General features: G+C 43.6%; 3 protein-coding genes and 1 long non-coding RNA gene across 5 annotated transcripts in view; 2 read left to right on the forward strand and 2 right to left on the reverse strand.

Annotated features, from left to right (window-relative positions):
- Positions 1–4,382: 4,382 nt before the first annotated feature.
- On the reverse strand, positions 4,383–11,253 carry LOC118947095 (uncharacterized). Its single transcript, XR_016495025.1, has 4 exons — positions 11,153–11,253; positions 8,732–9,822; positions 7,300–7,478; positions 4,383–5,048 (listed from the first exon to the last, which is right to left on the reverse strand). It is a non-coding gene; the product is annotated as an uncharacterized LOC118947095 (long non-coding RNA).
- A 10,713-nt stretch (positions 11,254–21,966) lies between these two features.
- LOC118963981 (E3 ubiquitin-protein ligase TRIM16-like) lies at positions 21,967–41,158 on the reverse strand. Its single transcript, XM_090230899.1, has 6 exons — positions 40,486–41,158; positions 39,552–39,647; positions 32,077–32,310; positions 23,571–23,730; positions 23,386–23,445; positions 21,967–23,152 (listed from the first exon to the last, which is right to left on the reverse strand). The coding sequence occupies exons 1-6, from the start codon at positions 41,065–41,067 to the stop codon at positions 22,626–22,628; spliced, it is 1,659 nt and encodes a 552-aa protein (XP_090087025.1). The 5' UTR covers positions 41,068–41,158; the 3' UTR covers positions 21,967–22,625.
- An 8,555-nt stretch (positions 41,159–49,713) lies between these two features.
- On the forward strand, positions 49,714–58,345 carry LOC110521165 (E3 ubiquitin/ISG15 ligase TRIM25). 2 transcript variants are annotated; one of them, XM_090230897.1, is made up of 6 exons: positions 49,716–50,415; positions 50,799–50,927; positions 52,662–52,895; positions 56,046–56,205; positions 56,331–56,390; positions 56,622–58,345. In XM_090230897.1, the coding sequence occupies exons 1-6, from the start codon at positions 49,801–49,803 to the stop codon at positions 57,131–57,133; spliced, it is 1,710 nt and encodes a 569-aa protein (XP_090087023.1). In that variant the 5' UTR covers positions 49,716–49,800; the 3' UTR covers positions 57,134–58,345. The 2 variants fall into 2 exon arrangements, with proteins under 2 accessions (XP_036824625.2, XP_090087023.1); XM_036968730.2 differs by lacking the exons at positions 52,662–52,895; positions 56,046–56,205; positions 56,331–56,390; positions 56,622–58,345 and having other exon boundaries at positions 49,714–50,397; positions 50,832–51,162.
- An 11,076-nt stretch (positions 58,346–69,421) lies between these two features.
- Positions 69,422–72,089, forward strand: part of LOC110513990 (E3 ubiquitin/ISG15 ligase TRIM25) — a 26,374-nt gene continuing 23,706 nt past the window's right edge. The window contains 4 exon segments of the mRNA XM_036972157.2: positions 69,422–70,104; positions 70,539–70,583; positions 70,586–70,634; positions 71,789–72,022. Of these exon segments, the coding sequence (XP_036828052.2) occupies positions 69,508–70,104; positions 70,539–70,583; positions 70,586–70,634; positions 71,789–71,820 (723 nt within the window). The 5' untranslated portion in view covers positions 69,422–69,507 and the 3' untranslated portion in view covers positions 71,821–72,022.

Consider the following 72,089-nt stretch of genomic DNA (forward strand, 5'->3'; position numbering starts at 1 on the left):
GGGAGTCTCCTGAGTGAAAACATCCGATGTTCTTCAAAGGTAAATTATTTAATTTGGTTGCTTTTCTTATTTCCGTGAAAATGTTGCCTGCTGCCAGCAGAGCCTAGCATAGCATTATGCCATGATAAACTTACACAAATGCTTGTCTAGCGTTGGCTGTAACGCATATTTTGAAAATCTGAGATGACAGTGTTGTTAACAGAAGGCTAAGCTTGTGTTTGAATATATTGATTTCATTTCATTTGCGATTTTCATGAACAGGAAAAGTTTCTAGGGGTATTTGTGTCTGCTGCATTATGCTAATTCGTTTGAGGCTATGATTACGCTCCCGGATCCGGGATTGCTAGTCGCAATTAAAAACCTAGATTTTGATTCTGAAAAATATATTTCACAGCAGTTTAGATGATACAATGATGTGAGGCATTGAAACCATCATCAATCAGAGTTATACGTTGAGAAAAGAGAAATGAAATCTCAACTCTGAATCCTGCTCTGGGTCACTCTGGGGACTCTATGGCTTCAGAATCTACTAGATGGTGAGTTATCAGACTATTTTATAGTTAGTGTTATTGTCTTTAGACATTTTAAATATTCTGTGTCTTGAATGTCACGTCTTAATATCCAGATGTACGTAATTAGTATGTGATAGAATGTAGTTGAGGCTCCTCAGAGGATCGGGGAGGACCATCCTACCTGAATTTCATATCATATTTTTGAGTGAAATATTTTTAAATGTTCAACTTTTTAGAAAAAAACTATACAAAAATATTCACTTCACCAAATAACTGATTAAAACACTGTTTTTTAATGGTCTACAGTAGCCTCAACAGCACTCTGTAGGGTAGCCCCATGGTGTAGCCGGAGGACAGCTAGCTTCCGTCCTCCTCTGGGAACATTGACTTCAATACAAAACCTAGGAGGCTCATGGTTCTCACCCCCTTCAATACACTTACACAGTAATTATGACCACTTGGGGCGGCAGGGTAGCCTAGTGGTTAGAGCGTTGGACTAGTAACCGGAAGGTTGCAAGTTCAAATCCCCGAGCTGACAAGGTACAAATCTGTCGTTCTGCCCCTGAACAGGCAGTTAACCCACTGTTCCTAGGCCGTCATTGAAAATAAGAATTTGTTCTTAACTGACTTGCCTAAGCATAAGCTACAGCTAGGACTGCAGTGCATAAAATGTGGTGAGTAGTTTATTCAAAGAGAGAGAAAGACAATCGTTGAACAGATTTTAACAAATTAATTGAAATGAATGTTCATTTACATGCACTGTAATGTAACTGAAGAGGAAACATTTATGTTAATCTGAATTCTAATTGTAATAGTCTGTTGATCAAAACATAATGAACCTCCTCTGTTGTCTGTCTAGAAACGGTGCTGTTAAAGACTCTGCTTGTGTTTTGTCATCAGAGACAAGTCTAAACCAGGTTTATTCAGCCCCCTGGATGCTGCATCTGCATCGCTTGTAAATAACCAAACAATCATTTATGCAGTCAAACGTTTGGACATACTGGTCGAGGAAATTCTAATCAAGTAAGGGAGAAGAGACTTTCAATTTCTTCAAACAATCAACCTTTAATATTGATTAATTATTGCAATAATGGAGCTGGTCAAGGACCTCCCGTAGGTGATCAATAATGGAGCTGGTCAACGACCTCCCGTAGGTGATCAATAACGGAGCTGGTCAACGACCTCCCGTAGGTGATCAATAATGGAGCTGGTCAACGACCTCCCATAGGTGATCAATAATGGAGCTGGTCAACGACCTCCCGTAGGTGATCAATAATGGAGCTGGTCAACGACCTCCCGTAGGTGATCAATAACGGAGCTGGTCAACGACCTCCCGTAGGTGATCAATAATGGACCTTGTTTCCTTCTTGTGCTTATGTGTATCGGGTCTGTGAGGTCATAGCGCACAAACAAGTGATAACGACAGGTCTGTTATTCCTTTCTCTACCAAGCTAGCCTCTGTTCTCTTCATATCTCCACACAGATGTGCACTTGGAAGATACGAAAAGGACAGGATGGTCTGAAGAACTGTGGTCACTCTCAGAGGCTCTATGTCTTATGCCGTGTGACCAAGTTACTCAGAAGCAAAGATGATTGGAAACCACACAGGTCTATTCTGTTCCTCAAGTTTATCTCTATTCGATGTACTTGACCACAGTTTAACCACATACCTAGACCAGCTGCGGGGAGAGAACGCGGAAGGGAGGAACCAACCCTGAGGAGGGGAAGTGGTTAAGCTATAGTTTCACTCCTCCATATGTGCACAGCAATATGCCTTATTTGCTCGTTACCATCTCGAAACTCCTATGCTAAACTCCAATATTAAACTCCAATATTAAACTCCAATACTAAAGTCCTATACTAAAGTCCTATACTAAAGTCCTATACTAAACTCCTATACTAAACTCCTATACTAAACTCCTATACTAAACTCCTATACTAAACTCCTATACTAAACTCCCATACTAAACTCCCATACTAAACTCCCATACTAAACTCCCATACTAAACTCCCATACTAAACTCCTATACTAAACTCCTATACTAAACTCCTATACTAAACTCCTATACTAAACTCCTATACTAAACTCCTATACTAAGCTCCTATACTAAACTCCTATACTAAGCTCCTATATTAAGCTCCTATATTAAGCTCCTATACTAAACTCCTATACTAAACTCCTATACTAAGCTCCTATACTAAACTCCTATACTAAACTCCTATACTAAACTCCTATACTAAACTCCTATACTAAACTCCTGTACTAAACTCCTGTACTAAACTCCTATACTAAGCTCCTATACTAAACTCCTATACTAAACTCCTATACTAAACTCCTATACTAAACTCCTATATTAAGCTCCTATATTAAGCTCCTATACTAAACTCCTATACTAAACTCCTATACTAAGCTCCTATACTAAACTCCTATACTAAACTCCTATACTAAGCTCCTATACTAAACTCCTATACTAAACTCCTATACTAAACTCCTATACTAAGCTCCTATACTAAACTCCTATACTAAACTCCTATACTAAACTCCTATATTAAGCTCCTATACTAAACTCCTATACTAAACTCCTATACTAAACTCCTATACTAAGCTCCTATACTAAACTCCTATACTAAACTCCTATATTAAGCTCCTATACTAAACTCCTATATTAAGCTCCTATACTAAACTCCTATACTAAACTCCTATACTAAGCTCCTATACTAAACTCCTATACTAAACTCCTATACTAAACTCCCATACTAAACTCCCATACTAAACTCCTATACTAAACTCCTATACTAAACTCCTATACTAAACTCCTATACTAAGCTCCTATACTAAACTCCTATACTAAGCTCCTATACTAAACTCCTATACTAAACTCCTATACTAAACTCCTATACTAAACTCCTATATTAAGCTCCTATACTAAACTCCTATACTAAACTCCTATACTAAACTCCTATACTAAACTCCTATACTAAACTCCTATATTAAGCTCCTATACTAAACTCCTATATTAAGCTCCTATACTAAACTCCTATATTAAGCTCCTATACTAAACTCCTATACTAAACTCCTATATTAAACTCCTATACTAAACTCCTATACTAAACTCCTATATTAAACTCCTATACTAAACTCCTATATTAAGCTCCTATATTAAGCTCCTATACTAAACTCCTATACTAAACTCCTATACTAAACTCCTATACTAAACTCCTATACTAAACTCCTATACTAAACTCCTATACTAAACTCCTATATTAAACTCCTATACTAAACTCCTATACTAAACTCCTATACTAAACTCCTATACTAATCTCCTATACTAAACTCCTATACTAAACTCCTATACTAAGCTCCTATACTAAACTCCTATACTAAACTCCTATACTAAACTCCTATATTAAGCTCCTATACTAAACTGAACATAGTCTATAGCATCTAATAGATCAAGGAAAAAGGGTGGCTACCTTGAAGAATCTATAATATAAAACATATTTTGATTTGATTAACACTTGTTTGGTTACGACATGATTCCATATGTGTTATTTCATAGTTTTGATGTCTTCACTATTATTCTACAGTGTAGAAAATAGTTGTTTTTTAAAAAATTGAATGAGTAGGTGTGTCCAAACCTTTTGACTGGTAGTGTACACTACCGTTCAAACGTTTGGGGTCACTTCAAAATGTCAAATTGGCCGTCCAGGCAGAGTTACACCGAAAAAGCCATATCTCAGACTGGCCCATAAAAGATTAAGATGGGCAAAATAACACTGGACAGAGGAACTCTGTACCTTGACTAATCACATTATTCCATGTATTTAAAAAAACTGTTGTGTTATTAATTGATCAATCGAGTCATTCTGTACTTTCCATCTTTTTATAATATTTATTTAAAAAAAACATTCTCTGTCAGATTCATCATCCCTTCTGTGTAGCCAGATGAAACTTCCTGCTGAACAGCCAATCACATCAAAGTGCTCCATGCTGCCTGGTGTGCTCTCTCGGGAGGCTATCCCTACGAGCAAAAGACATTAAAAAACATATCGTTGTTTACTTTGCTCAATGGATCCTTCCAAATGTCCTTTTGTTGATCTTGAGTGAAGCCTGGGTGTCCAAGGCTACCACTGTGGATCCCTGGTTGGTGGTGATCACGGGTCAGTGCTGTTTCACTGGGTGTCCAAGACAACCGCTGTGGATCCCTGGTTGGTGGTGATCACGGGTCAATGCTGTTTCACTGGGTGTCCAAGACAACCGCTGTGGATCCCTGGTTGGTGGTGATCACGGGTCAATGCTGTTTCACTGGGTGTCCAAGGCAACCGCTGTGGATCTCTGGTTGGTGGTGATCACGGGTCAATGCTGTTTCACTGGGTGTCCAAGGCAACCGCTGTGGATCTCTGGTTGGTGGTGATCACGGGTCAATGCTGTTTCACTGGGTGTCCAAGGCAACCGCTGTGGAGCTCTGGTTGGTGGTGATCTTGGGTCAATGCTGTTTCACAATGAGGTTGCAACAGGAGGCTGGATGGTGCTTCCTGAACGAAAGAGCTGCAGTTAGTTTCAGAGTTGGTGGCAAGGAATAAGTTAGTCCTAAATATTTCTAAAACTAACAGCATTGTATTTGGGACAAATCATTCACTAAACCCTAAACCTCAACTACATCTTGTAATGAATAATGTGGAAATTGAGCAAGTTGAGGAGACTAAACTGCTTGAAGTTGATGGATTGTAAACTGTCATGGTCAAAACGTATTGATACAACAGTAGCTAAGATGGGGAGAAGTCTTGTCTATAATAAAGCGCTGCTCTACCTTCTTAACAACACTATCAACAAGACATGTCCTACAGGCCCTAGTTTCTACCTTCTTAACAACACTATCAACAAGGCAGGTCCTACAGGCCCTAGTTTCTACCTTCTTAACAACACTATCAACAAGGCAGGTCCTACAGGCCCTAGTTTCTACCTTCTTAACAACACTATCAACAAGGCAGGTCCTACAGGTCCTAGTTTCTACCTTCTTAACAACACTATCAACAAGGCAGATCCTACAGGCCCTAGTTTCTACCTTCTTAACAACACTATCAACAAGGCAGGTCCTACAGGCCCTAGTTTCTACCTTCTTAACAACACTATCAACAAGGCAGGTCCTACAGGCTCTAGTTTCTACCTTAACAACACTATCAACAAGGCAGGTCCTACAGGCCCTAGTTTCTACCTTCTTAACAACACTATCAACAAGGCAGGTCCTACGGGCCCTAGTTTCTACCTTCTTAACAACACTATCAACAAGGCAGGTCCTACAGGCTCTAGTTTCTACCTTAACAACACTATCAACAAGGCAGGTCCTACAGGCCCTAGTTTCTACCTTCTTAACAACACTATCAAAAAGGCAGGTACTATGGGCCCTAGTTTCTACCTTCTTAACAACACTATCAACAAGGCAGGTCCTACAGGCCCTAGTTTCTACCTTCTTAACAACACTATCAACAAGGCAGGTCCTACAGGCCCTAGTTTCTACCTTATTAACAACACTATCAACAAGGCAGGTCCTACAGGCCCTAGTTTCTACCTTCTTAACAACACTATCAACAAGGCAGGTCCTACGGGCCCTAGTTTCTACCTTCTTAACAACACTATCAACAAGGCAGGTCCTACAGGCCCTAGTTTCTACCTTCTTAACAACACTATCAACAAGGCAGGTCCTACAGGCCCTAGTTTCTACCTTCTTAACAACACTATCAACAAGGCAGGTCCTACAGGCCCTAGTTTCTACCTTCTTAACAGCACTATCAATAAGGCAGGTCCTACAGGCCCTAGTTTTGTCACACCTGGACTACTGTTCAGTAGTGTGTTCAGGTGCCATTAAGAGGGACTTAGGAGAATTACAATTGTCTCAGAACAGGGCAGCATGGCTGGCCCTTGGATGTACACAGAGAGATAACATCAATGATATGTATGTCAATCTCTCCTGGCTCAAAGTGGAAGAGAGATTGAGTTCATCACTACTTGTATCTGTGAGAAGCATTGACATGTTGAAGGTACCAAGCTGTCTGTTTAAACTACTAACACACAGCTCAGACACCCATACATACCCCACAAGACATGCCACCAGAGGTATGTTTAAACTACTAACACACAGCTCAGACACCCATACATACCCCACAAGACATGCCACCAGAGGTCTCTTCACAGTCCCCAAGTCCAGAACAGACTGTGGGAGGTGCACAGTGCTACATAGAGCCATGACTACATGGAACTCTATTCCACAGTACTACATAGAGCCATGACTACATGGAACTCTATTCCACATCAGGTAACTGATGCAGCAGTTAGAATCAGATTTTTAAAAAAAAACATATACAAATTCACCTTATGGAACACTGGGGACTGTGAAGTAACACAAACTTAGGCACAGACACACATACAAACACATGATAACATACACACATAGATATGTGGTAGTAGGGTAGAGGCCTGAGGACACACTTTATATGTTGTGAAATCTGTTGTGAATGTATAGTAATGTTTTAAAATGTATAACTGCCTTAATTTTGCTGGACCCCAGGAAGAGTAGCTGCTGCCTTGGCAGGAACTAATGGGGATCCTTAATAAACCCCAGGAAGAGTAGCTGCTTCTTTGACAGGAACTAATGGGGATCCTTAATAAACCCCAGGATAATCCATAGTAAATACAAATAGAGAAGAATCGGGTTGGTTAGGTTGGAAATGTCATCAGCTGTAACATTGTCTCAACGGTGATGAATACCAAGTGCTGTACAAGACTTACAACACATTCAGATGGTACTGAAGCTTTGTGATGGGAAGATATGGCTGTTACTGCAGTGGCCTGGTGGACTGACAGAGTTGGTGGGATGAGATGGTACTGAAGCTACGCGACGTGAAGATATGGCTGTTACTGCAGTGGCCTGGTGGACTGACAGAGTTGGTGGGATGAGATGGAGGAGTCTGGAGGTCAAAACAGGATGAACAAACAAAACAAGAAAAACATCAGAAATACTGATTTATTACCAACTGTTAATAAACTCTAAAATATATGTCTGGAACCTTCAGGCAGTTTGTTAATAAAAAACATAATTTACAACAGGTATAACTGGGTTCTCTGGATTAGACTGAATAAAAGTATGGTTGACACCAATGTAATGGGTTAAGAAGTTGTGATCCTTGTTGGCAGTGGAAGCTGGAACACACAATCACCCCAATCAGAACACCTACAGAACATTCTGCTGTTTGTAAATCAACTTCCTTTAGATCTGGAAGCTGGAACACACAATCACCCCAATCAGAACACCTAGAGAACATTCTGCTGTTTGTAAATCAACTTCCTCTAGATCTGGAAGCTGGAACACACAATCACCCCAATCAGAACACCTACAGAACATTCTGCTGTTTGTAAATCAACTTCCTCTAGATCTGGAAGCTGGAACACACATCACCCCAATCAGAACACCTACAGAACATTCTGCTGTTTGTAAATCAACTTCCTCTAGATCTGGAAGCTGGAACACACAATCACCCCAATCAGAACACCTACAGAACATTCTGCTGTTTGTAAATCAACTTCCTCTAGATCTGGAAGCTGGAACACACAATCACCCCAATCAGAACACCTACAGAACATTCTGCTGTTTGTAAATCAACTTCCTCTAGATCTGGAAGCTGGAACACACAATCACCCCAATCAGAACACCTACAGAACATTCTGCTGTTTGTAAATCAACTTCCTCTAGATCTGGAAGCTGGAACACACAATCACCCCAATCAGAACACCTACAGAACATTCTGCTGTTTGTAAATCAACTTCCTCTAGATCTGGAAGCTGGAACACACAATCACCCCAATCAGAACACCTAGAGAACATTCTGCTGTTTGTAAATCAACTTCCTCTAGATCTGGAAGCTGGAACACACAATCACCCCAATCAGAACACCTACAGAACATTCTGCTGTTTGTAAATCAACTTCCTCTAGATCTGGAAGCTGGAACACACAATCACCCCAATCAGAACACCTACAGAACATTCTGCTGTTTGTAAATCAACTTCCTCTAGATCTGGAAGCTGGAACACACAATCACCCCAATCAGAACACCTACAGAACATTCTGCTGTTTGTAAATCAACTTCCTCTAGATGTAGGATATGTGTTCAGTGTAACAGAGATAATATCACGTTGACATCACTGGAGAAGAATCTGAACTTACCTGCTCTGTGGCTCCGCCTGGCTCCTCCCACAAGGAGGTGGAGCAACGTGGGGGATAATGAAGATGAATTTGTTGATATTTTATTACATTTTATGTTTTTGTAGGTTTTTATTAGATTTTATATAGATATATGTTTTATTTATTTGGACCCTCCACCACCCGCCCTTTCCATGAAGGACAACTTTTTCAAATGAATTACATTTATCAAAGAAAATCCATGTTCAAATCATTTCAGAAAATGTTTCAGAAACTGTTTTTGAAAAAAAAAGGTTTAGTCGTTTCATAAATTTGGGACAGTACTCCTGTTTATTTCTCCATGTTCCCCCAGCTAGAGGTGGCAGGTGATTACGGAAGTCAGTCCAAACTTGTAAGGAATCCATCGTCAATGCAATTAGGTTAATAAATACCATCACAGGATTTCTGATTACCTCTGACAATGAAACCGCAACTAAAGCAGTGATGTCAAAATGATTAGTTATCCAAATAAGCTTTTCCTGATTTCCAAAGATTATATCAGTGAGAGCAATACCGAAATCTAGGTTCTTCGATACCTTATTATCTAATGTACTATATGGGACATGATTTAAATGTTTTCCTTTAATTACAATATCAGATACGTTAAGTTTGCCTTCCTTAATAGCAGTGTCAATATCTTTATCATTAATTCTGAGCTCAGTATTAATATAGAAGTCCTTCCTATCCATTCTAGAAATATAACACCTTGAAATTATATAAATGGGGTCTGTTACACTTTTTATTTGTTCCTGATTTTCCCAGAAATAGATGATTACGTTTACATAATCATACAAACTATTGATGTAAATCACATAGTTACTTTCTTCAATTTTGTTATCTTGTTGCAGGAGAATAATTTTTTTAAATACAGTATTTTCATTAAAAGCACCAATAAAGTCTAATTTGCGTTTACAATTAACTTTCGAAAAAACCTTGGAAAAATTTATTTTAGCAATATTAATTGTTATTTGTTTATTTTGTAAACCGTACTTCATAATCATATTGATAAATTTTGTATTGCCGTTTTCCTCAACATTTACTTTAAAGCCAAAATGTTCCTTTTCATCTTCATTGTCCTGAAAAAAATGAATAAAAAGACCAGAATTAGTTTAGTTTAGTTCGTTTAGTTTACTAATTTGACCATTTTAAAAAACAAGCACACATAAAACTTGAAAAAGCCATACATGCACATTAATAAAATCATTGAGGGTAACACACAATACAGTCTGGGACTTATTTCCATTATTAGATCATGGAGGATAATACACAAAGTCTGGGACTTAATTCCATTATTAGATCATGGAGGATAACACACAATACAGTCTGGGACTTATTTCCATTATTAGATCATGGAGGATAACACACAAAGTCTGGGACTTATTTCCATTATTAGATCATGGAGGATAACACACAAAGTCTGGGACTTATTTCCATTATTAGATCATGGAGGATAACACACAAAGTCTTGGACTTATTTCCATTATGAGATCATGGAGGATAACACAGAAAGTCTGGGACTTATTTCCATTGTGGACAAGAGAGCTTCCCCTTCATTGTTAGATATAACTGCATGGTCTAGAATCACAAGCATTTTGCTACACTCGCATTAACATCTGCTAACCATGTGTATGTGACAAATAAAATTGGATTTGATTTTAAATTTAGATAAGCCCACAAACCAGGACGTACTAGCATAGTCAAAACGGCATTGAATGAGGGCAGTAGCTTTCATGGAGTCCTTATCAAGTAGCTTGGACTTTCTAGCCAAAAACTTAGTCCTGGCATTAACCTTCTCTCACACCTCACACCTCCCAAGATTCCATCAAGGATACATCCCAAGTAGCTAACAGAGGTTTTAGTAGTCAGCACCTCACCCCCTAACTCCACTCTGATTTCAGACGACCTACACAATTTATGTTTGGGATCCAAAAATAATTGCCTCAGTGCAGAGATAGCTTATTATCTCCAAGCCATTTGCTAATGTTAGTCAGCTCTGTGCTAAGTATTTCTCTCCAACATAGTTTTACTTTTGTGAGACACCAGACGTGTAGAGTCATCTGCATAAAGAATAATACGTCAAGAACAAGCATCTCATATCGTTAATATTCAATAAAAACAAGAGGCCCAATTAATTTACCTGAAATTGATTTAACTTTGTTTCTACATTAAACATGAAGAGGAAGTGAGTGACATGATTTTTCAATCTTCCCATGCAGTCACAAGACGACAAACACAAGCAATATCTTTAACAGCACCATTTCTAGAAAGACTGCAGAAAACAGTGTTTATGATATTTTGATAACCTATATTCTAATTACTACTATAATTAGAATATAAACGTTACCTCCTCAGTTAAATTTTATTTAAAAAATGCTCAAAATTAGTTAATCAATTAGTTAATCTTACCCCCATGTTTTACTCCACCTCCGCAAATGTTACAAATACTCACTCGATGGTTCACTTTGGGTTTTGGGTTTTTATCAGCTTGATCAGGTGATCAAACAGGATGTGGGGGTGGTGTGTGGATGCGTGTTTCTTCCTGCCTGTTCAGTCTCCTGATAGAGCAAACTTTATTTCTAAAATCACAATATACTTCACATAATAGATCAGGCATTAAAATAACACAATTGTAATCTTCAGGATCTTTCCCCGCTCTTCAAAATATGCAACATAGTAGTCAGACAGACAAACCCACCAATTTGAAGGGACTTTGGAAGAAGGTGAGGACCAAAGCGCAGCGTAGTACGTGTTCGTCATGTTTAATCGAAACACTAAAAGGCAAAACAACAAAGAGAAAACAGCTCCGTCAGGTGCAACACACACTGAACAGAAATGAACTACCCACAAAACCCAACGATAGACAGCTGTCCCTGATTGAGAACCAAAAAACGGAGAAATACAAAAACATAGAAAAAGGAACATAAAATGCCCACCCTAGTCACACACTGGCCTAACCAAAATAGAGAATAAAAGTCTCTCTGTGGCCAGGGCGTGACAGGAACAGTGACAGGAAATGAGCATTGCATCTTTATGCTATTTCCGAGGCTACATTTTTGCATAAAGTACCCTTCAGAAACGATGCACACCTCTTGACTTTTTCCACATTTAGTTGTTTTACAGCCTGAATTTTTAATTGATTAAATTGAAATATTTTTTTAGGCCTGGCTTGCAGTCGGCATTCCATAGGTGTTCAATGTGGTTGAGGTCAGGGCTCTGTGTAGGACAGTCAAGTTCTTCCACACCGATCTCAACAAAACATTTCTGAATGGACCTGGCTTTGTGCACGGGGAATTGTCATGCTGAAACAGGAAAAGGGCCTTTCTCAAACTGTTGTCACAAAGTTGGAAGCAATTTAGTTGGAAGAATTATCTAGAATGTCATTGAAATCAAGACAAAGGAGATGATTGTGGACTACAGGAAAAAGAGGCCGAGCACGCCCCTATTCTCATCGATGGGGTTTGCAGTGGAGCAGGTTGCGAGCTTCAAGTTCCTTGGCTTCCACATCACCAACAAACTAACATGGTCCAAGCACACCAAGACAGTCGTGAAGAGGGCACGACAAAACCTATTCCCCCTCAGGACACTGAAAGGATTTGGCATGGGTCATCAGATCCTCAAAAAGTTATACAGCTGCACCATCGAGAGTATGGTTTCATCTCTGCCTGGTACGGCAACTGCTCGGCCTCCGACCGCAAAGGCACTACAGAGGGTAGTGCGAACGCCCCAGTACATAACTGGGGCCAAGCTTCCTGCCATCCAGGACCTCTATACCAGGCGGTGTCAGAGGAAGGCCCTAAAAATGTTCAAAGACTCCAGCCACCCTAGTCATAGACTGTTCTCTCTGCTACCGCACAGAAAGCGGTACCGGAGCGCCAAGTCTAGGTCCAAGAGGCTTCTAAACAGCTTCTACCTCCAAGCCATAAGAATCCTGAACATCAAATGGCTACCCAGAATATTTTCATTGCCCCCCTCTCCCCCTCTTTTACACAGCTGCTACTCTCTGTTGTCTATATTGCATAGTCACATTAATAACTCTACCTACATGTACAGTACATACTAAATCAACTAACCGTGCCCCCGCACATTGACTCTGTACCGGTACCCCCCTGTACCGGTATCCTCTGTATATAGTCTCACATTGACTCTGTACCGGTACCCCCCTGTACCGGTATCCTCTGTATATAGTCTCACATTGACCCTGTACCGGTACCCCCCTGTACCGGTATCCTCTGTATATAGTCTCACATTGACTCTGTACCGGTACCCCCCTGTACCGGTATCCTCTGTATATAGTCTCACATTGACTCTGTACCGGTACCCCCCTGTACCGGTACCCCCCTGTACCGGTATCCTCTGTATATAGTCTCACATTGACTCTGTACCGGTACCCCCCTGTACCGGTATCCTCTGTATATAGTCTCACATTGACTCTGTACCGGTACCCCCCTGTACCGGTATCCTCTGTATATAGTCTCACATTGACCCTGTACCGGTACCCCCCTGTACCGGTATCCTCTGTATATAGTCTCACATTGACTCTGTACCGGTACCCCCCTGTACCGGTATCCTCTGTATATAGTCTCACATTGACTCTGTACCGGTACCCCCCTGTACCGGTATCCTCTGTATATAGTCTCACATTGACTCTGTACCGGTACCCCCCTGTACCGGTACCCCCCTGTACCGGTATCCTCTGTATATAGCCTCACATTGACTCTGTACCGGTACCCCCCTGTACCGGTATCCTCTGTATATAGTCTCACATTGACTCTGTACCGGTACCCCCCTGTACCGGTATCCTCTGTCTATAGTCTCACATTGACTCTGTACCGGTACCCCCCTGTACCGTAATACTCTGTATATAGCCTCCACATTGACTCTGTACCGTAATACCCTGTATATAGTCTCACATTGACTCTGTACCGTAATACCCTGTATATAGCCTCCACATTGACTCTGTACCGTAATACCCTGTATATAGTCTCACTATTGTTATTTTACTGTTGCCCTTTAATTACTTGTTACTTTTATTTCTTATACTTATCCGTATTTTTTTAAATGCATTATTGGTTAGGGGCTAGTAAGTCAGCATTTCACTGTAAGGTATTGTATTCAATGCAAGTGACTAAGAAAATTTGATTTGATTTGATGTGTATACTGTAGCATTAAGATGACCCTTCACTAGAACTAAGGGGCCCGAACCATGAAAAAACAGCCCCAGAACAATATTCCTCCTCCACCAAACTTTACAGTTTGCACTATGTATTGGGGCAGGTAGTGTTCTCCTGGCATCCTCCAAAACCAGATTGTACGTGGTTCATCACTCCAGAGAACCCGTTTCCACTGCTCCAGAGTCCAATGGCGGCGAGCTTTACACCACTCCAGCCGACTCTTGGCATTGCTCATAGCTTGTGTGCGGCTGCTCAGCCATTGAAGCCCATTTCAAGAAGCTCCCGACAAACAGTTCTTGTGCTGACGCTGCTTCCAGAGACAGTTTGGAACTCGGTAGCGAGTGTTGCAAACCGAGGACAGACTCGCTGTGAGTTTATGTGGCATACCACTTAACGGCTGAGCCTTTATTGCTCCTAGACATTTCCTCTTCACAATAACAGCACTTACAGTTGACCGGGGCAGTGCTGTCACGCCCTGACCTTAGAGAGCCTTTTTATGTCTCTATTTGGTTTGATCAGGGTGTGATTTGGGTGGGCATTCTATGTTATTTATTTCCAGGTTTTTTATTTCTTAGTTTCTGGCCGAATGTGGTTCCCAATCAGAGGGAGCTGTCTATCGTTGTCTCTGATTGGGGATCATACTTAGGCAGCCCTTTTCCTTCCTTCTGTGTGGGATCTGGTTCTTTGTTTGTGTGCAGGTAGTTTTCACAACAAAGCTGGTCAGACTTCGTCTTCTTTGTCTTCTTCGTCTTCTTCGTCACAACGAAGCTGTTCGGTCGTTGTTTTCTTTCTTGTTTTTTCTAAAGTTTCACTTCGTTAATAAATGATGTGGAACTCAAAGAACGCTGCGCCTCGGTCTCATCCTTCTGATGACAGCCGTTACAAGTTCTAGCTGGGCAGACATTTTACGAACGAAAGGTGGCATCCTATGACAGCAATACGTTGAAAGTCACTGTGCTCTTCAGTAAGGCCGTTGTACTGCCAGTGTTTGGAGATTGCATGACTAGGTGCTCGGTGTTATACACGTCAGCAACGGGTGTGGCTGAAATAGTCAAATCCACTCAATTGAAGGGGTGTCCACATACTGTTGTATATATAGTGTATCTGCAAGGTCCCTCAGTGGAATTCAAACACAGATTCAACCACAAAGACCAGGGAGGTTTTCCAATGCCTCAACTGCTCAGCCTTAGATCGCTGCTCCCGAGTGGCGCAGGGGTCTAAGGCACTGCATCTCAGTGCAAGAGGTGTCACTACAGTCCCTGGTTTGAATCCAGGCTGTATCACATCTGGCCGTCATCGTAAATAAGAATTTGTTCTTAACTGACCTGCCTGGTTAAATAAAGGTTAAAACACGTAATGGCTGTGAGTTTAATGGCTGTGAGTTTAATGGCTGTGAGTTTAATAGCTGTGAGTTTAATGGCTGTGAGTTTAATGGCTGTGAGTTTAATAGCTGTGAGTTTAATGGCTGTGGGTTTAATGGCTGTGAGTTTAATGGCTGTGAGTTTAATGGCTGTGAGTTTAATGGCTGTGGGTTTAATGGCTGTGGGTTTATGGCTGTGGGTTTAATGGCTGTGGGTTTAATGGCTGTGAGTTTAATGGCTGTGAGTTTAATGGCTGTGAGTTTAATGGCTGTGGGTTTAATGGCTGTGAGTTTAATGGCTGTGAGTTTAATGGCTGTGGGTTTAATGGCTGTGAGTTTAATGGCTGTGAGTTTAATGGCTGTGGGTTTAATGGCTGTGGGTTTAATGGCTGTGAGTTTAATGGCTGTGGGTTTAATGGCTGTGGGTTTAATGGCTGTGAGTTTAATGGCTGTGGAGAAAACGATCAATAACAATGTATTTACTCCACAATCAGGGCTGTTATGGTGACCATATTACCACCACACCATCACGAGTCATGACTGCAGTTAAACTCCACATGTAACTAGGCTTCACCATGGTCTGATGCTGCTGATGGTCATTAGTAGCCTACCAAACTGCCTGGTACTCAGCACTCTATTATCACTGACATCAATGCAAACGGGATAGAAAATCCGAGGAGTATTTCTGTCTGGCTCCCCACTGGGCACCTCTGTTCAGTCAAGTGAAATCTAGAGATTTGGGCCTTAATGAGTTTATTTTCAATTGACTGATTTCCTTATATGAACTGCAACTCAGTAAAACCTTTGAAATTGTTGCCTGTTGCGTTTGTTTTTGTCCAGTACACATTGTAAAGACCCCAGTAAGAGTAGATATCACCATTGGTATCGGATAAAGGATCCTAATCATTCAAATTAAATATGATTGAAAGAACCAGAATTTTCATCAGGATATTTTCTACTGTTTTGTACTACTTAAAGGAATTCTAAATTCCTCGGTATTATTTCCCAATCAGAATTAATTACTCTGTCAATGCATTTGAAGGGCTTGTAAGTCCCTATATTTTATAAGAATAGACAGAGCCCCGGTCTTAAAAGTCAGGCAACAGCGTTTAATTCAAGAGAGTACTGGTACATACACATTTTTCCACAGGTTATAAACTGAAAATGACGTCAGCGTTTTCTAAATGTTCTATCTCTTCATGACACCGGTAGAGAGGCCCTATAGTTCTCGAGCCTTCCCTCCTCGCCTGAAGCCAAGGTCAGTCCTTGTAAATCAGCATTCTAGACAGTCTGGAGATAGTCCATCCCTGCCATCTGGAGATAGTTAATTCATTTGTACAAAGGAACAGACCGTCATTGTTACTAAACTCCTGACTATATTATATACAATTGGGAATGGGAGCAAGAGAGAAAATTCATATATGTACAGTACATAATAGCATTTGGACTAGTCAGTCCTGATTGAAATGTATACATAATTAGTCATCATTGATAAAAAATTCCCTTAACACAGTTGAAGATGGAAGTTATCCTCTACAGGACCGCCCCCCTCCCCATTGGACTATTGAGCTAACGTAGGCTAATGAGATTAGCATGAGGTTGTAAGTAACAAGAACATTTCCCAGGACATAGACATGTCTGATATGGCCTGAAAGCTTAATTTCTTGTTAATATAACTGAACTGCACTGTCCAATTTACAGTAGCTATTACAGTGAAAGAATACCATGCCATTGTTTAAGGAGAGTGCACAGTTATGAACTTGAAAATGTATTATTAAACCAATTTGGCACATTTGTCTTGATACAACATTTTGAACAGAAATGCAATGGTTAATTGGATCAGTGTAAAATGTTGCACATACACTGCTGCCATCAAGTGGCCAACATCTAAATTGCGCCTATACTGGAATAGTACATTATGGCCTTTCTCTTGCATGTCAAATATTTGTTTTCCTTTGTATGATATTTTACCAGATCTAATGTGTTATATTTTCCTACATTAAGTTCCACAAACTTTAAATTGTTTCTTTTCAAATGGTATCAATAATATACATATCCTTGCTTCAGGTCCTGAGCTACAATAAGTTAAATTTGGGTTTGTTATTTTAGGCCGAAAATTGAAAAAAGGGTCTGATCCTTAAGGGCTTACTGCTACATTAGCCAATAGGATATCTCTGAGATCTATGCTCTCACTTCTTTATTCTCCAATGGATTATAAGACATTTGAAATTATTAATATGTTACCAATTACATTTACTTATGATACCTAAGTATATTTAAAAACAAATACTTTTACTTTTAGACTTTTACTCAAATAGTATTTTACTGGGTGACTTTCACTTTTACTTGAGTCATTGTCTTATAAGGTATCTTTACTTTTACATAAGTATGACAATTGGGTACTTTTCCTACCGCTGTCTTTAATTTTTAAAAACATTGTGAACACTCAAAGGACTGCACACATAGGTGTGGTATATAGGTGCCCCTATTGAAATCAAATCAGACATCAACAGCATCATCCTGGAAACCCTAGACCCACTCCAATTCACATACTGCCCCAACAGATCCACAGATGACGCAATCCCAATGGCACTCTACACTGCCCTTTCCCACCTGGACAACAGGATCAGTTACATGAGAATGCTGAATGCTGTTCATTGATTACAGCTCAGCGTTCAACACCATAGTGCTCACAAAGCTCCTCACTAAGCTAAGGAGCCTGGGACTAAACACCTCCCTCTGCAACTGGATCATGGACTTCCTGATGGGCTGCAATGGTGGAAAAAATTATATTTAGATTAGACCTGATATGTTGAATTAACCTTAGAGAATTGTCTTGTTATGTGCTTGTATTTCTTCACTGATTCAGGCGTGTCTTTGTGTGACTTAGTCACAAGGCCGCACAGCTAAGAGCCGTTTGGGTTACGACCGTGTGACACATCCCGTTTTCAGTTCTATCTGAAGGAATTCATCTCTATAGAAACGGGCAGGAATAAACAGAGAAGAGTGTGAGCCTTCGTCAACGTCAGCAATCTGAACAGACAAGCTTTTCTATACTCTGTTTCTACACATCTGCTAACTGTCATATAGAGGAGAGGAAGTAGTTTCTAGAAAAGGATTCGGATCGGTTAACTACTCCATTGTTGTAAATCTTATAATTAATTGTTTGAAAGAATCTGCAGCCTAAGGGGTGCGTGCTCAGTCCCCTCCTGTACTCCCTGTTCACCCACAACTGCGTGGCCAGGCACGACTCCAACACCATCATTAAGTTTGCTGTTTGCAGTGTTTTGTACACTGCTGCTACAAACTGTGTATTACCTATGCAAAGTCACTTCCCCCCCTACCTACATGTGCAAACTAACCTAACGAACCTAAACCCCTGCACATTGACTCCTACCATATTTTATCATGTTAAACTAACCTAACTAACCTAAACCCCTGCACATTGACTCCTACGATATTTTATCATGTTAAACTAACCTAACGAACCTAAACCCCTGCACATTGACTCCTACCATATTTTATCATGTTAAACTAACCTAACTAACCTAAACCCCTGCACATTGACTCCTACGATATTTTATCATGTTAAACTAACCTAACGAACCTAAACCCCTGCACATTGACTCCTACCATATTTTATCATGTTAAACTAACCTAACGAACCTAAACCCCTGCACATTGACTCTTACCATATCTGTTATTTTATCATGTTAATCTAACCTAACTAACCTAAACCCCTGCACATTGACTCCTACCATATTTTATCATGTTAAACTAACCTAAACCCCTGCACATTGACTCTTACCATAATTTATCATGTTAAACTAACCTAACGAACCTAAACCCCTGCACATTGACTCTTACCATATCTGTCACGTTCTGACCTTGATTTTCCGTTGTTTTGTATTTATTTAGTATGGTCAGGGCGTGAGTTGGGTGGGCAGTCTATGTTTGTTTTTCTATGTTTTGGGGCATTTCTATGTTTTCGGCCTAGTATGGTTCTCAATCAGAGGCAGGTGTCATTAGTTGTCTCTGATTGAGAATCATACTTAGGTAGCCTGGGTTTCACTGTGTGTTTGTGGGTGATTGTTCCTGTCTCTGTGTTTGTTGTCACAGGATAGGCTGTATAGGTTTTCACGTTCCGTTTGTTGTTTTGTAGATTTAAGTTATTTCATGTATCGTTCAGTTTTCCACTAATTAAAGAACATGAGTAACCACCACGCTGCTTTTTGGTCCGCTTCTCCTCCTACAGACGAACGTCATTACAGAATCACCCACCACAACAGGACCAAGCGGCGTGGTAATGGGCAACGGAAAAAGCAGCAGCAGGAGCAGCAGCAGCAGCAGTGGGAGAGGCTGCACTATTTGGAGAGATGGACTTGGGAGGAGATTCTAGACGGAAAAGGACCCTGGGCAGAGCCAAGAGAATATTGCCGCCCCAAGGCCGAGCTGGAGGCAGCAAAAGCAGAGAGGCGGCATTATGAGGAACTAGCACGGCAGAGCGGATGGAAGCCCGAGAGTCAGCCCCAAAAATTTATTGGAGGGGGGCTCACAGGGAGTATGGCTACGCCAGGTAGGAGACCTGAGCCAACTTCCTGTGGTTACCGGGGGGCTAGAAAGACCGGGCAGGCACCGTGTTATGCTGTGGAGCGCACGGTGTCCCCAGTGCGGGTGCACAGCCCGGTGCGGTACATTCCAGCTCCGCGTATCGGCCGGGCTAGAGTGGGTATCGAGCCAAGTGCCATGAAGCCGGCTCTACGCATCTGGTCTCCAGTGCGTCTCCTTGGGCCGGCTTACATGGCACCAGCCTTGCGCACGGTGTCCCCGGTTCGCCTGCATAGCCCAGTGCGGGCTATTCCACCTCGCCGCACTGGCAGGGCGACCGGGACCATTCAACCGGGTAAGGTTGGGCAGGCTCGGTGCTCAAGAGCTCCAGTGCGCCTGCACGGCCCGGTCAATCCGTCACCACCTCCACGCACAAGCCCTCCGGTGGCAGCCCCCCGTACCAGGCTGTCTCTCCGGCCCATCCTTACAGGGGCTTCCTCCTCTCCAGCGCTGCCGGAGTCTCCCGCCTGTTCGGCGCTACGAGAGCTACTCAGTCCGGCGCTTCCAGAGCCTTCCTCCTCTCCAGCGCCGCCTGTGCCGCCCGTCTGCCCAGCGCCGCCAGTGCCGCCCGTCTGCCCAGCGCCGCCAGTGCCGCCCGTCTGCCCAGCGCCGCCAGTGCCGCCCGTATGCCCAGCGCTGCCAGTGCCGCCCGTCTGCCCAGTGCCGCCCGTCTGCCAGGAGCCGCCCGTCTGCCCAGCGCCGCCAGTGCCGCCCGTCTGCCCAGTGCCGCCCGTCTGCCCAGCGCCGCCAGTGCCGCCCGTCTGCCCAGCGCCGCCAGTGCCGCCCGTCTGCCCAGCGCCGCCAGTGCCGCCCGTCTGCCCAGCGCCGCCAGTGCCGCCCGTCTGCCCAGCGCCGCCCGTCTGCCCAGCGCCGCCAGTGCCGCCCGTCTGCCCAGCGCCGCCAGTGCCGCCCGTCTGCCAGGAGCCGCCAGTGCCGCCCGTCTGCCAGGAGCCGCCAGTGCCGCCAGTCAGCAAGGGGCCGCCAGTGCCGCCAGTCAGCAAGGGGCCGCCAGTGCCGCCAGTCAGCCAGTGCCGCCAGTCAGCCAGGGGCCGCCAGTGCCGCCAGTCAGCCAGGGGCCGCCAGTGCCGCCAGTCAGCCAGGGGCCGCCAGTGCCGCCAGTCAGCCAGGGGCCGCCCAAGCAGCTGCCCCTCTGTCCCGAGCAGCTGCCCCTCCTCTGTCCCGAGCTGCTGCCGCCCCTCTGTCCCGAGCTGCTGCCGCCCCTCTGTCCCGAGCTGCTGCCGCCCCTCTGTCCATAGGGATTTACTGCCCCCTGTTGGAGACTGGAGCACACTGCAGTCCCGTTCAGGTCCATAGGGTTTTACTGCCCCCTGCTGTAGACTGGAGCACACTGCAGTCCCTTTCAGGTCCATATGGTTTTACTGCCCCCTGCTGGAGACTGGAGTACACTGCAGTCTCTTTCAGGTCCGTAGGACCATAGTAAAGACCAGTATGGACTATCAATACAGGTACTGTATGTAGAACCATAGTAAAGACCAGTATGGAATATCAATACAGGTACTGTATGTAGAACCATAGTAAAGACAAGTATGGACTATCAATACAGGTACTGTATGTAGAACCATAGTAAAGACAAGTATGGACTATCAATACAGGTACTGTATGTAGAACCATAGTAAAGACCAGTATGGACTATCAATACAAAGTGACCATTTAGAATGAGGCCCAATTCAATGAGAGGAAGTCTTAACCGAACCGTGGGATGACAGACAGGAAGTGGGGGGTGGAGATCTAATATATTGTTGTGCCAAACACTAAAGCATGATATTGTAATCAATCTGCACCCTATTCCCTACGTAGAACACTACTTTAGATCTGGTCAGAAGCACCATAGTGCACTACATAGGGAATAGGGAACCATTTGGAACAGAGACAGTAATTCCCCTGAACATCTTCCTCTTCCTCATCTGCTTTCTTGAACAGCCCTTCACTCCTCCCCTCTTCCTCCCATCCTCCCTTTTCATTCTATTCTATCAGCCACACCACTAGCTCACCTCCACACAATACATTTACAAGTTAAAGACACACCTTGGAATAAATAACAAAGGAAAACTATTACTAGATGAAGTTGAGTGTTTTTTATTATTTCCCATCACCATAAATCATATTTAATCACTGAACAGTAGCAGACCTAACTTCATCTGTTCCTGACTCTGGATAGTGGATTAAAAAGACCATCAATCTCCAATGATATTAAAGTACTATTCTGAACATTACTGATATACTGAGTGGCAAGTCAAGATATCTGCTGGTTTTATTGTTTGGTCAACACCACCACCTGCTGGACAGGTATAATGTTGCTGGACTGAGCCGTATGGGAGGATGAAAGATGACACATTTAGGGCCGGTTTCCTGGACATCTACATTGAACATACTGTTTAGTCCAGGACTAGGATTAATCTGTGTCTGGGAAACCAGACCATATAGTTTAGTAGAAAGTAAGTGATACCAGCTTGTAGTGGGCTGACTAGTCCTGAATTGTCCTTTAGTTCCTGGACCATTTTCCATGCAGCTCCAGGTGACAGAGAACACATCAATTAGGACCGAGCCAACACGCTGATCAATGATACTGAGGAGAATTACATAGAGACAGAAAACCAACTGAGAAAACATATCAATGTTTCTGAATGACAACCAATATACATCAACACCAGACATCATGATTCATGGAAATGTACAAGATTAAAACATTGTATTGAATTTTAATTAATAATAAATCAGTTTACAGTTTAACCAGCTCCACAGTACCATAGAAAAATGGAAAATATCCAATCCCAAACCCAGGATAGAGGGGCTGAGTGAATGTGGTCTGGACTCTGTGGAGGAGGGTCATTGTGTCAGAGACACTGTAGAAGGACAGAGTACCTGCCTTGTGATCCAGGTACACTCCTACTCTGGAGGACTGAGGGCCTGATACTTTAGTCACAACATTATTGTGTCTGAACCAATAACCACCTCTATAGTACTCTAAATTCCATGACTTGTTATTGTGTCCAAATCCACTATCTGTCCCTGTTCTGCTGATGTCTTTATATGAGACTGCTGTAACAACATTACCACTCCACTCCACCTCCCAGTAACAGCGTCCAGACAGACCCTCTCTACACAGAACATGGTACTGGTTGGTGAATCTGTCTGGATGACAAGGATATGGTTGGACTTGTTCTGTATAGGTCACCTTTCTGTTCCCTTCAGACAGAGAGAGGTGTGTGTGTGCTGTGTTTGGGTCCAGTGTGAGCTGACAGGAATCTGGGAGAATTGCAGAGAGACCAATGAGGGGAGTCAGAACAATAAGTTTAGTCAGATACTGTATCTACCCTGTCTTTGATTAGAGCACAGCAGAGATCAAATCAGAGAAATATGAGGAGTCAGATAGATACCCAGTCTTTGATTAGATCTACTATTGCTATATATTTCTAGAGGGATTGTTAGGAGTGTCAGTAAAAAGAGACTGTTAGTTACTTCACAATATAGAGACTCACATTGTAACAACTGTTCTCTGGTCTTGGGCTCTGGAGGCAGTACAACATCCACTATATTCACTACAGACACACAAACACATTGACAGAGAGAGGGAATGTTATCATCAGACCATATTCCAAATGTATATGACTAGTAGGGAACTTTCAATGGTCTAAAGTTGATGTTCTTATTGTTTTCAACACACCTGTAGTGGAGATCTTGGTCCATTCTCCTTTAAGGAAGTCTTCTAGTTTCTCTCTCAGTTCAGACACAGTCTTACTCACATCTCCAAAGTACTGAAGAGGACGGACAACGATGCTGGGTAAGTCTGAAGATGCACTGATACTGGAGAGAGACTGATAACTCTGGAGAGAGAGAGAGAGACTGATAACTCTGGAGAGAGAGAGACATAACTCTGGAGAGAGAGAGACTGATAACTCTGGAGAGAGAGAGAGAGACTGATAACTCGGGAGAGAGAGAGAGAGACTGATAATTCTGGAGAGAGAGAGAGAGAGAGACTGATAACTATGGAGAGAGAGACAGTGACAGAGAGAGGGAGACATAGAGAGAGAGAGATGAGAGCTTGATAACTCTGGAGAGAGACAGAGAGAGAGAGAGAGAGAGAGAGACTGATAACTCTGGAGAGAGAGAGAGAGAGAGAGAGAGAGAGAGAGAGAGAGACAGAGAGAGACAGAGACAGAGACAGAGAGAGAGTGAGCGAGAGAGAGAGAGAGAGAAAGAGAGAGACAGAGATAGAGACAAAGAAAGAGAGAGAGTGAGAGACAGAGACAGACAGAGGGAGACAGAGAGAGAGACAGAGAGAGAGAGAGAGAGAGAGAGGGGGAGAGAGAGGGACGAACAGAGAGAGAGAGGGACGAACAGAGAGAGGGACGGACAGAGAGAGAGAGAGAGACGGACAGAGAGAGGGAGAGGGACGGACAGAGAGAGAGAGAGAGACGGACAGAGAGAGAGAGAGGGACGGAAACAGAGAAGGACAAAGAGGGACGGACAGAGAGTGAGAGAAGGGAACAGAGAAGGACAAAGAGGGACAGAGACAGAAGGACAGAGACAAAGAGACAGAGGGAGAGAGAGGGACAGACAGAGAGAGAGATAGGGACGGACAGAGTGAGAGAGAGGAACGGACAGAGTGAGAGAGAGGGACGGACAGAATGAGAGAGAGGAACGGATAGAGTGAGAGAGAGGAACGGACCGAGTAAACGAGAGGGAGAGAGACGGAAACAGAGAAGGACAAAGAGGGACGGACAGAGAGAGAGAGAAGGGAACAGAGAAGGACAGAGACAGAAGGACAGAGACAAAGAGACAGAGGGAGAGAGAGGGACGGACAGAGAGAGAGAGAGGGACGGACAGAGTGAGAGAGAGGGACGGACAGAGTGAGAGAGAGGGACGGGCAGAATGAGAGAGAGGAACGGATAGAGTGAGAGAGAGGAACGGACAGAGTAAAAGAGAGGGAGAGAGACGGACAGAGAGAGAGGGGAACGGACAGAGAGAGAGAGAGGGAAGGACAGAGAGAGAGAGAGGGACGGACAGAGAGAGAGAGGGACGGACAGAGAGAGAGAGAGGGACGGACAGAGAGAGAGAGGGACGGACAGAGAGAGAGAGAGAGAGGGAAGGACAGAGAGAGGGGGGCGGACACGGGAGAGAGAGAGAGGGACGGACAGAGAGAGAGAGAGAGGGACAGACAGAGAGAGGGAGAGAGGGACAGACAGAGAGAGAGAGGGACGGACAGAGAGAGGGAGGTACGGACAGAGAGAGAGGGGGACGGACAGAGAGAGAGAGAGGGAAGGACAGAGAGAGAGAGAGGGACGGACAGAGAGAGAGAGGGGGACGGACAGAGCTGAGTTAGTAATGTTTAGTCTGAAACGATATTTTATTTCCAAAAGCCAAGAAGAAAAATACACAACATTACTTTATAAGGACTGAATTCTAACATAATTCTACCAAGCTTGATACAGCTTCAACTAGCACTGACGTGTCAAGTGAGAGTTGTCAAAGCCCATTAGTCCAACAATGGCAGGAGAGTCACACAGTCTACCCCAACCAAATGGAGAGGCCTTAGAAGCTCCCTCCCGCTGTTCAGAGGTAATTAAAATACAGTACCCTTTGCATGTAAAGAATGATAAGGCAAGAAAAGATTACAAAATGAAGCTCCTTATGGAAAATCAAGAGACACTTTTTGCTGACTATTACAAAAATGGGAATATCAGCAACCTTATCTTCCACACAAACCATCCCCTGGCATGGCACAGTGCTATATTAGCACACAGAGGGGGGGTTAACGAGGGGTGGAAACTCAGAATACTTGATAACGAGGACTCTGAGTCAGGTAATATAAATATCTATAAGTCCGGAACAGTAATGGTACAGGGTAACCCCAAACAGTTTCAGCTGGACTTTCACCTAATCAAAGAATTAGCCCAGCAGGAGAAGCTCTCCCTTGATAAAGATACCCCCACACCGAGCGGGTCAGACCAGACCTCTTCATTATATAACCCCACAGGCGAGCAACCCCCAGCGGAGAGTTAACCTCCCAGCACAGATTACCACTCCCTCATTGAAATGAAGGACAAATTCACCCATCTGGAGGTAAGGCAGGTGGAGCTGGAACAGCAGGTGATTACACTTCAGTCAGCACAGACCCAGACAACAGTCCAGCACAACAACACCCCCTTAACCAGACCCGAAGAGCTGGAGGTGGACAGAGACATATCTGCACTCTGGACTGTGGTGAGACAACTTCAACAGGAGAAAGAGCAGAATCAGGAGAGGAACAGAGCATTAGAGGAGAGGATCAGACTGCTGGTGGAGGAGAGGTTGAAGGGGATGGAGGAGAGGGTGAGGGGGACGGCGTGTGACAGAGAACAACCCACTAGAGAGGTGGCCACCCCCACAGAGAAGCCAGCAGAACAGCCCACCTCAGCACCTGACAAAAGTCTCAACACCACAGCAGAACAGTCCACACCAGACCCTGACCATAGAGTAGACATCACAGCAGAACAGACAAATGAAGAACCACAAGCCCAGCGGCTCTCACCCCCTCTGAGCACCCCCCTGTCAGCCACCCTGATAGCCCTTCTGACAACCCCCTCACACCCACTGAGGACAAACACAAGACACAGATTGTACTACTTATGGACTCAAATGGGAAATATATAGAAGAAAAAAAACTTTTTCCCAAACACAGTGTGTCTAAACTCTGGTGTCCAAACACCCAGCGCGCCCTCGACCTTCTGTCTGAGGACCAACTAGGTTCACCCAGCCACATAATAATACACACAGGCACAAACGACCTGAGAGCACAGCAGGAAAGGGTGGCCACAGCACTGAAGGTAGTGATTGAAAAGGCTTCTTCTACTTTCCCCAACGCACAAGTGGTTATCTCCACCCTGCTACCACGAAAAGACTTCCACCCTGCCACAATACAGCGGGTAAACGCAAGTATTTCCCGTGACTGTGCCTCAAAACCAAATGTTTTCCTGGCCCACCACTCCACCCTGGACTTGAACAGCCTCTATGACCAGGTCCACCACTCCACCCTGGACTTGAACAGCCTCTATGACCAGGTCCACCTCTACAAGGCAGCAGTGCCCACCTTTGCCCGGACTCTAAAGGACATCGCTCTCAAACGTATCCCCAACACTTCACACAGGAGCAACAGATCAGTAGACACCCCACCCAGACCAGCGAGACACCCTCCCAGACCTGCAGGAACCCCCCCCCCCCCCCCCCCTGGACCTACACATAGAGGACCCACGCCAAGAGGAATTACATCCAGACCACAGTACACCCAGACACATCCACACCCCCACCCCAACCAATCAACACCCCCCCACGTCAACCATGCCCACACCCCATTTAGGCCCCCTCAGATCAGACCTATGCCACTCCTGCCCACCCCATGCACCCCTCCCCCGCAAAGAGGGCCTCAACATGGAAGCCACACATGCACCCAGGTAGTGAGCGGGCAAACAGTCCCAACCCCCACTCTCACACTCGCCCAAGCCAATAGCATGTACCAGATGCTCAGCAGGCTCTGCTCACACTTACTGGCCTGAGGCCAAACCACGACCAACAACACTGGACACTCTATGGAACAAAAAGCCTTCACTATATCATCCTGGAATATCCAAGGCCTGAGGTCATCTGCCTTTGGCCTAAAAAGCAGAAACTCGGACTTCATCAAAGAAATCGGTAATACAGACATTGTCATCTTGCAAGAAACCTGGTATAGAGGAGACGGACCCACTGTTTGCCCTCTAGGTTACAGAGAGCTGGTAGTCCCATCCACCAAACAACCAGGTGTGAAACAGGGAAGGGACTCAGGGGGTATGCTAATTTGATATAGAGCAGACCTAACTCACTCCATTAAATTCATCAAAACAGGAACATTCTACATTTGGCTAGAAATTCAAAAGGAAATTATCCTAACAGAGAAAAATGTCCTCCTGTGTGCTACCTATATCCCCCCACTAGAATCCCCATATTTTAATGAAGACAGCTTCTCCATCCTGGGGGGGGAACTCAATCATTTCCAGGCCCAGGGACATGTACTAGTCTGTGGCGACCTAAATGCCAGAACCGGACAAGAACCTGACACCCTCAGCACACAGGGGGACAAACACCTGCCTGGAGGTGACAGCATTCCCTCCCACATATGCCCCCCTAGGCACGACTATGACAATATAAACAACAAAAACGGGTCACAACTCCTGCAGCTCTGTCGCACGCTGGGTATATACATAGTCAACGGAAGGCTTCGAGGGGACTCCTATGGTAGGTACACCTATACCTCATCTCTTGGCAGTAGTACTGTAGACTACTGTACTTTACTGTACTGTACTGTACTGTACTTTATCACTGTATCACTGTACTTGGCAGTAGTACTGTAGACTACTGTACTTTACTGTACTGTACTGTACTTTATCACTGACCTCAACCCAGAGTCTCTCAGAGCGTTCACAGTCAGCCCACTGACACCCTATCAGACCACAGCAAAATCACAGTCTACTTAAACAGAGCAATACTCAATCATGAGGCATCAAAGCCAAAGGAACTGAGTAAAATTAAGAAATGCTATAGATTGAAGGACTGCAGTTTGGAAACCTACCAAAAAACAATTAGGCAACAACAAATTCAATCCCTTTTAGACAATTTCCTGGGTAAAACGTTCCACTGTAATAGTGAAGGTGTAAACTTGGCAGTAGAAAATCTTAACAGTATATTTGACCTCTCAGCTTCCCTATCAAATCTAAGAATCTCAAATAGAAAACCGAAGAAAATTAACAATAATGACAAATGGTTTGATGAAGTATGCAAAAATCTAAGAAAGAAATTGAGAAACCTGTCCAACCAAAAACATAGAGACCCGGAAAACCTGAGTCTACGCCTTCACTATGGTGAATCACTAAAACAATACAGAAATACACTACGGAAAAAGAAGGAACAGCATGTCAGAAACCAGCTCATTGTAATTGAAGAATCCATAGGCTCTAACCACTTCTGGGAAAATTGGAAAACACTAAACAAACAACAACACGAAGAATTATCTATCCAAAATGGAGATGTATGGGTAAAACACTTCTCCAATCTTTTTGGCTCTATAACAAAGAATAAAGAGCAAAAACTTATACATGATCAAAAACAGATCTTAGAATCAACTATTAAAGACTATCAGAACCCACTGGATTCTCCAAATACATTGAATGAGCTACAGGACAAAATAAAAACCCTCCAACCCAAAAAGGCCTGTGGTGTTGATGGTATCCTCAATGAAATGATCAAATATACAGACAACAAATTCCAATTGGCTATACTAAAACTCTTTAACATCATACTTAGCTCTGGCATCTTCCCCAATATTTGGAACCAAGGACTGATCACCCCAATCCACAAAAGTGGAGACAAATTTGACCCCAATAACTACCGTGGAACATGTGTCAACAGTAACCTTGGGAAAATCCTCTGCATTATCATTAACAGCAGACTTGTACATTTCCCCAATGAAAACAATGTACTGAGCAAATGTCAAATTGGCTTTTTACCAAATTACCGTACAACAGACCATGTATTCACCCTGCACACCCTAATTGACAACCAAACAAACCAAAACAAAGGCAAAGTCTTCTCATGCTTTGTTGATTTCAAAAAAGCCTTTGACTCAATTTGGCATGAGAGTCTGCTATACAAACTGATGGAAAATAGTGTTGGGGGTGAAACATACGACATTATAAAATCCATGTACACAAGCAACAAGTGTGCGGTTAAAATTGGCAAAAAACACACACATTTCTTCACACAGGGTCGTGGGGTTAGACAGGGATGCAGCTTAAGCCAAACCTTCTTCAACATATATATCAACGAATTGGAGCGGGCACTAGAAAAGTCTGCAGCACCCGGCCTCCCCCTGCTAGAATCCGAAGTCAAATGTCTGCTGTTTGCTGATGATCTGGTGCTTCTGTCACCAACCAAGGAGGGCCTACAGCAGCACCTAGATCTTATGCACATATTCTGTCAGACCTGGGCCCTTACAGTAAATCTCAGTAAGACCAAAATAATGGTGTTCCAAAAAAGGTCCAGTCACCAGGACCACATTTACAAATTCCATCTAGACACTGTTGCCCTAGAGCACACAAAAAACTATACATACCTTGGCCTAAACATCAGCGCCACAGGTAACTTTCACAAAGCTGTGAACGATCTGAGAGACAAGGCAAGAAGGGCATTCTATGCCATCAAAAGGAACATCAATTTCAACATACCAATTAGGATTTGGCTAAAAATACTTGAATCAGTCATAGAGCCCATTGCCCTTTATGGTTGTGAGGTCTGGGGTCCGCTCACCAACCAAGACTTCCCAAAATGGGACAAACACCAAATTGAGACTCTGCACGCAGAATTCTGCAAAAATATAATCCGTGTACAACGTAGAACACCAAATAATGCATGCAGAGCAGAATTAGGCCGATACCCACTAATTATCAAAATCCAGAAAAGAGCCGTTAAATTCTATAACCACCTAAAAGGAAGCGATTCCCAAACCTTCCATAACAAAGCCATCACCTACAGAGAGATGAACCTGGAGAAGAGTCCCCTAAGCAAGCTGGTCCAGGGGCTCTGTTCACAAACACAAACACACCCTACAGAGCCCCAGGACAGCAGCGCAATTAGACCCAACCAAATCATGAAAAAACAAAAAGATAATTACTTGACACATTGGAAAGAATTAACAAAAAAACAGAGCAAACTATAATGCTATTTGGCCCTACACAGAGAGTACACAGCGGCGGAATACCTGACCACTGTGACTGACCCAAAATTAAGGAAAGCTTTGACTATGTACAGACTCAGTGAGCATAGCCTTGCTATTGAGAAAGGCCGCCGTAGGCAGACTTGGCTCTCAAGAGAAGACAGGCTATGTGCTCACTGCCCAAAAAATGAGGTGGAAACTGAGCTGCACTTCATAACCTCCTGCCCAATGTATGACCATATTAGAGAGACATATTTCTCTCAGATTACACAGATCCACAAAGAATTCGAAAACAAATCCAATTTTGAAAAACTCTCATATATACTGGGTGAAATTCCACAGTGTGCCATCACAGCAGCAAGATTTGTGACCTGTTGCCACGAGAAAAGGGCAACCAGTGAAGAACAAACACCATTGTAAATACAACCCATATTTATGCTTATTTATTTTATCTTGTGTCCTTTAACCATTTGTACATTGTTAAAACACTGTATGTATATAATATGACATTTGTAATGTCTTTATTGTATTGACACTTCTGTATGTGTAATGTTTACTGTTCATTTTTATTGTTTTTCACTTTATATATTCACTTTATATATTATCTACCTCACTTGCTTTTTCAATGTTAACACATGTTTCCCATGCCAATAAACCCTTGAATTGAATTGAAAAATTGAGAGGGATGGACAGAGAGAGAGAGAGAGAGGTACGGACAGAGAGAGGGAGGGACGGACAGAGAGAAAGAGAGAGAGACAGACAGAGAGAGAGGGACTGACAGAGAGAGGGAGAGACCGACAGAGAGAGAGAGGGGGACGGACAGAGAGAGAGAGAGAGAGGGACGCACAGAGAGAGAGGGACAAACGGAGAGAGAGAGAGAGAGAGAGAGGGACGGACGGACAGAGAGAGAGAGGGACGGACAGAGAGAGAGAGGGACGGACAGAGAGAGAGATAGAGAGGGACGGACAGAGGGAGAGGGACGGACAGAGAGAGAGAGAGGAACAGACAGAGAGAGAGAGAGAGGGACGGACAGAGATAGAGAGAGGGACAGACAGAGAGAGAGAGAGGGACGAACAGAGAGAGAGAGAGAGGGACGGACAGAGAGAGAGAGAGGGACGGACAGAGAGAGAGGGACGGACAGAGAGAGAGGGATGGACGGACAGAGAGAGGGATGGACAGAGAGAGAGAGGGAGGCAGAGACAGAGAGAGAGACGGATGGACAGAGAGAGTGACAGAGAGAGGGAGAGACAGGGACGGACAGAGAGAGAGGGACGGACAGACAGAGAGAGAGACAGGGACGGACAGAGAGAGTGAGAGAGAGAGGGGCAGACAGACAGAGAGAGAGGGACGGTCAGACAGAGAGACAGACAGGACAACATAATGATTGAGATTAATAGTTTCTCAATCAGTTAATTTCATATCACATGTAACGAGACAATTTAGTTACCTGGAGGAAATGGATGTGATCCTCTGTGTGTGAGAGCTGCTCCAGCTCAGTGCTTCTCTTCCTCAGTTCAGCTATCTCCTGCTTCAGTTGCTCCAGGAGTCCTTCAGCTTGACTCACTTGAGCCTTCTCTTGGGCTCTGATCAGCTCCTTCACCTCAGAGCTCCTTCTCTCAATGGAGCGGATCAGCTCAGTAAAGATCTGATCACTGTCCTCCACTGCTGCCTGTGCAGAGCGCTGGAGAGAGAGAGAGAGAGAGAGAGAGTATAGAGCAGACCTAACTCACTCCATTAAATTAATCAAAACAGGAACATTCTACATTTGGCTAGATATTCAAAAGGAAATTATCCTAACAGATAAAAATGTCCTCCTGTGTGCTACCTATATCCACCCACTAGAATCCCCATACTTTAATGAAGACAGCTTCTCCATCCTGGAGGGGGAAATCAGTCATTTCCAGGCCCAGGGACATGTACTAGTCTGTGGCGACCTAAATGCCAGAACCGGACAAGAACCTGACACCCTCAGCACACAGGGGGACAAACACCTGCCTGGAGGTGACAGCATTCCATCCCACATATGCCCCCCTAGGCACGACTATGACAACATTACCAACAAAAACGGGTCACAACTCCTGCAGCTCTGTCGCACGCTGGGTATGTACATAGTCAATGGTAGGCTTCAAGGGGACTCCTATGGTAGGTACACCTATACCTCATCTCTTGGCAGTAGTACTGTAGACTACTTTATCACTGACCTCAACCCAGAGTCTCTCAGAGCGTTCCCAGTCAGCCCACTGACACCCCTATCAAACCACGGCAAAATCACAGTACTTAAACAGAGCAATACTCAATCATGAGGCATCAAAGCCAAAGGAACTGAGTAATATTAAGAAATGTTATAGATGGAAGAAATGCAGTTTGGAAACCTACCAAAAAACAATTAGGCAACAACAAATTAAATCCCTTTTAGACAATTTCCTGGGTAAAACGTTCCGCTGTAATAGTGAAGGTGTAAACTTGGCAGTAGAAAATCTTAGCAGTATATTTGACGTCTCAGCTTCCCTATCAAATCTAAAAATCTCAAATAGATAACCGAAGAAAATTAACAATAATGACAAATGGTTTGATGAAGTATGCAAAAATCTAAGAAAGAAATTGAGAAACCTGTCCAACCAAAAACATAGAGACCCGGAAAACCTGAGTCTATGCCTTCACTATGGTGAATCACTAAAACAATACAGAAATACACTACGGAAAAAGAAGGAACAGCATGTCAGAAATGATCTCAATGTAATTGAAGAATCCATAGACTCTAACCACTTCTGGGAAAATTGGAAAACAGTAAACAAACAACAACACAAAGAATTATCTATCAAAAATGGAGATGTATGGGTTAACCACTTCTCCAATCTTTTTGGCTCTATAACAAAGAATAAAGAGCAAAAACATATACATGATCAAAAACAGATCTTAGAATCATCTATTAAAGACTACCAGAACCCACTGGATTCTCCAATTACATTGAATGAGTTACAGGACAAAATAAAAACCCTCCAACCCAAAAAGGCCTGTGGTGTTGATGGTATCCTCAATGAAATGATCAAATATACAGACAACAAATTCCAATTGGCTATACTAAAACTCTTTAACATCATCCTTAGCTCTGGCATCTTCCCCAATATTTGGAACCAAGGACTGATCACCCCAATCCACAAAAGTGGAGACAAATTTGACCCCAATAACTACCGTGGAATATGCGTCAACACTAACCTTGGGAAAATCCTCTGCATTATGATTAACAGCAGACTCGTACATTTCCTCAATGAAAACAATGTACTGAGCAAATGTCAAATTGGCTTTTTACCAAATTACCGTACAACAGACCATGTATTCACCCTGCACACCCTAATTGACAACCAAACAAACCAAAACAAAGGCAAAGTCTTCTCATGCTTTGTTGATTTCAAAAAAGCCTTTGACTCAATTTGGCATGAGGGTCTGCTATACAAACTGATGGAAAGTGGTGTTGGGGGTAAAACATACAACATTATAAAATCCATGAACACAAACAACAAGTGTGCGCTTAAAATTGGCCAAAAACACATTTCTTCACACAGGGTCGTGGGGTTAGACAGGGATGCAGCTTAAGCCCCACACTCTTCAACATATATATCAACGAATTGGCGCGGGCACTTGGAATGTCTGCAGCACCCGGCCTCACCCTACTAGAATCCGAAGTCAAATGTCTGCTGTTTGCTGATGATCTGGTGCTTCTGTCACCAACCAAGGAGGGCCTACAGCAGCACCTAGATCTTATGCACATATTCTGTCAGACCTGGGCCCTGACAGTAAATCTCAGTAAGACCAAAATAATGGTGTTCCAAAAAAGGTCCAGTCACCAGGACCACAAATACAAATTCCATCTAGACACTGTTGCCCTAGAGCACACAAAAAACTATACATACCTTGGCCTAAACATCAGCGCCACAGGTAACTTCCACAAAGCTGTGAACGATCTGAGAGACAAGGCAAGAAGGGCATTCTATGCCATCAAAAGGAACATCAATTTATACATACCAATTAGGATTTGGCTAAAAATACTTGAATCAGTCATAGAGCCCATTGCCCTTTATGGTTGTGAGGTCTGGGGTCCGCTCACCAACCAAGACTTCACAAAATGGGACAAACACCAAATTGAGACTCTGCACGCAGAATTCTGCAAAAATATCCTCCGTGTACAACGTAGAACACCAAATAATGCATGCAGAGCAGAATTAGGCCGATACCCACTAATTATCAAAATCCAGAAAAGAGCCGTTAAATTCTACAACCACCTAAAAGGAAGTGATTCATAAACCTTCCATAACAAAGCCATCACCTACAGAGAGATGAACCTGGAGAAGAGTCCCCTAAGCAAGCTGGTCCTGGGGCTCTGTTCGCAAACACAAACACACCCTACAGAGCCCCAGGACAACAGCACAATTAGACCCAACCAAATCATGAGAAAACAAACAGATAATTACTTGACACATTGGAAAGAATTAACAAAAAAACAGAGCAAACTAGAATGCTACTTGGCCCTAAACAGAGAGTACACAGCGTCAGAATACCTGACCACTGTGACTGACCCAAAATTAAGGAAAGCTTTGACTATGTACAGACTCAGTGAGCATAGCCTTGCTATTGAGAAAGGCCGCCGTAGGCAGACATGGCTCTCAAGAGAAGACAGGCTATGTGCTCACTGCCCACAAAATGAGGTGGAAACTGAGCTGCACTTCCTAACCTCCTGCCCAATGTATGACCATATTAGAGAGACATATTTCCCTCAGATTACACAGATCCACAAAGAATTCGAAAACAAATCCAAATTTGAAAAACTCCCATATCTACTGGGTGAAATTCCACAGTGTGCCATCACAGCAGCAAGATTTGTGACCTGTTGCCACGAGAAAAGGGCAACCAGTGAAGAACACACACCATTGTAAATACAACCCATATTTATGCTTATTTCTTTTATCTTGTGTCCTTTAACCATTTGTACATTGTTAAAACACTGTATATATATATATAATATGACATTTGTAATGTCTTTACTGTTTTGAAACCTCTGTATGTGTAATGTTTACTGTTAATTTTTGTTGTTTTTCACTTTATATATTCACTTTGTATGTTGTCTACCTCACTTGCTTTGGCAATGTTAACACATGTTTCCCATGCCAATAAAGCCATTGAATTGAATTGAATTGAGAGAGAGAGAGAGAGACTGAGAGAGAGAGAGAGACAGAGAGAGGGGGACAGTAGTTTCTGCACCACATTGAGTCAGATATCTGCCACCCTGCTCTCCAGGTCCACCAGGCCTTGTCCCCCCTCTCGACAGACAGGTACAGAACACCTCTTGGTCCTGCTCTACTCTCCTCCCTCCTGGACAGACAGGTACAGAACACCTCTTGGTATATCATATATATATATATATATATATACAGTGTCTTGCGAAAGTATTCGGCCCCCTTGAACTTTGCGACCTTTTGCCACATTTCAGGCTTCAAACATAAAGATATAAAACTGTCTTTTTTTGTGAAGAATCAACAACAAATGGGACACAATCATGAAGTGGAACGACATTTATTGGATATTTCAAACTTTTTTAACAAATCAAAAACTGAAAAATTGGGCGTGCAAAATTATTCAGCCCCCTTAAGTTAATACTTTGTAGCGCCACCTTTTGCTGTGATTACAGCTGTAAGTCGCTTGGGGTATGTCTCTATCAGTTTTGCACATCGAGAGACTGACATTTTTTCCCATTCCTCCTTGCAAAACAGCTCGAGCTCAGTGAGGTTGGATGGAGAGCATTTGTGAACAGCAGTTTTCAGTTCTTTCCACAGATTCTCGATTGGATTCAGGTCTGGACTTTGACTTGGCCATTCTAACACCTGGATATGTTTATTTTTGAACCATTCCATTGTAGATTTTGCTTTATGTTTTGGATCATTGTCTTGTTGGAAGACAAATCTCCGTCCCAGTCTCAGGTCTTTTGCAGACTCCATCAGGTTTTCTTCCAGAATGGTCCTGTATTTGGCTCCATCCATCTTCCCATCAATTTTAACCATCTTCCCTGTCCCTGCTGAAGAAAAGCAGGCCCAAACCATGATGCTGCCACCACCATGTTTGACAGTGGGGATGGTGTGTTCAGCTGTGTTGCTTTTACGCCAAACATAACGTTTTTCATTGTTGCCAAAAAGTTCAATTTTGGTTTCATCTGACCAGAGCACCTTCTTCCACATGTTTGGTGTGTCTCCCAGGTGGCTTGTGGCAAACTTTAAACTACACTTTTTATGGATATCTTTAAGAAATGGCTTTCTTCTTGCCACTCTTCCATAAAGGCTAGATTTGTGCAATATACGACTGATTGTTGTCCTATGGACAGAGTCTCCCACCTCAGCTGTAGATCTCTGCAGTTCATCCAGAGTGATCATGGGCCTCTTGGCTGCATCTCTGATCAGTCTTCTCCTTGTATGAGCTGAAAGTTTAGAGGGACGGCCAGGTCTTGGTAGATTTGCAGTGGTCTGATACTCCTTCCATTTCAATATTATCGCTTGCACAGTGCTCCTTGGGATGTTTAAAGCTTGGGAAATATTTTTGTATCCAAATCCGGCTTTAAACTTCTTCACAACAGTATCTCGGACTTGCCTGGTGTGTTCCTTGTTCTTCATGATGCTCTCTGTGCTTTTAACGGACCTCTGAGACTATCACGGTGCAGGTGCATTTATACGGAGACATGATTACACACAGGTGGATTGTATTTATCATCATTAGTCATTTAGGTCAACATTGGATCATTCAGAGATCCTCACTGAACTTCTGGAAAGAGGTTGCTGCACTGAAAGTAAAGGGGCTGAATAATTTTGCACGCCCAATTATTCAGTTTTTGATTTGTTAAAAAAGTTTGAAATATCCAATAAATGTCGTTCCACTTCATGATTGTGTCCCACTTGTTGTTGATTCTTCACAAAAAAAGACAGTTTTATATCTTTATGTTTGAAGCCTGAAATGTAGCAAAAGGTCGCAAAGTTCAAGGGGGCCGAATACTTTCGCAAGGCACTGTATATATCATATCATCATTCAGGAAGTTATGCACAACAAGCATATCTTTGGGAGGACGTCCAGCCTCTCTTTTCCGGGCAAGAAAGTTTCTGTCAACCAACATGTCTTCTGTTTTGACATCCATACCGTTGTTCTTGGTAAACTCAGTTCAGCATGATGTATCTAGGAAGTTGTTTGAGTTTTATTTTAGTTTTACTATTGACAGTTCCCTCTATTTGTGCTTTCACTAGATTCATCATTGGCACAGAAAGAGAGTCCCTGTCTTCCTAACATTGATGTGACCACAACAATTCTCCTCAGATACTCCCTTCTCTCTGCAATATCACCAGCATGGTCAGATGTTAAAATTTTAGCAATGTTCCCATGATTGATAGTTTCCTGGTAGCTTTGCCACAACACTGTCTCTGTGTGTCTGTGTCATCTCATGTTTGACAAAGGTAAACTAAGATTTTTTCCAAATGTTGCAGCCATTACTGACAAAATAATCAAATGTAATGTTTTTACCAAAAACTCTACATGGAAAGCAGAAAGCTGTGATCAATTAAATACAAAGTTAACTAGATATTATCTGTGTCATTTATAGCCTGGCACAGATAGTAAAACTACATTAAATACAACGTTATCTAGATATTATCTAGATATTATCTGTGTCATTTATAGCCTGGCACAGATAGTAAAACTACTGTAGCGACCCGCACAGACAGCTGTGTGTTATGTGTTCGGCTATTATTTGGTTGTGTTGTACTTACCAGTTCCCAGTGTTTGCGGGGTTCGACATGCCAATCAACATGCTATCTGCCAATCACAGGAATAGCTGGGATGTTCTGATGCCGGGCATCCTGGTGGTTGGCGGAGTGGCGTGGAGGGGGCGGGGCATTGGAAGTTAAGGTTTAGCCTTTGTTCTCTCTCTTACATCTGGCCTTCACAAGAGAAGGTCCCGATTGGCTTGTGGGGTATCTTTCATTTATTTGGCGTGAGCTAAGGCCAAACAGTAGCCTGTGTAAAGTTGGTAATAAACCGTCAACTCAATCCTCTGTCTGGACAATTGTTCCTTTATGATCTAGTCAGGTCATTACACTACAGGCAGCCTCACATAAAAACCTATTGATTAACAAAGCTTTGATTATGACCAAAGTCTATAGTAGTGTAGGTTGACGGAGAGAAAATAAATCACAGAGAAAATATATTGACTGATATATTGAATTGTTTAGGGAAGCTTTAGCTTTGGCTTTAATATATTCTGAAAATACTTGAAAACCAAAAGAGAAAAGAATAGTAGCCCTCCTCAGGAACCACAAAACCCTCACAGACGAACTTCTTCTTCTATGATATAATGGAGGTCCTAAAAACCAACATTAAAGGTGCATGGCGCCACCTACTGTGCTGGAGTGCGTTCAATCACGGTTTACACCACTCTAAATCCTCCTACCTAACTCAGAATTTCTGAGAAAATAAAAGAGTCCTACTAACTTCTAATAGACCCTCCCCCATCCCCCAAATCCCTTCCAAGTGTAATGTTTACTGTTAATTTCTGATTGTTTATTTCACTTTTGTTTATTGTCTATTTCACTTGCTTTGGCAATGTAAACATATATTTCCATGCCAATAAAGCCCTATGAATTTAATTCAATTGAGAGAGAGACATTTCCATTTTAATGTCTAGGGGACATGAGTCGTCATGGTTACTCATGGTTATGTGATGAGGCAGCCCAGTCAGTTACATGAACCAGTCTATTCTCTGAAAGGGGTCCAGACAGCCTGGTCCCAACAGTGGGGTCAGTGGGATTGGATAGGGGCCCCTCTCTCTCTCTCTCTCTCTCTCTGACTGGAGGAGAGAAGTGAAATGGTGTGTCTCCTCTGATCAACAACACTCACCTTGAAAGACTCCACAGCCTGTTGAAGCTCCTTCAGCTCCTTCTCTCTCTCCTGGAATCTCTGCTGGACCTTCTTCTGACTCATCCCCAGCTGCCTCTGTGGAGAATCACTCTTCAATGAGCTACCAAGCTTTATTAGTCCAGTAGATCAATAGTATAGTAATGTGACATAGGACCCATAGAGAGGAAGGTCTACAATCCCGAGGAAGTCCCTTTACAATATGATATTATGTTGCTATGTGAATGATTATAGTTTTTATGGTAGAACTACATGTATCAAGGCGTTGAGACTGAACTTTGGACTCATAAAAGGCCATTCAGAATGATAATAGTGTTTGACTTTAGAAAATGGTGATACATTTGGAGAATCTGGGTTAACAATTCTATATACTCAAGGTTTGTGTTCATTTTTGTGGATCCATTTCATATTGTATATAATATAATGATCTCATATTCAAACATATTTAGTTCCTACTGTATCTTTAATTCCTTGTTTATCAGACAGTCACCAACAAGTTTAATTTTTTTTTATTTTTTTTATTTCACCTTTAATTTAACCAGGTAGTTGAGAACAAGTTCTCATTTGCAACTGCGACCTGGCCAAGATAAAGCATAGCAGTATGAGCAGACAACACAGAGTTACACATGGAGTAAACAATTAACAAGTCAATAACACAGTAGAAAACAAAGGGGGAGTCTATATACAATGTGTGCAAAAGGCATGAGGAGGTAGGCGAATGATAATAGTGTTTGACTTTAGAAAATGGTGATACATTTGTAACAAACTCAATATACTCAATGTTTGTGTTCATATTTGTGGATCCATTTCATATTGTAGATAATATAATGATCTCATATTCAAACAGTCTTAGTTCCTACTGTATCTTTAATTCTTAGTTTATCAGACAGTCACCAACAAGTTGTTCTGGTCTTACCTGTTTCTCAGTCCTCTCTGCTGCAGCTGACACTGTATCATGGCCTTTATGTTCATCTATTGTACACAGATAACAGATACACTGCTGATCGGTACGACAGTAAACCTCCAGCAGTTTGTCATGATGAGAGCAGATCTTCTCCTGTAGTTGTGCGGTGGCTTTGACCAGCTTGTGCTTCTTCAAAGCAGGAGATTCATAGTGAGATTGGAGGTGAGTCTCACAGTAAGAGGCCAGACACACCAGACAGGACATGAGGGCTTTCTGCTTTCTGGTCCCGGTGCAGACATCACACGCCACATCTCCAGGTCCAGCATAGCACAGGGCAGGAGGGGGAGCAGCCTGGAGTCCTGTCTTCTTCCGTTTCTCCACCACTTCAGCCAGCACAATGTTTCTCTTCAGAACAGGCCTTGGGATAAAGGTCTGTCTGCACTGTGGACAGCTGTAGACACCTTTCAGATCATCCTGATCCCAGCTTTCTTTAATACAGCCCATACAGTAACTGTGTCCACAGGCAGTAGTCACCGGATCCTTCAGTAGATCCAGACAGATGGAGCAACAGAACAGTTCCTGATTCTCTGCCATTTTGGTGCTCTCTCCCGTAGGTTAAGCAGTGGCAGTGTGAAAGATTACTTTCTGTTTCATGGAACTCTACACCAGAGGACAGGGAGTGGCTTCCTCCTGGACTCTGTTCCCTGTATGTAGAGGGGGAGTGGCTTCCTACTGGACTGGGTTCTCTGTATGTAGAGGGGGAGTGGCTTCCTACTGGACTGTGTTCTCTGTATGTAGAGGCGGAGTGGCTTCCTCCTGAACTGTGTTCTCTGTATGTAGAGGGGGAGTGGCTTCCTACTGGACTGGGTTCTCTGTATGTAGAGGGGGAGTGGCTTCCTACTGGACTGGGTTCTCTGTATGTAGAGGGGGAGTGACTTCCTACTGGACTGTGTTCTCTGTATGTAGAGGCGGAGTGGCTTCCTCCTGGACTGTGTTCTCTGTATGTAGAGGGGGAGTGGCTTCCTACTGGACTGTGTTCTCTGTATGTAGAGGGGGAGTGGCTTCCTACTGGACTGGGTTCTCTGTATGTAGAGGGGGAGTGGCTTCCTACTGGACTGTGTTCTCTGTATGTAGAGGCGGAGTGGCTTCCTCCTGGACTGTGTTCTCTGTATGTAGAGGGGGAGTGGCTTCCTCCTGGACTGTGTTCTCTGTATGTAGAGGGGGTGTGGTTTCTTTGATAAGGAAGTGTGACAGAGTGTTGGGTCGTTGGCAGAGATGGTTATTATTTATGTTATATGTATTTGAAATACGTATTTTAAATACTTCTGAGTATTTTGTTATTTGAATTACACTGGGCTGAACAATACTCCAATTTATTTATTTTTTTATTTTCAAAATACATCTTTTTCTTGACCATTTTTTTGCAGCATTTCACGTCTTGTAGCCCCTCTTTAACCCTTTACTGGAATCAGAAGTCTGGTTTGATTAGAGCGTCTGCTAAATTAACTAAATATACATGTAAAAATGTTGATAAATACTTTGTTGACGGAAAATGTATTTGATACAATTGTAATATATTGTTGTCTCACTTAGCTGTCTTAATATGAATGCACTAAACAAAGCGTCTATTCAAATCAAATCAAATCAAATTTTATTTCTAATGAGCTCCTCCCCAAAACAAGACCAATAATACTACCCAGTGTGCTTTGCAGTTTATTTGGTATGTTCATTTTCACATATAGATTTGAGTCATTTAGCTTCTCCAGAGTGACTTGCTCAACTAAGGTAGATAACAACATACAGAATCACTGTCAAGTAGCAAGAAAAAAGGGGTTTTTAACCATTACTGAGAATCTTGTTGCTCTTTGGGCTAAATGTTTGCAAGTGTATTTTTGTTTAAAATGAAGTATGTTACATTTCATAAATATGTTACAAAATGCAGGTGTTGTTTATTTTGATACATTGATCTTTACGGTATCTTGTATCTATATTTTGAAATAGTATTTTTTTCATTTTCGCTCCAACCTGGTAGTAGAATACTCTATGAGGTAGTGGCTGGGTTGGAGACCCACCAACCGCATGGTGCCTCACCAAACGAGCTGACTGCAGCAAGGTGTACTGCTTAACTAGGATGTGGTCCTAATTGGAGAGTGGCTTTAGGGTGAGTACACTTCCAACAGCAGGACTTCCCTTCAACATGTTACAGAAGATAATGTGGAGACAGAGATGGGCAGTATTTCTGTTATATGTATTTGAAATACATATTTAACCCTCCTGCTGTGTTCTGGTTGACTTGGACCGATTTGCAAGTTTTCTCTCTGAAAAATGTAGTTAATATAATCTGATTGTCATAAGGTTCCATGATTTTGTCCACACAGGGCATCTAAACACACAAAAAACACGTTGATGATTTTCATGAAATATTGGGTGTTTTATTTAACTTTTGTACACCTGTGGTGTTCCCGCTCAAAAATGTAATTACAAATGAAGACTATAACTAGTGTATAACATTTTGTTCAGGCACATGCCCATTCATCAGATGGACACACTTCCTCTCCCAGACCCCCACATGGATGTGTGTTTGAGCACACACACACCCTATTCCCCTTGGCTTCAATGTCAACCCCCACAGGAACCTTTCCCCAATAGAATCTCTCCCCCAAGGGAACCACACCTGTTGGCATTCTCACAAACAATCGCAACATTGTTTCAATAATATATAGAACTTTTCTTGCAGCTGTGGAATATCCCAAGCCCTGGTAAACGATGTGCTCCGGGACATGTTAAATCATTTTGTGTTTGTCTACCTCGACGATGTCCTGTTTTTTTCCCTGCCCAATAACACGTCCTCCATGTTCGACAAGTCCTTCAGCGCCTCCTGGAGAACCAGTTATTTGTGAAAGCGGAGAAATGCGAGTTCTACCGTTCTACCCTCTCCTTTCTGGGATATGTCATCGCTGAAGGAAATGTCCAGATGGACCCGGAAAAGATGAAAGCAGTAGCTGATTTGCCCCAACCTACGTCCAGGGTGCAGCTACAACATTTCATGGGGTTTGCCCATTTCTACCGGTGTTTCATTCGAGGCTACAGCACTCTGGCAGCCCCACTCTTGGCACTCACCTCTCCCAATCTACTGTTCATATGGTTCCCAGCGGTTGACAGAGCCTTTGTGGACCTGAAGCATCAATTCACTACAGCCCTCAACCTCGTCCATCCGGACCCGTCCCGTCAGTTTGTGGTCGAGGTCGATGCTTCTGACGTTGGAGTGGGGGCTATCCTGTCGCAGCGATCCATCCAGGACATAAAGCTCCATCCCTGTGCCTTCCTGTCCTATCGTCTCAACTCTGCAGAAAGAAACTACGACCAACCGAGAACTCCTGGTGGTCAAGATGACACTGGAGGAGTGGAGACACTGGCTGGAGGGAGCAGAACATCTATTTTTGGTTTGGACCGATCACAAGAATTTGGAATATCTCCGAATATAACAGCACCATGTCAGAGTCAAGCAGAGTTTCATCAAACAAGTTTTTGTCCAGTACACATTCCTGGGCTGTCCCGATGTCCCTGTTATTGTTACTGATGATTTGCTCAGAGAAGCCCAAACAACTTGTCCTGATTTGCCAAAACAGGAACAGTGAGATCCAGTGTCTATTATAAATGGTCCTCTTTCATTTCCCCCACACTGTGAACTCACATGCCCCAACTGCCCACAGGTCCAGCGTTGAGTGTTGTTCCAGTCAGGAAGGGCCATGGCGGGCCCACCTCCTCTTCCTGTCCATGTCTGTTGGTCACCATAATGCTTAGTGGTGAAAAGCACATACCCTTTAGCCACCAGGTTCACAGGTGTGACTGATGTGACTGTGGGGGACCTGCAGGCTGTGGTTGTGGTGAGCCTGTAGAAACAATGCAGCCATCATATTGTGAGTAAAACCACCACCTTTCTCGATCTGTGAAAGCTGGGCCTTCCTCAGTGCAGTTTCTAGTCCTCCTTTCACACTCTTCTATCTCCCTCTGGTATTGTCTTTACCTTTTCCGTGGCTTGTCTGACCTCTTTTAGCTCTTTACTTTCATCCACATCATCTGTCTCCATTGTCTCTTTCATCTTATCAGCAATCAGCACCTGCAGATCTTCTATCAACTTCCTCTTCTCTTTTCATAATGTTTCAACTTGTTATTTTCCAGTCGTCCTTCTTCTCTCTTTCTTTCTTCCCTTTCTCTCTGGTCTCTGTATAGGTCACCCATGGATGGTAACACTGTATATTCCTTTTACTTCTTCAGTAGTTAGTTTGTTTTCAACGTTTGATTGATGACCCTGTGTACAGATGACATGTACATGTCCAAATATGGGCATCCGTCCAGGACGTCCTGTTCCTGTGGTCACGTGTTAGAGGGTGTGTTATTTTATATCTATATTGTGTCTATTCCTTTGAAGTTGTCATGCTGATTGATGTCTAGCGACCTGGTTGAACTGGGGGGGTTCTGTGTTTGAACTTTTGAAAGAGAATGGCCCCACACCCCTCAGTTTTATTGCCCTTATGGTTGCTATCTATGAAGCAGGAATGTGTGTGTGTGTGTGTGTGTGTGTGTGTATATGTGTGGGTGTGTATGTATGTGTATGTGTGTGTGTGTGTGTGTGTGTCTGTGTATGTGTGTGTGTGTGTGTGTGTGTGAGATGTGTGATGTGTGTGTGTGTGTGTGTGTGTGTGTGTGTGTGTGTGTGTGTGTGTGTGTGTGTGTCTAGGCATTGTGTCCATTTCAAGCTTTCAACAACAATAAAAACAGCCATCTAAATAATGTTTCTCAGCCTAGTTTCCTATTTAGTTCTCTTTATATGTACAGGCACAGAGCTTCCAGATGGCTCCAGCCTAAGAAATTTCAGGGCCTGTACACCTGGGGAGATTAGAACCCCAAAGAAAAGATCCTAAAGGTCATTTCAGATTCAGGTTTATCATGACAGCCGCTTTATGAAAGGCCTTTACTTATGGCTAAACAGCTTCTACACAGATTATGAAATTAAGGCTGTGGGATGAAATTAGATGTTTCTAGGAGGGCTTAAACAAATCTACAGTGAAACAAACATGTACACTTTACACACATATTTATTGACTTTTAAAAAGACCACAGTAACATGACAGAATTTGTGCAAATGCGACGAAATCTGCTAGTTGATATTAAATGTACAACAGTAGTATTAGGTAACAAGCAATACGTGTTAAATATGTGGCACAGGCAATCATGACAGCCTCTTTATGAAAGGCCTTTACGGTTTCACAAACTACCTTTAAAGGTTTTGTCAGAAAGTTGTAACAGGCCTCATTCACCAGTCTAGAGATGAACCTAGAGACACCAAAAACATCACCGCTTAGAGCAGCTTGGAGATTATTACCCAAGTAAAGGGGGAGCAAAAGAGCGGATTTACCCAACTCTATACAAACCCCGACACGTGGTATGATAACTCTGACGCATACGTCTAATGATTATTGTAGATGTTTACAACTGAGGGAGTTGACAGTAGGTCAATGAGATGTATAAAGGCAAATTGACATAACGGACCTCAAAGACCAACAGCCTACTTTCTAATATAGAATGCAGGGGTGTGTACTGAACATGTAACCATTATGAAACAAAAAAAAATTCTCGAAACACCTCCTAGTTAGGGACAGAACGTGGAGCATGTACTTTAACACTATGTTACCACAGCTTTAGTGCAAACCCACAGCCCCGAATATTTAGCTGCCAGGACAGATTCAAAAAGAGATGTGAATAAGTGAATCCCTCCTAATGGATATTTCTGAAGGCTACTGGACATAAGTGATTGGGAAGCGACTGTTAGACGTAGATTCTCAGAAGCAAACGGCGCCCTGTCCTTTACGGCGCCCCTTCACGATCACACATTTTTAGGCGTAAATCCAAATAATCACATACCCAAGAATATTAAAAGAAAAAGAAAAGTGTGCACTCTGAACGACGTCGTAAGACACCAGGCAGCAGTCCCAGGACAGATAACATAGTCTGTGAAGCCCTCCTAATGGATATTTCGGGAGCTGAGTAAGTGAAAAATATATTTTAAGTTTTGTTTGAATATTATCGGGATATTATTGTAATATTAAACACGAGTTATTTGTGTTTTAAACAGGGGGGGCAAAGATTTTTTTTTTAAATATATAATTTTTGTTTATATATATCTTTTTTAGGTATGATGGACAACTGACACAACGGGTGACTTGGATGCATTAGGGAAACTGAACGACATCGGAGGAACCGATGAAACAGACAGTATTCTGTCTTTTTGTATGAAAGGTTTTCCAAACACTCCAAGAACCGAGAATTTAAACGTCCCGACAACTCCCCCTGGGAACCTCAACCCACTCGCTACACATTCCACGCCCCAACAACCAAAGCACAACTGTGGACCAAGGGCATTGCACAGAATCACCATAGGTATTAATTCTAGGCATTTACATGTATGTTTTTAAAAATGAAGACTATTTATACAATAAAACAATGTTTTTTATTCACACTGTTTGTAAACAATAACTTCTGCCCTCTTAGGGTCTACTTGACCCGCTTATTGATTAGAAAGTATGATTAGAAACCAAGGCTGTGGAATATATTCTCTCTCACAGGCTATGAAAAAGACAAAAGCTAGGACATTGACTCCTGAGTGTTGAACTTATGCCCACTCTACAACAACCCAGGTTGTTATATGACCCCTGAGGATCATCTACGAACGTTGGAACATCTACAACTATTGAAGATGCAAAAAGGGGTTTTCAGAAATACATTTGGTTTGCAGATATGTATTATTATAAAAATAATATAACATTATTATCATAATCTTTAGTATTATTATGTTACATGTGAGACATAACCAGAAATGTCAACGTAGACCATTTACAAGAATGTGTTTACCAGGCGGTGATGAAAACACTTTAAAGGAGCTCTAATAAAAGGAGCTCTAATTCAAACAGGCAAGGATATATATATATATATGATACGATTACCACCTTTAAAACTGTTGCTGCAATATCACTTCTCAATGCGTGTACATTTCAAGCTTTCAACAACAATAAACCAACCAGCCTAATAATGTTTCTCAGACTAACACACTGTTGAGTTTTCCTAGTTAGTAAAGAAACAACCACTAAGCCAAAACACAACAAGATGTAATATAATCTGTATACAAGTCATTCTATACGGAAAACAGGTACATTTTAAATGATCAATAATTCCCAATAGGTTTGTGTCACGCCCTGACCATAGTTTGCTATGTATGTTTATAGGTTTAGTTTGGTATGGGTGTGATCTGAGTGGGCATTCTATGCTGTATGTCTAGTTTGTCTTTTTTCTGTGTTTGGCCTGATATTGTTTTCAATCAGAGGCCTGTGTTAGTCGTTGTCTCTGATGGGGAACCATATTTAGGTAGCCTGTGTTGTCATTGTGGGGTGATTGTCTATGTTAGGTGCTTGTGTTGGGTGATTGTCTATGTTAGGTGCTTGTGTTGGGTGATTGTCTATGTTAGGTGCTTGTGTTGGGTGATTGTCTATGTTAGGCCATTATTTTAGTTAACAGCCACCCAGATTTCTGTTTTATTGTTGTTGAAAGGTTGAAATGGACACACACACACACACACACACACATCACACATCACACATCACACACACACACACACACACACACACATACACAGACACAAACACACACACACACACACACACACACACACACACACACACATACACATACACATACACACACACACACACACACACACACACACACACACACACATATACACACACACACATACACACACATTCCTGCTTCATAGATAGCAAGCATAAGGACAATAAAACTGGGTGTGTGGGGCCATACTCTTTCAAAAGTTCAAACACAGAACCCCCCCAGTTCAACCAGGTCCCTAGACATCAATCAGCATGACAACGTCAAAGGATACAATATAGATATAAAATAACACACCCTCTAACACGTGACCACAGGAACAGGATGGCCTGGCCGAAGGCCCATATTTGGACATGTACATGTCATCATGGACACAGGGTCATCAATCAAAATTTTTACCGTCTACTTCTCTCTCACACCTCCTCAGTCCTTATCTGTGGTACTGTATATTAACTATATACCACACCTCCTCAGTCCTTATCTGTGGTACTGTATATTAACTATATACCACACCTCCTCAGTCCTTATCTGTGGTACTGTATATTAACTATATACCACACCTCCTCAGTCCTTATCTGTGGTACTGTATATTAACTATATACCACACCTCCTCAGTCCTTATGTGTGGTACTGTATATTAACCATATACCACACCTCCTCAGTCCTTATCTGTGGTACTGTATATTAACTATAAACCACACCTCCTCAGTCTTATCTGTGGTACTGTATATTAACTATATACCACACCTCCTCAGTCCTTATCTGTGGTACTGTATATTAACTATATACCACACCTCCTCAGTCCTTATCTGTGGTACTGTATATTAACTATAAACCACACCTCCTCAGTCCTTATCTGTGGTACTGTATATTAACTATATACCACAACTCCTCAGTCCTTATCTGTGGTACTGTATATTAACTATATACCACACCTCCTCAGTCCTTATCTGTGGTACTGTATATTAACTATATACCACACCTCCTCAGTCCTTATCTGTGGTACTGTATATTAACTATATACCACACCTCCTCAGTCCTTATCTGTGGTACTGTATATTAACTATATACCACACCTCCTCAGTCCTTATCAGTGGTGCTGTATATTAACTATATACCACACCTCCTCAGTCCTTATCTGTGGTACTGTATATTAACTATATACCACACCTCCTCAGTCCTTATCAGTGGTGCTGTATATTAACTATATACCACACCTCCTCAGTCCTTATCTGTGGTACTGTATATTAACTATATACCACACCTAATCAGGCCTTATTGATGAATTACAACACATAGGTGTATTATAAGGCATTATAAAGGTAATTAAAATAATGATACATACATACTTCATAGAAACTGTTACCCTTCATATATTCTAACAACTCACATTTTAAGATTCATTATGTCATTTGTTCCATGTTAAGGGCTCTAACCTTGGAACAAAACTATTTGTCTCCCTCTTGCTGTTGCATGCAGTTCCTCTCTCTCTTCCTCCATTCCTCTAACCCCTCCCTCCTTCTAACCCCACCCCTCTGGCAGAACCAGGAAGTCCCTCCCCCTCCCACAAACTCTCTTCTGAGGAAACGAAACTGATCTGAGTCTCTCTGTCGTCTGTCTGTGTGAGAGTGAACAACCGTCCAAATGGCTCAACAGGGAGTTCTGCTGGACCAGGACCAGTTCTGTTGTTCTGTCTGTCTGGATCTACTGAAGGAGCCGGTCACTATTCCCTGTGGACACAGTTACTGTAGGAGCTGTATTGAGGGCTGCTGGGATCAGGATGTTCTGAAAGGGGTCTATAGCTGTCCTCAGTGCAGACATACCTTCACTACAAGGCCTATGCTGATGAAAAATAACATGTTGGCTGAGCTGGTGGAGAAACTGAAGAAGACAGGACTCCAGGCTGCTCCCCCTCCTGCTCTGTGCTATGCTGGACCTGGAGATGTGGCGTGTGATTTCTGCACTGGGACCAGAAAGCAGAAAGCCCTCATGTCCTGTCTGGTGTGTCTGGCCTCTTACTGTGAGACTCACCTCCAACCTCACTATGAATCTCCTGCTTTGAAGAAGCACAAGCTGGTCAAGGCCACGGCACAACTACAGGAGAAGATCTGCTCTCATCATGACAAACTGCTGGAGGTTTACTGTCGTACCGATCAGCAGTGTATCTGTTATCTGTGTACAATGGATGAACATAAAGGCCATGATACAGTGTCAGCTGCAGCAGAGAGGACTGAGAAACAGGTAAGACCAGAACAACTTGTTGGTGGCTGTCTGATAAACAAATAATTAAAGATACAGTAGGAACTAAATCTGTTTGAATATGAGATCATTATATTATATACAATATGAAATGGATCCACAAATATGAACACAAACCTTGAGTATATAGATATGTTAACCCAGATTCTCCAAATGTATCACATTTTTCTAAAGTCAAACACTATTATCATTCTGAATGGCCTTTTATGAGTCCAAAGTTCAGTCTCAACCCCTTGATACATGTAGGCCTACCATAAAAACTATAATCATTCACATAGCAACATAATATCATATTGTAAAGGGACTTCCTCAGGATTGTAGACCTTCCTCTCTATGGGTCCTATGTCACATTACTATACTATTGATCTACTGGACTAATAAAGCTTGATAGCTCATTGAAGAGTGATTCTCCACAGAGGCAGCTGGGGATGAGTCAGCAGAAGGTCCAGCAGAGATTCCAGGAGAGAGAGAAGGAGCTGAAGGAGCTCCAACAGGCTGTGGAGTCTCTCAAGGTGAGTATTGTTGACCAGAGGAGACACACTATTTCACTTCTCTCCTCCAGTCAGAGAGAGAGAGAGGGGCCCCTATCCAATCCCACTGACCCCACTGTTGGGACCAGGCTGTCTGGACCCCTTTCAGAGAATAGACTGGTTCATGTAACTGACTGGGCTGCCTCATCACATAACCATGAGTAACCATGACGACTCATGTCCCCTAGACATTAATATGGAACTGTCTCTCTCTCAATTCAATTCAAAGGTCTTTATTGGCATGGGAAACATATCTTTACTATGCCAAAGCAAGTGAAATAATAATGAACAGTAAACATTGAACAACATTTATTTTCAAAAGAATAGAGACATTTCAAATGTTATAATTCAAGTGCAAACAGAGTGAGTCGTGCCCCAGACTGAGTCCTGGAGGTGAAATGGAAATGAATGAGGGAGAGTTCAGTAAGGTAGAAGGTGTGGAGAAGAGTTCAGAACCAGAGAAGTATTTGGTCATATTAGATTTGACTTCAGAAGAGTTCCAGGGTGTGTTGAGTGGTGGTGTCCCGTCCTCCCAGGTCGTTGTCATGGTGCAGGAGCAGATAGGGTCAAAGTAGTGGAATGTGGTAGTGGAGGGAGGGAGGAGAGTAGAGCAGGACCAAGAGGTGTTCTGTACCTGTCTGTCCAGGAGGGAGGAGAGTAGAGCAGGACCAAGAGGTGTTCTGTACCTGTCTGTCCAGGAGGGAGGAGAGTAGAGCAGGACCAAGAGGTGTTCTGTACCTGTCTGTCCAGGAGGGAGGAGAGTAGAGCAGGACCAAGAGGTGTTCTGTACCTGTCTGTCCAGGAGGGAGGAGAGTAGAGCAGGACCAAGAGGTGTTCTGTACCTGTCTGTCCAGGAGGGAGGAGAGTAGAGCAGGACCAAGAGGTGTTCTGTACCTGTCTGTCCAGGAGGGAGGAGAGTAGAGCAGGACCAAGAGGTGTTCTGTACCTGTCTGTCCAGGAGGGAGGAGAGTAGAGCAGGACCAAGAGGTGTTCTGTACCTGTCTGTCCAGGAGGGAGGAGAGTAGAGCAGGACCAAGAGGTGTTCTGTACCTGTCTGTCCAGGAGGGAGGAGAGTAGAGCAGGACCAAGAGGTGTTCTGTACCTGTCTGTCCAGGAGGGAGGAGAGTAGAGCAGGACCAAGAGGTGTTCTGTACCTGTCTGTCCAGGAGGGAGGAGAGTAGAGCAGGACCAAGAGGTGTTCTGTACCTGTCTGTCCAGGAGGGAGGAGAGTAGAGCAGGACCAAGAGGTGTTCTGTACCTGTCTGTCCAGGAGGGAGGACAAGGCCTGGTGGACCTGACTCAATGAGGTGCAGAGAGGCTACTGAACCTACTGTCTTTCTCTCTCTCTGTCTCTCTCTCCCTCTCTCTCTCTCTCTTTCTCTCTTTCTCTCTCTCTGTCTCTCTGTCTCTCTCTCTCTCTGTCTCTCTCTCTGGCTCTGTCTCTCTCTCTCTCTCTGTCCCTCCCTCTCTCTCTCTCTCTCTCTCTCTCTCTCTCTGTCTCTGTAATGTCTCTGTCTCTGTATCTCTCTCTCCCTCTCTCTCTGTCTCTGTCTCTGTGTGTCTCTCTCTCTCTCTCTGTCTCTGTAATGTCTCTGTCTCTGTATCTGTCTCTCTCCCTCTCTGTCTCTGTCTCTGTCTCTGTCTCTGTCTCTCTCTGTCTCTCTCTCTCTCTCTCTCTCTCTCTCTCTCTCTCTGTCTCTCTCTCTCTCTCTCCAGCGCTCTGCACAGTCAGCAGTGGAGGACAGTGATCAGATCTTTACTGAGCTGATCCGCTCCATTGAGAGAAGGAGCTCTGAGGTGAAGGAGCTGATCAGAGCCCAAGAGAAGGCTCAAGTGAGTCAAGCTGAAGGACTCCTGGAGCAACTGAAGCAGGAGATAGCTGAGCTGAGGAAGAGAAGCACTGAGCTGGAGCAGCTCTCACACACAGAGGATCACATCCATTTCCTCCAGGTAACTAAACTGTCTTGTTACATGTGATATGAAATTAACTTCATGTGAAACTATTCATCTCAATCATTATGTTGTCCTGTCTGTCTCTCTGTCCCTCTCTCTCTCTCTCTCTGCCCGTCCCTCTCTCTTTCTCTGTCTGTCTCTCTCTCCCTTTCTCTGTCCGTCCCTCTCTCTCTCTCTCTGTCCGTCCCTCTCTCTCTCTGTCCGTCTCTCTCTCTCTCTGTCCGTCCCTCTCTCTCTCTGTCCGTCCCTCTCTCTCTCTGTCCGTCCCTCTCTATCTCTGTCTGTCCCTCTCTCTCTGTCTTTCCCTCTCTCTCTGTCCGTCCCTCTCTCTCTGTCCTTCCCTCTCTCTGTCCATCCCTCTCTCTCTGTCCCTCTCTCTGTCCATCCCTCTCTCGCTCTCTGTCCGTCCCTCTCTCTCTCTGACCGTCCATCTCTCTCTGTCCGTCCCTCCCTCTCTGTCTGTCCCTCCCTCTCTCTCTCTGTCCGTCCCTCTCTCTCTCTCTCTCTGTCCGTCCCTCTCTCTCTCTCTCTGTCCGTCCCTCTATCTCTCTCTGTCCGTCCCTCTCTCTCTGTCCGTCCGTCCCTCTCTCTCTCTCTCTGTCCGTCCCTCGCTCTCTGTCCGTCCCTCTCTCTCTCTGTCCATCCCTCTCTCTCTCTCTGTCCGACCGTCCCTCTCTCTCTCTGTCTCCGTTTGTCCCTCTCTCTCTGTCCGTCCCTCTCTCTTTCTCTCTGTCCGTCCGTCCCTCTCTCTCTCTCTGTCCGTCCCTCTCTATCTCTCTCTCTGTCTGTCCCTATCTCTCTCTGCCCGTCCCTCTCTCTTTCTCTGTCTGTCTCTCTCTCCCTTTCTCTGTCCGTCCCTCTCTCTCTCTCTCTGTCCGTCCCTCTCTCTCTCTGTCCGTCTCTCTCTCTCTCTGTCCGTCCCTCTCTCTCTCTGTCCGTCCCTCTCTCTCTCTGTCCGTCCCTCTCTATCTCGGTCTGTCCCTCTCTCTCTGTCTTTCCCTCTCTCTCTGTCCGTCCCTCTCTCTCTGTCCTTCCCTCTCTCTGTCCATCCCTCTCTCTCTCTCTGTCCGTCCCTCTCTCTCTCTGACCGTCCATCTCTCTCTGTCCTTCCCTCCCTCTCTGTCTGTCCCTCCCTCTCTCTCTCTGTCCGTCCCTCTCTCTCTCTCTCTCTCTCTGTCCGTCCCTCTCTCTCTCTCTCTGTCCGTCCCTCTATCTCTCTCTGTCCGTCCCTCTCTCTCTGTCCGTCCGTCCCTCTCTCTCTCTCTCTGTCCGTCCCTCGCTCTCTGTCCGTCCCTCTCTCTCTCTCTCTCTGTCCGTCCGTCCCTCTCTCTCTCTGTCCATCCCTCTCTCTCTCTCTGTCCGACCGTCCCTCTCTCTCTCTGTCTCCGTTTGTCCCTCTCTCTCTGTCCGTCCCTCTCTCTTTCTCTCTGTCCGTCCGTCCCTCTCTCTCTCTCTGTCCGTCCCTCTCTATCTCTCTCTCTGTCTGTCCATATCTCTCTCTGTCCATCCCTCTCTCTCTCTCTGTCTGTGCCTCTCTCTCTCTCTCCCTGCCCCTCTCTCTCTCTCTCTCTCTGCCCCTCTCTCTCTCTCTCTCTCTGCCCCTCTCTCTCTCTCTCTCTCTCTGTCCGTGCCTCTCTCTCTCTCTCTGTGTCCCTCTCTCTCGCTATATCTGTCACTCCCTCCCTCTCTCTCCCTCCCTCTCTCTCCCTCTCTCCCTCAAACTCTCTCTCAGCCCCTCTCTGTGTCTCTCTCTCTGTCCAGAGTTATCAGTCTCTCTCTCTCTCCATCTCTCTCTCCAGAGTTATCAGTCCTTCTCTCTCTCCAGAGTTATCAGTCTCTCTTTCTCTCTCTCTCTCTCCAGAGTTATCAGTCTCTCTCTCTCTCCAGAGTTATCAGTCTCTCTCTCTCTCTCTCTCTCCAGAGTTATCAGTTCCTCCAGGTAACTAAACTGTCTTGTTACATGTGATATGAAATTAACTTCATTTGAAACTATTCATCTCAATCATTATTTTGTCCTGTCTGTCTCTCTGTCCCTCTCTCTCTCTCTCTCTCTGCCCGTCCCTCTCTCTTTCTCTGTCTGTCTCTCTCTCCCTTTCTCTGTCCGTCCCTCTCTCTCTCTCTCTGTCCGCCCCTCTCTCTCTCTGTCCGTCTCTCTCTCTCTCTGTCCGTCCCTCTCTCTCTCTCTCTCTGTCCGTCCCTCTCTCTCTCTCTCTGTCCGTCCCTCTATCTCTCCCTGTCCGTCCCTCTCTCTCTGTCCGTCCGTCCCTCTCTCTCTCTCTCTGTCCGTCCCTCGCTCTCTGTCCGTCCCTCTCTCTCTCTCTCTCTGTCCGTCCGTCCCTCTCTCTCTCTCTCTCTCTGTCCATCCCTCTCCCTCTCTCTGTCCGACCGTCCCTCTCTCTCTCTGTCTCCGTTTGTCCCTCTCTCTCTGTCCGTCCCTCTATCTTTCTCTCTGTCCGTCCGTCCCTCTCTCTCTCTCTGTCCGTCCCTCTCTATCTCTCTCTCTGTCTGTCCCTATCTCTCTCTGTCCGTCCCTCTCTCTCTCTCTCTGTCTGTGCCTCTCTCTCTCTCTCCCTGCCCCTCTCTCTCTCTCTCTCTCTGCCCCTCTCTCTCTCTGCCCCTCTCTCTCTCTCTCTCTGTCCGTGCCTCTCTCTCTCTCTCTGTGTCCCTCTCTCTCGCTATATCTGTCACTCCCTCCCTCTCTCTCCCTCCCTCTCTCTCCCTCTCTCCCTCAAACTCTCTCTCAGCCCCTCTCTGTGTCTCTCTCTCTGTCCAGAGTTATCAGTCTCTCTCTCTCTCCCTCTCTCTCTCCAGAGTTATCAGTCCTTCTCTCTCTCCAGAGTTATCAGTCTCTCTTTCTCTCTCTCTCTCTCCAGAGTTATCAGTCTCTCTCTCTCTCTCCAGAGTTATCAGTCTCTCTCTCTCTCCAGAGTTATCAGTCTCTTTCTCTCTCTCTCTCTCCAGAGTTATCAGTCTCTCTCTCTCTCTCTCTCTCTCCAGAGTTATCAGTCTCTCTCTCTCTCTCCAGAGTTATCAGTCTCTCTCTCTCTCCAGAGTTATCAGTCTCTTTCTCTCTCTCTCTCTCCAGAGTTATCAGTCTCTCTCTATCTCTCCAGAGTTATCAGTCTCTCTCTCTCTCTCTCTCTCCAGAGTTATCAGTCTCTCTCCAGTATCAGTGTATCTTCAGACTTACCCAGCATCGTTGTCCATCCTCTTCAGTACTTTGGAGATGTGAGTAAGACTGTGTCTGAACTGAGAGAGAAACTAGAAGACTTCCTTAAAGGAGAATGGACCAAGATCTCCACTACAGGTGTGTTGAAAACAATAAGAACATCAACTTTAGACCATTGAAAGTTCCCTACTAGTCATATACATGTGGAATATGGTCTGATGATAACATTCCCTCTCTCTGTCAATGTGTTTGTGTGTCTGTAGTGAATATAGTGGATGTTGTACTGCCTCCAGAGCCCAAGACCAGAGAACAGTTGTTACAATGTGAGTCTCTTTATTGTGAAGTAACTAACAGTCTCTTTTTACTGACACTCCTAACAATCCCTCTAGAAATATATAGCAATAGTAGATCTAATCAAAGACTGGGTATCTATCTGACTCCTCATATTTCTCTGATTTGATCTCTGCTGTGCTCTAATCAAAGACAGGGTAGATACAGTATCTGACTTAACTTATTGTTCTGACTCCCCTCATTGGTCTCTGCTTTTCTCCCAGATTCCTGTCAGCTCACACTGGACCCAAACACAGCAGACACACACCTCTCTCTGTCTAAAGGGAACAGAAAGGTGACCTGTACAGACCAAGTCCAACCATATCCTGACCATCCAGACAGATTCACCAACTGGTGTCAGGTTCTGTGTAGAGAGGGTCTGTCTGGACGCTGTTACTGGGAGGTGGAGAGGACTGGTGATGTTATTGTTATAGCAGTCTCATATAAAGACATCAGCAGAACAGGGACAGATAGTGGATTTGGAGACAATAACAAGTCCTGGAGTTTACAGTGCTCTAGAGGTGGTTATTGTTTCAGTCACAATAATGTTGTGACTAAAGTATCAGGCCCTCAGTCCTCCAGAGTAGGAGTGTACCTGGATCACAAGGCAGGTACTCTGTCCTTCTACAGTGTCTCTGACACAATGACCCTCCTCCACAGAGTCCAGACCACATTCACTCAGCCCCTCTATCCTGGGTTTTGGCTCAATGGTACTGCTGAGCTGGTTAAACTGTAGTAGGGTCCACATAGATACTAGTCATGCTGGTGTAGTCTATAGCCTATAGAAAATGCACCTGCACTGTGATAGTCTCAGAGGTCCGTTAAAAGCGCAGAGAGCATCATGAAGAACAAGGAACACACCAGGCAGGTCCGAGATACTGTTGTGAAGAAGTTTAAAGCCGGATTTGGATAAAAAAAAGATTTCCCAAGCTTTAAACATCCCAAGGAGCACTGTGCAAGCGATAATATTGAAATGGAAGGAGTATCAGACCACTGCAAATCTACCAAGACCTGGCCGTCCCTCTAAACTTTCAGCTCATACAAGGAGAAGACTGATCAGAGATGCAGCCAAGAGGCCCATGATCACTCTGGATGAACTGCAGAGATCTACAGCTGAGGTGGGAGACTCTGTCCATAGGACAACAATCAGTCTTATATTGCACAAATCTGGCCTTTATGGAAGAGTGGCAATAAGAAAGCCATTTCTTAAAGATATCCATAAAAAGTGTCGTTTAAAGTTTGCCACAAGCCACCTGGGAGACACACCAAACATGTGGAAGAAGGTGCTCTGGTCAGATGAAACCAAAATGGAACTTTTTGGCAACAATGCAAAACGTTATGTTTGGCGTAAAAGCAACACAGCTGAACACACCATCTCCACTGTCAAACATGGTGGTGGCAGCATCATGGTTTGGGCCTGCTTTTCTTCAGCAGGGACAGGGAAGATGGTTAAAATTGATGTGAAGATGGATGGAGCCAAATACAGGACCATTCTGGAAGAAAACCTGATGGAGTCTGCAAAAGACCTGAGACTGGGACGGAGATTTGTCTTCCAACAAGACAATGATCCAAAACTTAAAGCAAAATCTGCAATGGAATGGTTCAAAAATAAACATATCCAGGTGTTAGAATGGCCAAGTCAAAGTCCAGACCTGAATCCAATCGAGAATCTGTGGAAAGAACTGAAAACTGCTGTTCACAAATGCTCTCCATCCAACCTCACTGAGCTCGAGCTGTTTTGCAAGGAGGAATGGGAAAAAATTTCAGTCTCTCGATGTGCAAAACTGATAGAGGCATACCCCAAGCGACTTACAGCTGTAATCGCAGCAAAAGGTGGCGCTACAAAGTATTAACTTAAAAGGGGGCTGAATAATTTTGCACGCCCAATTTTTCAGTTTTTGTTTTGTTAAAAAAGTTTGAAATATCCAATAAATGTCGTTCCACTTCATGATTGTGTCCCACTTGTTGTTGATTCTTCACAAAAAAATACAGTTTTATATCTTTATGTTTGAAGCCTGAAATGTGGCAAAAGGTCTCACAGTTCAAGGGGGCCGAATACTTTCGCAAGGCACTGTAGATGTCCAGGAAACCGGCCCTAAATGTGTCATCTTTCATCCTCCCATACTGCTCAGTCCAGCAACATTAAACCTGTCCAGCAGGTGGTGCTGTTGACCAAACAATAAAACCAGCAGATATCTTGACTTGCCACTCAGTATATCAGTAATGTTCGGAATAGTACTTTAATATCATTGGAGATTGATGGTCTTTTTAATCCACTATCCAGAGTCAGGAACAGATGAAGTTGGGTCTGCTACTGTTCAGTGATTAAATATGATTTATGGTGATGGGAAATAATAAAAAACACTCAACTTCATCTAGTAATAGTTTTCCTTTGTTATTTATTCCAAGGTGTGTCTTTAACTTGTAAATGTATTGTGTGGAGGTGAGCTAGTGGTGTGGCTGATAGAATATAATGAAAAGGGAGGAGGGGAGGGGAAATGGGCTGATATATCAGACGGTTGAGGGAGAGAGAGATTTTCATCCAGGAGTTAGTGTCTCTGTTCCAAATAGCTCCCTATTCCCTGCGTAGTGCACTAGGCTTCTTATAACCAGGTCTAAAGTAGTGTTCTAGATGTTGCTCCCTATTCATCTGGAGGTCCGGGAAAAAAACGTGCGTTAATAAAAATTTTAAAAAAGACCTGACTTCTGAATTGAGGTTAAAAACAGGCCGGGTGTTCGAAAGGGAGGTGACAGATTCAAACGAACACCTTGGGTTTTAACCAAAATCGATAGGAAGGAAACAGGTCTGAAATTGACCTGTGGTAAGGTGCACTTCCATAAATAAACTAGAGCTTAATAAATCCTGGTTTTGCAAGCCAGAAGGTTATTAAGGAGAGATATAGTACGCATTGGAGAATTAGGACGCTTGTTCCGTACAAATAGGATAGCCATTAATTCAAAAAACATACCTAAATAAAGGAGCCATGGGATAATGCGAATGCATATTTATTAAATATCGAGGATTAAATTACGGATTTCTTACACTGAGAAATGTACGACATTTGCGGCAGAGGGGAAGAAGTAATACAATAATGTTATCGGGTTAATTGTATCTAAGGGTAGCATGTTCATTTAAGTAAACATATACATAGACGTTGTTAAAACTTATGATTAATGATTTGAGTTAAAGGGGAATCATCATTAGGTTTAGTTTATAGTTCACTTTTGAGTTTCTGAATCGAAGAATCGAAGTAGCATAGTGAATGCTAGTTAGGAGTGTTGTGTTCTTCTGGGAAAATTGATGTTTAGGTGTCTCAATTTCCTGGGATTATAATCTTGGGGAGAATGAGGCCATCAACGACCAAATTGCAAAAGGTCTGCAAATATATACACATAAAACCATTGTTAGGACTATTTGTTTTAGTGCAAAGGTATTTTAAAGAGGCACGCTCACATATGGAACCTTATGAGTTTTTATTTTATGAGTTTTAATTATACAAGTTAATTTTTTTGATTTTATGACCTATTGATCTTATCGTGATTGTCTTTAGGGGTCTGATCAGCCTCAGGGGAGAGTCATTTGTATAATGAATATGGTCATATTGAGTTTCTAGTTTTAAGGTAAATTCATTATAATGAAGTTTTGGTTGGGGGGGTTAGAATTATTGTTTGAACCGCAAATGAGAAAGTGGTTCAGGATTCTGTTTTACAACATTAGCTGTGAAGTTTTTGAATGGGCTATTCATGATTTGGTATTGTAACAGAGAAAACAATCATATTTATCATTGAGAATAAATAGGGGAAGATAAGATACATTGAGGTTTGGATAGGAGATAGATTAAGCCAATAGGGCAGGGAATTACATAGAAAAATAAGTTACAGTTTTTAGGGGTGATAAATTACTGTAGATAAGGTATTCCACACTTTGCAACAATTCTATGTTATTGTCAGATAGAATACTGAGGGTCCCTGAAGGGAAGGGCTTGTTAGTGTAGGGAGGATTTTGATATGGTTAGCATTTATTAGACTTTGTTTGATTATTAGAAGTTTTTTAAATAGTATTACATTTGACAGGAATATAGGACATCTGTGATGATTTAGGATTATTGTAAGGATTAAGATAGATTGATTAAGGAAATGTAAGGACTTTAGAGAAAAGCCACTCATAGACATGTTTTTTCCAAAATCAATGATTTTAGATAAAGTCAAACAGTTAGAAGCTTAGTGGTATTTGAGAGATATGAGAGAAATGGGTTACGGTTTAAATCGGTAAATATATATATTTAGGAAAATATATAAGTAGCACAGATAGTTTTTAAAGTAGATAAGAAAACTTGACAGAGTATTGTTACAGGATTGACATGAATGGACGCCCAAGGGAGAATTGGACATGTGGAAAATTAAAAGGGGCTCCTACATGATGATGTCAGACATTAGGATAATTTACTAATCTTACCTAAGTCATTGTTTAAGAGTAGGCAAGAGTGGGCAGAGCCATGTAACAAAGGGGGGATGGGTAAATTGTGTTCTAGAATAGGATGTGACCTACGGGATAATTAACTAATAAAAAAATTAAAATATTAGCTAATAATCAGAACAAATGACAAACTGTTTGTTAACCAAGCCTGTATGTCCAGGATTTTATGCACTACAGGTGAACTACAGGTGAAGTCACTCAATCCAGTCCCTGAGGCTTGTTGGGGGGACCATACCAAGGACTCCTGGTGACAGCTAGCTGAAAGAGCTACCCAAATCAAATCAAATCAAATTTTATTTGTCACATACACATGGTTAGCAGATGTTAATGCGAGTGTAGCGAAATGCTTGTGCTTCTAGTTCCGACAATGCAGTAATAACAAGTAATCTAACTAACAATTCCAAAACTACTGTCTTGTACACAGTGTAAGGGGATAAATAATATGTACATAAGGATATATGAATGAGTGATGGTACAGAGCAGCATAGGCAAGATACAGTAGATGGTATCGAGTACAGTATATACATATGAGATGAGTATGTAAACAAAGTGGCATAGTATAGTATAAAGTGGCTAGTGATACATGTATTACATAAGGATACCGTCGATGATATAGAGTACAGTATATACGTATGCATATGAGATGAATAATGTAGGGTAAGTAACATTTATATAAGGTAGCATTGTTTAAAGTGGCTAGTGATATATTTACATCATTTCCCATCAATTCCCATTATTAAAGTGTCTGGAGTTGAGTCAGTGTCAGTGTGTTGGCAGCAGCCACTCAGTGTTAGTGGTGGCTGTTTAACAGTCTGATGGCCTTGAGATAGAAGCTGTTTTTCAGTCTCTCGGTCCCAGCTTTGATGCACCTGTACTGACCTCGCCTTCTGGATGATAGCGGGGTGAACAGGCAGTGGCTCGGGTGGTTGATGTCCTTGATGATCTTTATGGCCTTCCTGTGACATCGGGTGGTGTAGGTGTCCTGGAGGGCAGGTAGTTTGCCCCCGGTGATGCGTTGTGCAGACCTCACTACCCTCTGGAGAGCCTTACGGTTGAGGGCGGTGCAGTTGCCATACCAGGCGGTGATACAGCCCGCCAGGATGCTCTCGATTGTGCATCTGTAGAAGTTTGTGAGTGCTTTTGGTGACAAGCCGAATTTCTTCAGCCTCCTGAGGTTGAAGAGGCGCTGCTGCGCCTTCTTCACGATGCTGTCTGTGTGAGTGGACCAATTCAGTTTGTCTGTGATGTGTATGCCGAGGAACTTAAAACTTGCTACCCTCTCCACTACTGTTCCATCGATGTGGATAGGGGGGTGTTCCCTCTGCTGTTTCCTGAAGTCCACAATCATCTCCTTAGTTTTGTTGACGTTGAGTGTGAGGTTATTTTCCTGACACCACACTCCGAGGGCCCTCACCTCCTCCCTGTAGGCCGTCTCATCGTTGTTGGTAATCAAGCCTACCACTGTTGTGTCGTCCGCAAACTTGATGATTGAGTTGGAGGCGTGCGTGGCCACGCAGTCGTGGGTGAACAGGGAGTACAGGAGAGGGCTCAGAACGCACCCTTGTGGGGCCCCAGTGTTGAGGATCAGCGGGGAGGAGATGTTGTTGCCTACCCTCACCACCTGGGGGCGGCCCGTCAGGAAGTCCAGTACCCAGTTGCACAGGGCGGGGTCGAGACCCAGGGTCTCGAGCTTGATGACGAGCTTGGAGGGTACTATGGTGTTGAATGCCGAGCTGTAGTCGATGAACAGCATTCTCACATAGGTATTCCTCTTGTCCAGATGGGTTAGGGCAGTGTGCAGTGTGGTTGAGATTGCATCGTCTGTGGACCTATTTGGGCGGTAAGCAAATTGGAGTGGGTCTAGGGTGTCAGGTAGGGTGGAGGTGATATGGTCCTTGACTAGTCTCTCAAAGCACTTCATGATGACGGATGTGAGTGCTACGGGGCGGTAGTCATTTAGCTCAGTTACCTTAGCTTTCTTGGGAACAGGAACAATGGTGGCCCTCTTGAAGCATGTGGGAACAGCAGACTGGTATAGGGATTGATTGAATATGTCCGTAAACACACCGGCCAGCTGGTCTGCGCATGCTCTGAGGGCGCGGCTGGGGATGCCGTCTGGGCCTGCAGCCTTGCGAGGGTTAACACGTTTAAATGTCTTACTCACCTCGGCTGCAGTGAAGGAGAGACTGCATGTTTTCGTTGCAGGCCGTGTCAGTGGCACTGTATTGTCCTCAAAGCGGGCAAAAAAGTTATTTAGTCTGCCTGGGAGCAAGACATCCTGGTCCGTGACTGGGCTGGATTTCTTCCTGTAGTCCGTGATTGACTGTAGACCCTGCCACATGCCTCTTGTGTCTGAGCCGTTGAATTGAGATTCTACTTTGTCTCTGTACTGGCGCTTAGCTTGTTTGATAGCCTTGCGGAGGGAATAGCTGCACTGTTTGTATTCGGTCATGTTACCAGACACCTTGCCCTGATTAAAAGCAGTGGTTCGCGCTTTCAGTTTCACACGAATGCTGCCATCAATCCACGGTTTCTGGTTAGGGAATGTTTTAATCGTTGCTATGGGAACGACATCTTCAACGCACGTTCTAATGAACTCGCACACCGAATCAGCGTATTCGTCAATGTTGTTATCTGACGCAATACGAAACATCTCCCAGTCCACGTGATGGAAGCAGTCTTGGAGTGTGGAGTCAGCTTGGTCGGACCAGCGTTGGACAGACCTCAGCGTGGGAGCCTCTTGTTTTAGTTTCTGTCTGTAGGCAGGGATCAACAAAATGGAGTCGTGGTCAGCTTTTCCGAAAGGGGGGCGGGGCAGGGCCTTATATGCATCGCGGAAGTTAGAGTAACAATGGTCCAAGGTCTTTCCTCCCCTGGTTGCGCAATCGATATGCTGATAAAATTTGGGGAGTCTTGTTTTCAGATTAGCCTTGTTAAAATCCCCAGCTACAATGAATGCAGCCTCCGGATAAATTGTTTCCAGTTTGCAGAGAGTTAAAAAAAGTTCGTTCAGAGCCATCGATGTGTCTGCTTGGGGGGGGATATATACGGCTGTGATTATAATCGAAGAGAATTCTCTTGGTAGATAATGCGGTCTACATTTGATTGTGAGGAATTCAAAATCAGGTGAACAGAAGGATTTGAGTTCCTGTATGTTTCTTTCATCACACCATGTCACGTTGGCCATGAGGCATACGCCCCCGCCCCTCTTCTTACCAGAAAGATGTTTGTTTCTGTCTGCGCGATGTGTGGAGAAACCCGTTGGCTGCACCGCTTCGGATAGCGTCTCTCCAGTGAGCCATGTTTCAGTGAAGCAAAGGACGTTACAGTCTCTGATGTCCCTCTGGAATGCTACCCTTGCTCGGATTTCATCAACCTTGTTGTCAAGAGACTGGACATTGGCAAGAAGAATGCTAGGGAGTGGTGCACGGTGTGCCCGTCTCCGGAGTCTGACCAGAAGACCGCCTCGTTTCCCTCTCTTTCGGAGTCGTTTTTTTGGGTCGCTGCATAGGATCCACTCCGTTGTCCTGTTTGTAAGGCAGAACACAGGATCCGCGTCGCGAAAAACATATTCTTGGTCGTACTGATGGTGAGTTGATGCTGATCTTATATTCAGTAGTTCTTCTCGACTGTATGTAATGAAACCTAAGATGACCTGGGGTACTAATGTAAGAAATAACACGTAAAAAAACAAAAAACTGCATAGTTTCCTAGGAACGCGAAGCGAGGCGGCCATCTCTGTCGGCGCCGGAAGTATAATGAACTCGCACACCTTGCGCCGGATTCACACGGCAGGAGGGCAAGACACACTGACACTGTCGAACAATAAACAGTGTTCGAGAGGAGAACTGGAATTAACAGAATTCTGGGGGCCATCTCTCGAATGAAAAAACCCTCCCTGTCTTTTCATCCCTGTTGTTGTTCATAGAAGTGAAGATGTGTCTGGCTCTTGCTAAGTGATGTGTTCTCGGGGACAGGGTGGGGCTTCACATGGAAGCTGTTCGTCTGAGCTGTCTTATCGTGGGTGACATATTCCTGATACAGCACGTCCTACTTGAATATGCGGAGGGTGGTAATTTGACCCATGGTTTAGACGATGAGGATTTTGTTCCAAAATAAGCATAAGAGATCCCTAGATCTGGGTAGACAGGAAGTTAGAGTAGAGGTTGGGAAGGATCTCTCAATTGAGTTTTATGTAGACCAAAATGGAGTCTCTAACTACATGGCAGTCTAGGACTCTGAGCCATTATGGCATATATCGGTGCAGGTTCCCATATTGATCGTGGACACAGGTCATAGCTCATTTGGAGAGAGAGGGCTATATGAATCCACTCACCCAGTATGGAAGGAGGTGGAGTAGAGTGAAGATGAGAGTTTTTGATAGTAATCAGGAGAGAGGGATGTATTGCATAAAGATACACCTAACCCTTTAAACAGAAATGAAGGAGGATCTAGGGTTGTGGTATGATGGATATGTCCAGGTCTTGGTTGACACCCTAGTACGGTTCTGGGTAGAGGAGTTTAGGCCAGTATGGTAAAGCTGTTCACGAAAGCAGGAATGCCAGATAATGACAGTTGCATTGACTTGCACTATTTAAATCCCCAGGTTCCTCCCTTTACAGTGACCGGAGGAGATTATTACCGTTTGGCCCGGTACAGTACTCTTGGGAAATGATGTCAGGGCGAGGTTTTACCAACAGATTGGACAGGATTATGCTCCATTGTAATGCCTTTGACACTCATTCAATACCGAGACATGAAGTTTAGCCAAATGGGGAAAAAGAGCTACTCCATCCGGGTCTCTTGATGACAAAGTCTACATTGATAACATTGGGGTTCCACGGGGGGTGCCAGATGAGTTCAAAGCAAGAAATCAGATCCTAGCAGGATTAGAGTTAAGCATTTCTACTCTCAATAAGAACGTGGACTGAATTAATTATATTTATGATAATCAACAGCGCTTTAACAATTATACCAGAGATGCTATTGAAGGTTTTGCAGAACAGACTGAAGCAACCAGCCTGATGGCTTGGCAGAATAGAATTGCATTAGATATGTTAATGGCTGAAAAGGGAGAAGTAGGCGGGATTATCAGGACCATGTTTGTGCTTACATCCCAAATAACACAGCTCCGGACGAATCAGTGCCGAAGCCTCAGCTGGTTTGACCACCCTGGCTCACGGGTTGGCAGAAAACTCTGGGGTGGATACTTCTCTGACTAATTGGATTGACATTACGTTTGGAAAATGGAAAAATGTTATGATCACTGTCTTATGGGCTACATTCACCTGTGTGACTGTTTTAGTTTTAGGGGGCTGTTGTCTAATTCCCTGTGTATGAGGCCTTATTTCCAGGACTCTGGAGAAATCTATGACAATAGATGTGTGGGACGATTCCAGGTTCTGACCCGTGGAGGACTGAATGCACGTCTACAGAACAAGTGGACGAATCTGGATCTTTTATTTGTGGGGAATTTATATTTGATGAGACCATTTTGGATGTTTAGGGAGACTAGGTTGTATCCCGTCTCAATATTAGACTGTTTTTTTAATGAAGATTGTAACGAAAATCCTGATAAGAAGAGTTATGATTCTGATGTAGGCCTGAGAAACAGTCATGGCGAATGCAAGTGTTGGGTTATGTTTAGGTGATGTTTTGATGACAAGAAATATCTCTAATAAAAATAGAAATGGGCTTTTTAATATTACAATATAACTACAATGTGTGATTGGATGTATACTATTTAATCAAAGGGTGGATATGTTATTAAGGGGATTTTATCAATGATGACTAATTATGTATACATTTCAATCAGGACTGACTTGTCCAAATGCTATTATGTACTGTACATATATGAACTTTCTCTCTTGCTCCCATTCCCAATTGTATATAATATAGTCAGGAGTTTAGAACAGTGCCTTGGTACAAATGAATGAACTATCTCCAGATGGCAGGGACGGACTATCTCCAGACTGTCTAGAATGCTGATTTACAAGGACTGACCTTGGCTTCAGGCGAGTAGGGAAGGCTCGAGAACTATAGGGCCTCTCTACCGGTGTCAAGAAGAGACGGAACATTTAGAAAACGCTGACGTCATTTTCAGTTTATAACCTGTGGTAAAATGTGTATATACCAGTACTCTCTTGAATTAAACGCTGTTACCTGACTTTTAAGACCGGGGCTCTGTCCATTCTTATATAAATATTGGGTCTTACAATCCCATGGAATGCATTGACAGAGTATTTCATTCTGATTGGGAAATAATACAGAGAAATTGTTAGAATTCCTCTAACATTGTCCTAATATTTTCTTCTACTTTTTCTATTTGCACTCTGTGAGCCAGGAACACAAGCATTGTTAGATATTACTGCCCTGTTGGAGCCAGGAACACAAGCATTGTTAGATATTACTGCCCTGTTGGAGCCAGGAACACAAGCATTGTTAGATATTACTGCCCTGTTGGAGCCAGGAACACAAGCATTGTTAGATATTACTGCCCTGTTGGAGCTAGAAACACAAGCATTGTTAGATATTACTGCCCTGTTGGAGCTAGAAACACAAGCATTGTTAGATATTACTGCCCTGTTGGAGCTAGAAACACAAGCATTGTTAGATATTACTGCCCTGTTGGAGCTAGAAACACAAGCATTGTTAGATATTACTGCCCTGTTGGAGCTAGAAACACAAGCATTGTTAGATATTACTGCCCTGTTGGAGTCAGGAACACAAGCATTGTTAGATATTACTGCCCTCTGTGAGCCAGGAACCCAAGCATTGTTAGATATTACTGCCCTCTGCGAGCCAGGAACACAAGCATTGTTAGATATTACTGCCCTGTTGGAGTCAGGAACACAAGCATTGTTAGATATTACTGCCCTGTTGGAGTCAGGAACACAAGCATTGTTAGATATTACTGCCCTGTTGGAGCTAGAAACACAAGCATTGTTAGATATTACTGCCCTGTTGGAGCTAGAAACACAAGCATTGTTAGATATTACTGCCCTGTTGGAGCTAGAAACACAAGCATTGTTAGATATTACTGCCCTGTTGGAGCTAGAAACACAAGCATTGTTAGATATTACTGCCCTGTTGGAGCCAGGAACACAAGCATTGTTAGATATTACTGCCCTGTTGGAGCCAGAAACACAAGCATTGTTAGATATTACTGCACTGTTGAAGCTAGAAACACAAGTATTGTTAGATATTACTGCCCTGTTGGAGCTAGAAACACAAGCATTGTTAGATATTACTGCCCTGTTGGAGCTAGAAACACAAGTATTGTTAGATATTACTGCACTGTTGAAGCTAGAAACACAAGTATTGTTAGATATTACTGCACTGTTGGAGCCAGGAACACAAGAGCCACAGTCCTTATCTGTGGTACTGTATATTAACTATATACCACACCTCCTCAGTCCTTATCTGTGGTACTGTATATTAACTATATACCACACCTCCTCAGTCCTTATCTGTGGTACTGTATATTAACTATATACCACACCTCCTCAGTCCTTATCTGTGGTACTGTATATTAACTATATACCACACCTCCTCATTCCTTATCTGTGGTACTGTATATTAACTATATACCACACCTCCTCAGTCCTTATCTGTGGTACTGTATATTAACTATATACCACACCTCCTCAGTCCTTATCTGTGGTACTGTATATTAACTATATACCACACCTCCTCAGTCCTTATCTGGGGTACTGTATATTAACTATATACCACACCTCCTCAGGCCTTATCTGTGGTACTGTATATTAACTATATACCACACCTCCTCAGTCCTTATCTGTGGTACTGTATATTAACTATATACCACACCTCCTCAGTCCTTATCTGTGGTACTGTATATTAACTATATACCACACCTCCTCAGTCCTTATCTGTGGTACTGTATATTAACTATATACCACACCTCCTCAGTCCTTATCTGTGGTACTGTATATTAACTATATACCACACCTCCTCAGTCCTTATCTGTGGTACTGTATATTAACTATATACCACACCTCCTCAGTCCTTATCTGTGGTACTGTATATTAACTATATACCACACCTCCTCAGTCCTTATCTGTGGTACTGTCTATTAACTATATACCACACCTCCTCAGTCCTTATCTGTGGTACTGTATATTAACTATATACCACACCTCCTCAGTCCTTATCTGTGGTACTGTATATTAACTATATACCACACTTCCTCAGTCCTTATCTGTGGTACTGTATATTAACTATATACCACACCTAATCAGGCCTTATTGATGAATTACAACACATAGGTGTATTATAAGGCATTATAAAGGTCATTAAAATAATGATACATACCTACTTCATAGAAACTGTTACCCTTCATATATTCTAACAACTCACATTTTAAGATTCATTATGTCATTTGTTCCATGTTAAGGGCTCCAACCTTGGAACAAAACTATTTGTCTCCCTCTTGCTGTTGCATGCAGTTCCTCACTCTCTTCCTCCATTCCTCTAACCCCTCCCTCCTTCTAACCCCACCCCTCTGGCAGAACCAGGAAGTCCCTCCCCTTCCCAGAAACTCTCTTCTGAGGAAACGAAACTGATCTGAGTCTCTGTGTCGTCTGTCTGTGTGAGAGTGAACAACCGTCCAAATGGCTCAACAGGGAGTTCTGCTGGACCAGGACCAGTTCTGTTGTTCTGTCTGTCTGGATCTACTGAAGGAGCCGGTCACTATTCCCTGTGGACACAGTTACTGTAGGAGCTGTATTGAGGGCTGCTGGGATCAGGATGTTCTGAAAGGGGTCTATAGCTGTCCTCAGTGCAGACATACCTTCACTACAAGGCCTATGCTGATGAAAAATAGCATGTTGGCTGAGCTGGTGGAGAAACTGAAGAAGACAGGACTCCAGGCTGCTCCCCCTCCTGTTCTGTGCTATGCTGGACCTGGAGATGTGGCGTGTGATTTCTGCACTGGGACCAGAAAGCAGAAAGCCCTCATGTCCTGTCTGGTGTGTCTGGCCTCTTACTGTGAGACTCACCTCCAACCTCACTATGAATCTCCTGCTTTGAAGAAGCACAAGCTGGTCAAAGCCACGGCACAACTACAGGAGAAGATCTGCTCTCATCATGACAAACTGCTGGAGGTTTACTGTCGTACCGATCAGCAGTGTATCTGTCATCTGTGTGTGATGGATGAACATAAAGGCCATGATACAGTGTCAGCTGCAGCAGAGAGGACTGAGAAACAGGTAAGACCAGAACAACTTGTTGTTGACTGTCTGATAAACAAGGAATTAAAGATACAGTAGGAACTAAATCTGTTTGAATATGAGATCATTATATTATATACAATATGAAATGGATCCACAAATATGAACACAAACCTTGAGTATATAGATATGTTAACCCAGATTCTCCAAATGTATCACCATTTTCTAAAATAAAACTCTATTCTCATTCTGAATGGCCTTTTATGAGTCCAAAGTTCAGTCTCAACCCCTTGATACATGTAGGCCTACCATAAAAACTATAATCATTCACATAGCAACATAATATAATTTTGTAAAGGGACTTCCTCAGGATTGTAGACCTTCCTCTCTATGGGTCCTATGTCACATTACTATACTATTGATCTACTGGACTAATAAAGCGTGATAGCGCATTGAAGAGTGATTCTCCACAGAGGCAGCTGGGGATGAGTCAGCAGAAGGTCCAGCAGAGATTCCAGGAGAGAGAGAAGGAGCTGAAGGAGCTCCAACAGACTGTGGAGTCTCTCAAGGTGAGTATTGTTGACCAGAGGAGACACACCATTTCACTTCTTTCCTCCAGTCAGAGAGAGAGAGAGAGGGACCCCTATCCAATCCCACTGACCCCACTGTTGGGAACAGGCTGTCTAGACCCCTTTCAGAGAATAGACTGGTTCATGTAACCAACTGGGCTGCCTCATCACATAACCATGAGTAACCATGACGACTCATGTCCCCTATACATTAATATGGAACTGTCTCTCTCTCAATTCAATTCAAAAGTCTTTATTTGCATGGGAAACATATCTTTACTATTCCAAAGCAAGTAAAATAATAATGAACAGTAAACATTGAACAACATTTATTTTCAAAAGAATAGAGACATTTCAAATGTTATAATTCAAGTGCAAACAGAGTGAGTCGTGCCCCAGACTGAGTCCTGGAGGTGAAATGGAAATGAATGAGGGAGAGTTCAGTGAGGTAGAAGGTGTTGAGAAGAGTTCAGAACCAGAGAAGTATTTGGTCATATTAGATTTGACTTCAGAAGAGTTCCAGGGTGTGTTGAGGTCATTGTCATGGTGCAGGAGCAGATAGGGTCAACGTAGTGGAATGGGGTAGTGGAGGGAGGGAGGAGAGTAGAGCAGGACCAAGAGGTGTTCTGTACCTGTCTGTCCAGGAGGGAGAAGAGTAGAGCAGGACCAAGAGGCGTTCTGTACCTTTCTGTCCAGGAGGGAGGAGATTAGAGCAGGACCAAGAGGTGTTCTGTACCTGTCTGTCCAGGAGGGAGGAGAGTAGAGCAGGACCAAGAGGTGTTCTGTACCTGTCTGTCCAGGAGGGAGGAGAGTAGAGCAGGACCAAGAGGTGTTCTGTACCTGTCTGTCCAGGAGGGAGGAGAGTAGAGCAGGACCAAGAGGTGTTCTGTACCTGTCTGTCCAGGAGGGAGGAGAGTAGAGCAGGACCAAGAGGTGTTCTGTACCTGTCTGTCCAGGAGGGAGGACAAGGCCTGGTGGACCTGGAGAGCAGGGTGGCAGAGGTCTGACTCAATGAGGTGTAGAGAGACTGAACCTACTTTCTCTGTCTGTCTCTCTCTGTCTCACTCTCTCTCTCTCTCTCTGTCTCTGTGTCTCTGTCTCTCTCTCTGTCTCTCTCTCTCTCTCTCTCTCTCTCTCTCTCTCTCTCTCTCCAGCGCTCTGCACAGTCAGCAGTGGAGGACAGTGATCAGATCTTTACTGAGCTGATCCGCTCCATTGAGAGAAGGAGCTCTGAGGTGAAGGAGCTGATCAGAGCCCAAGAGAAGGCTCAAGTGAGTCAAGCTGAAGGACTCCTGGGGCAACTGAAGCAGGAGATAGCTGAGCTGAGGAAGAGAAGCACTGAGCTGGAGCAGCTCTCACACACAGAGGATCACATCCATTTCCTCCAGGTAACTAAACTGTCTTGTTACATGTGATATGAAATTAACTTCATGTGAAATTATTCATCTCAATCAT

The sequence above is a fragment of the Oncorhynchus mykiss genome, chromosome 4, assembly GCF_057628025.1.
Source record: "Oncorhynchus mykiss isolate SJ-2025 chromosome 4, ASM5762802v1, whole genome shotgun sequence".
Lineage (NCBI taxonomy): Eukaryota > Metazoa > Chordata > Actinopteri > Salmoniformes > Salmonidae > Oncorhynchus > Oncorhynchus mykiss.

Bases quoted from the DNA above. Each gene is read 5' to 3' on its own strand.
- LOC118963981 (XM_090230899.1), bottom strand. From the start codon at position 41,067: ATGGCAGAGAATCAGGAACTGTTCTGTTGCTCCATCTGTCTGGATCTA. The intron at 39,648-40,485 runs GTAAGACCAGAA...GATTCTCCACAG, and splicing joins CAGAGAGGACTGAGAAACAG to AGGCAGCTGGGGATGAGTCA. The intron at 23,446-23,570 runs GTGTGTTGAAAA...GTGTGTCTGTAG, and splicing joins GACCAAGATCTCCACTACAG to TGAATATAGTGGATGTTGTA.
- LOC110521165 (XM_090230897.1), top strand. From the start codon at position 49,801: ATGGCTCAACAGGGAGTTCTGCTGGACCAGGACCAGTTCTGTTGTTCT. The intron at 50,928-52,661 runs GTGAGTATTGTT...CTCTCTCTCCAG, and splicing joins AGGCTGTGGAGTCTCTCAAG to CGCTCTGCACAGTCAGCAGT. The intron at 56,206-56,330 runs GTGTGTTGAAAA...GTGTGTCTGTAG, and splicing joins GACCAAGATCTCCACTACAG to TGAATATAGTGGATGTTGTA.